The following is a 66861-nucleotide window of genomic DNA, read 5'->3' as shown; positions in this document are numbered from 1 at the left end:
AGCTTTTGTAGGCTTCCTCCCCCTTCTGTTTATCTTCCGATATCTCCCGGCAGATTCATGACTCCACATGTCTTACCTTGCAAAAAGCAGTCACTTTCCTGCTTGGAGAGATCCAGATATATATTCTTTTTTGTTTTTTTGTTTTTTTTGTTTTTTTTGTTTTTTTTAAGATTTTATTTATTTATTTGACAGAGACAGCCAGCGAGAGAGGGAACACAAGCAGGGGGAGTGGGAGAGGAAGAAGCAGGCTCCCAGCGGAGGAGCCTGATGTGGGGCTCGATCCCAGAACGCTGGGATCACGCCCTGAGCCGAAGGCAGACGCTTAACGACTGCGCCACTCAGGTGCCCCTGTTTTTTTGTTTTTTAATTGAGGTAAAATGGTTAAAATTCACATAACATAAAACGAACCATTGTAAAGTGAACAATTCAGTGGCATTTAGTGCATCCACAATGCTGAGCAACCCCCACCTCTATACAGATCCAGAACACTCACACCCCTCCTGTGCCCCGTAAGCAGTTATTCCCCAGTCCCTGCTGCTCCAGCCCCCGGCAACCACCAATCTGTTTCTGACTTTACTTGTTCTGGATATTTCCTATGAATTAAATCGTATAACATGTGACTTTGTGTATCTGGCTTCTTTCGCTTAGCATATTGTTTTTGACACACACTCATTCCATTTTATGACTGAACAATATTACACAATTTGTTATCCATTCATCTACTGATGAACATTTCGGTTGTTTCCACTTTTTGACTCTTGTGATGAGTGTTACTATGAACATTCCTGTACAGGTGTTTGTTAGAGTACCTGTTTTCAAGTCTTTGGGGTTTATACCCAGGAGTGGAATTACTGGATCACATGGTAATTCCACGTTTGCGCCATTTTACAGAGCCACCAGCAATCAAAATGTTTCCAGTCTCTCCACATCCTGCCAACACTTGTTATTCTCCATTTTGGTTTTTATAGTGGCCTCCTCATGGGTGTGAAGTGGCATCTCATCGTGCTTTTGATCTGCGTTTCCCTAATGACCAATGATAGTGAACATCTTTGCAGGTGTTATTGGCCATACGTATATCCTCTTTGCAGAACTATCTTTCTTTGTCCTTTTTTTTTTTTTTTTTTTTTACATCTCAGGCTGATTTTGTGAATGTTCAAAAAGGTTTGATAGATACCAGCTAAATTCAGGGTGCCAGTTGAAACGGGGTCCCTGACTCCTTTGCCATCTTGCCTCCTCCCCCTTATTTCACCATTTTACCTCTTTATATTCCCTAGCATTATACTAATGTTGGGAGATATCATCGCTGAGACCCTGTATGGGCTGGATACTTTATACACATTATCTCATTATTCACAATAGGCATTATCTTACCCATTCTACAGGAAACTTTACTGGAATTAAAATAAGTTAGCCTACGTTATGCATGAGAGTGTCAGGGCACTACTACGATAGATATTTTAGCTGTGAATTAGTTGACTCCAAAACTGTTGGCTAGGCTAGACTTACAAGGATGGCTCTGTCAACACTACCAAACTGACTCACGAGAGGGGCTTCTGCTGCAGCCATGAACATGAGGAACCAGGAGGCTGGACTTGGAACCACTAAGTTGAAAAACCACACAACTCGAGCTAAGGTCACTTGTGTATAGTTGCACAGGTGTTACACAAGCTAGAGGAGACTTGGATCATAGCTGCAAATCAGGGATTAGGAGGCTGCCTCATTGCCTCCAACCTGCCTCTGAACAACCAAAAGGCTGGAGCTTGGACACCTCAATACAACTACCGAAGACCTCCATGTCTTCTCCACCTTACTAGTCATCAGAATATGGCCAATAGCATAAGAGCGTGGCCCCTGTTTCATTTCCACTTTCCAATTCTCATGCAGGGACATCTAAATGGAAGAGCCTAATGTGAAAGGAATCTCGGAAATGTAGTATTTAGCCCAGACAGGCTCATTTGGAGGTAAGAATAGATTCTGGATGTCAAAAGACACCCAAAATTGTAGGAAAGCCAAGTTTGAACCCCTGTTCGTAAGGATACACCCTACGCATGGTAGAATCATTGCCTCGTTGAAGGGGCCTTGAAGACAATTTCATCCTATCTGATCATTTTGCAGATGAAGAAACTGAGGCCCAGAGAGAGGAAGTGATTGGGGGGTGGGGTGGGTAAAGAATGGCATAAAGACACTGGCACGGATAGGCTGGAAGAAAAATCTTCAGGAAACTTGGGGTCCAAAGAGTTTCTGACTTTACAAAGATTAAATGTGTTGATTCTAATTCAGATCCAAGAGGATGGTGGCCATTAAGAGATGTCAGCATTTTGAACTGGGAATAGATAAGAAGAGAAAGGGTTAAGTGATCCAATTCTAAGCCTCAGGATTTGTTGTTGTTGTTCTTTTAATTTTGAGGGGAAAATGTTGAAGCAATAGAAAAATCACCTGTAGGAGAAGAAATACAGTGGTATTCTTACTCCCGCGGCCCCCCGCCCCGCCCCGCCCAGGGTGCTGACAAAGCTCAAAATCTCAAGGTTGCAGATATTTTCACACCTGCTTATATGTGAGAATCTAGTGACTTGTGCCCAAGTACTTGGGAAATAGGAGCAACTGCTGGTACAGAGCAGCAGTGGCAGTAGATGTGAGAAAGAAGGTGCTAGAAGTTCTTTGTGCTCTCCTTGTCTCTCTCTGACTTCTGGGCCACCAATAAGGACATCAGCTCTCTTGCCAACCTTTAATACAATGGTTTTGGGGGGGGTATAGGTCTAAGCACCCTTAAACATTCCCAAACTATCATACGCTTTGAGTACCTAGATGTATTTTCCTAAAATTCTTTTTGAAACAAAAGCCTTGCAGAAAAGTTGCAAATCTAGTACGAAGAACATCCCCCCCCGCCCCCCAAACTGTTGGAGAATAAATTGCTCTCTTAGTGCATTATCACGTCTGAACACTCCAGCATGTATTTTCTATAAACAAGGCCTCTCTCCCATAGAACCACAATACAACCACCAAAATCAGGACATTGCCATTGAAACCTCAGACACCATTGAGTTTTAACAATTAACTCAGAATGTCCTTTTCAGCAAAAGGATCCATTTCAAAAGCATATATTGCATTTACTTGTCACATCTTTTTAGTTTCCATTATTCTACAATAGTCCTTCAGGCTTTCTTGATGTTGATCATGTTAGAACTTTTTGTTACTGGGATGGCGCTGCTCCAAGGCCCTTCAGAGCTATGGAATATATGAACATATACACGGGGGCGTACATACACATATATACATTTATATCTATATTTATTTCTGTATCTATCTACACGTTTGTGGAAAATCATAAAGCCACTCTGCTATCTCCAACTCCAACCCAGAACCATAAGGACTGAGTTTTCTCCTTTTCCCTATTTGCGTCTTCCTTTTCTGACACTGAGAAACCTGGCTCGTTATCCTTAATATATGTAATTATTTGATCAATAGCTGGTATAGCCAGGCTTCTATCTCTCCTACCATCTCTTTCCCATCCATGATGCCCTCCCAACCCTGTCAGGCTCTGACACCCATGCTAGGCCACCTTCTCTTGTACACCCTCTTCACCCTGCCAGGCCTGACACACACCCTCAGAAATTGCCTTCCTTACTCTGTCTGCCCCCAAAGGCTTTAAGGTCTAATTTTTCAGGAAAGGGAGGGCAGGGAAGGCGGGGTGGAAGGAGAAAGAGCCTATCTCCTTTGAAAATGTTTTTCTTTCCCCATTTCCTTCTTGCTTGTGCCTTTAGTCTGCCTAATTCTAACGTTCTTCCTTCTTCTAATTTGCTATTTCTAGTAAGTCATTGGCTTAGAAACCAGATTCATTAATCCATTCATTTACTCTTTCATGATACAAAATTTTTTTATGCTGAGTAAACTGAGAGGCCCTCGGTTCTGAGTGAGACCTTTCCTGGGAAGTGAGTTGACTGAGCTTGGATGCATGGACTTGGAAACATGTGAAATTCCATAGGCTCTCTTTGGTTGAGCCTGGGAGGTTGGTGAGCATATCACAGATGGCCAATTGGACATTCTCTTTATCACTTAGGGAACCTCTAGGATCTTAGGCTCTGTGGTCAGTTCAGAGAGCTGACACTGGTAGAGAGAGGTAGATGAGTTGTGTGGGCGGGACCCCTGGGGTCCAGGAGAAGAGGAGGAGTGTGGGATTCTCTGCTGGTAGGTACCCTGAGCAATGGGTGCTGAAATTCCAATCGTGGCTTCTTCCAGCCGATCCTAGGGAGAAACAGTGAGCCCTCTGGGTCAGAACTTTGCTCAGAGATGATACCAGGAGTGGGGGCTCCTTCTTTTTCATGAAACTTCTCTGTCCTCAAGTTCTTCACAGTCATGGCACAAATGGAGGCTCTGTCACGCCTCGCCTCCCTTCCAACTGGTGAGCAGCTGCAGCACACGCGCTAAGGCGGGAGGTGAGACGCAGCATGTTCATGACCTGGAACGGCATGTGGGGGGAGGCAGGCTCCATGGGCATTTCCCAGATATCACAGATTCTTAAGCCATGAGTTCTAGCCCTTAACCCAGAACCTACCTCAGACATTCCAGAGATCTTCACACCACTGAGATCAAAATCAGACAGGAGATAAGGTGGAGAGGACAGTGTCCTACTATGCTAGAAAAGGCTGTCATATTCCTGGACTTCTTTGCCCCTTCTTCCTGTCCCACCCTCCATGAAGAGCTGGGATCAGGGAATCCCTGAGCTCCCCTCTTTGCAGGTCTTGGATCTGGCTAGCCACCCCCAACCTGCTTCCAAATGATCCCCTAGTCTCTGCCCTTGCCCAAGGTTTCACCTATCCCACGCCCTGAAGTTAATAGCCCTGGCAACTTCAACCCTGCAGCTGGAGTGGGATATTTTCTGGTCCTCCTCCCTACGCTCTTCCTCCAAAACACCAAACTAGAAATCTAGATTGTGACGTGAAATCTCTTAATTTAAATGTTGGCTCCACTGTGTAAACACACACACGCACACACAGTGCTTAGCCAGAGATGGCAAACTTCACTGCGTGTTTTGAATTTCACTGTGTGTGTGCGCGCACGCGTATTTAAAAAATTGAGCTATGGCAGTTTTATTCTTCTTGTAGTAAAAACCATTTAAAATAAACACTAAATAATGTATTTTAATTTCTCCATAGATGAGGGATAAATGGATAACATTCATCATATGAATTTAATCTTTTCTTAAAAGATTTATTTATTTTAGAAGGGAGGGGGAGGAGCAGCGGCAAAGTGAAAGAGAAACTCAAGCAGACTCCCCCCGAGTGTAGATCCCAATGGGGGGCTCCATCTCATGACCCAGACATCAGACCTGAGTCAAAACCAAGAGTTGGACGCTTAACCGACTGCACCACCCAGGCGCCCCGACTTTAATCTTTTTAGGATTATAAAGGTAATACACACACTTATAAAAAAGTTAAACATCACCTAAAGGAGAAGATAAGAGATTTACAAGCACATAACGATTTGAGAGGAGATGGTGCCCAAGGATACTGGCCTTAAAGTGAGAAACTGGCTTCCAGTTCTCTGAAAGGGATTTTGCAAACAAATCCCCTCCCATGCCCAACTCTACCATGCACCTAATATTCATATCCAATTACAGATTTTGTAGCCTACGTCATAGAGCTTCAAAGAAGGCAAGGGACAATACAGGTAAGCGGTATAAACAGGACCCTATCATAACAACTATTTACTGAGTGCCAACTATGTATGTACTGGGGGCTCAAGCCTCCAACTCAGACCCTAGCTTGTGCTCTTTGAAGTGCCATTGATGGGGACCATAGCAAGAATCCTTCATCAAGGACGCCATGCCCAGAGGCATTTGTTGCTCCCAGCTTAGGGAGACAGGTAGTATTAATCAGATATCACCTCAATGAAGCCTCTCAGTCCTAGTAAAGCCCTTTCTCTACTGCCCGGACTGTGCACTCGGTGTTGTTCTGGTCCTGAGTCCATCTCCCTCATGACACCAAGCTACCCCAGGCCCAGGGCTGCTTGCTCACATCTGTAACTTTACAGAGGAGTGAGAACATGAGCTGGCACAATGCTTTTCTTGACTGACACCACCAGCAAAAAGGCTCCAGACTTGAAGGAGATGGGAGAATTGAGGTTTAGAGTCACCCCTTTGACCCAGGGGGTATCATGTACGTGATCCCATGGGATCAACACAGTGTTGTGAGGTAGCCACCATCGTTCTTGTATTACAGATGAAGAAACCGAAGATCAGAAGAGGTAGACCTGTCCAAGGTCGCATAGCTAGAAGAGATAGACCTGGACATTCTGCTAGAAGCTGAGAGAGGGGTTGTTTCACATTCCTCTCCTTTACCCCTGTTCTATCTGAGTACGATTCTAGAAGCAGCAAACCTGATAAAAGAAGACATGGTGCTAATGGTGGAAGGATGGTCCCACGGGGGTGGGCATTAAGCCTCCTCCAACCTCAAAAAGACTAGTCTGTGCCTCTTCCAGGAACACAGTCAGCTATGGGAAGGAAAGAGAAGTCCCTCATAGCTTGGACTCTGCTCTGGGCATAGATTATGTAGTGCTTTGGGAAGCCTCCCTCTGGCTTCTCTAAGTTTTACCAATAAAAGTGTATTTATTCAGGCATCTCTCTCCAACGCCCAGGCAAAAGAGCCACGTTTAGTCCTCGATGTGAACTTCATGGGATGCACAAGTGAACCTTGACCACTTTTTCTCTGTTGAGGGATCTGACAAAGGATCTGGGGAACACACAAGGGAAGGGGCTAGAGAAGGGAAAGGGGTAGATGACAAACCTTGGACCTTTTGCCCCTGCCTAGAGATGTCACAAAGCATGAACTCAACAGACAGGTCTCCTGGTCCTTTGCTTTGGCTCTGGGCCCTCCCAGCCCTAGCTTTCCTCCATAAAGACTGGTTTCTTTCACAGGGGTCATATACCCCAGAGCTCTCATAGTAGTCCTAAGTACAAATTCTCTGGTCCTTCTGCCAGAACACAGCCTTCCTGATGATCCCCTCTGGAGGTTAGGTACCCCCTACCAACTGTGTTCCTTACAGGGGTGCCTGATATCTGGTCCCATCCCTCTGGGATGAGGCAGTTGTTGCTCTTGGAATGATTAATCTCATCATTCGTTAGGCCCGTGAAGAGATCTAGTTAGCAGCAGCCAAAGGTATCTGTCCTACATCTGGAAGCAGCTGGGCCAGTCCAGGATAGCTCCTACCATCCAAAAACTCTCCTTCCAGCTGGCATTCTGTCTCTGGGGCCTCAAAAAAACAGGGTTAAGCTTTCCTTTTGGGGAAGGCTCTACTGTTCTAATTCTTCCAGCCTGGGTTTCCCTGATTCAGTCCACGAATCAACAACCCTAGAGGAGTAGAAAGGAGATTTGTTCAGTGATGCTCAGGCTCCTTGAGGACTGGGCCAAAGTTAGAACTGAAGTTTGGACTGAAACCGAAGCCAGGGGTGTGGGCAAGGGCTGCCGCCCTTGCACGTCTGTTGGTGCTGGCCTCGATTGGAGCTGCTGGCGAATGCCACATTGCAGACAGACACAGGGCTTCTCACCACCGTGGGGCACCTGGTGGATGAGCAGGTGGGAACTCCGGCTGAGGCTCTTGCCACACTCTGTATGCTGGTGCTGCAGCATTGAACTGTCTGCAAAACTCTCGCTGCAACTTGAGCGCTTATAGGCCATCTCGCCTGTGTGCGAGCACTGGTGTTTAAGGAGCTTGGAGCTGTGCTAGAAAGTTCTGCCACATTCTGAGCAGGCATAGGGCTGTTCACCCAAGTGAATGCACTGGTGCTCAATGAATTGGGTGTGCTCACTAAAGCCATGGCCACGATCGGCCATTCTTCATTATAAGTAACCTGGTCCCACAGGCAGTCGGAGCTGTTGGTGAACTTCTTGCCACATTCACAGCAATTACAGGGCTTCTCCCAAGTGTGTGAATGCTGATGTTTGGGCATGTAAAGCTGCGCCCAAAGCTGTTACACCAGGCACAGCAGTAAGGGCTGCACATCCCTGTGTGAGCGCTGGTCCTCCAACAGATTAGAGCTAAGGCTGAAGCTTCTACTGCAGTCCCCGCAGCTGCAGGGCTTCTTGGCCCTCTGTCTGTGCCGGTGCTAGATCAGAATGGAGCTAACGCTGAAAGTCTTACCACACTCAGCACGTATGTGCTCCGCTGGTGTTTAACCAGGTTAAACTGGAGCCAAAAGCCTCCCTGCACTCCGGGAACTTGTGGGACTCGTAGGGCTGGAGGCCTGAGTGGGAAACCACAGTGTTGCACAACGTTGGAGCTGAGGCTGAAGCAACGGCCAGACTCAGAGCAGAGGTATGGTTTCTGACCAGTGTGTACCTGGTAGTGCTTAACTAGATCTGAGCCACGTTGGAAGCTTTTGTCACACTCTCAACAACAATAGGGATTGTCAACTGCCTGGCTGCTTTTCATGTAGGAGAGAAGGTTAGGGTTCAAAGCCAATGGCCAAGAAAGGGTTCTTGAGATATCTTTGGTTCAAAAAGGTGGTTTTATTTAAAGCACAGGGACAGGACCCATGGGCAGAAAGAGCTGCCACGGGGTCATGAGGAGCGGCCCATTATATACTTTGAAGTTGGGAGGGGGTTAGGGATAGTACAAGCCTCCCAGGTATTTTGGAAACAAGATTTCCAGGGTCCTGAGGGGGTTAGCTATAATTAGGAAAGGTCATTTACGACTGTTTAGTAGAAACTTAGTCATGAGACCCTTCAGATGTATATCTGTGGGTCATATGTTTGGGGGATGATTGCTAACATGTATCTTGGGGGGTAGAGCTAAAGGAAGTTTCCAAAGGAATTTTTATATGTTAAAGTAGACTTATAGGATCCTGGGGGTGGGCGGGACTAGGATTGTCTTTTCCCCTTAGCAAAGTATTAACATTGAAGCCATTGAGTCGCTAGAAGAATGTCACTCCGCCTGTTTCAAGGATTTGTCAATGGGCTATAATTAATAAGGAAATGTAATAATTTCTCTTCTGCCCGTTTCCCACATCACTTTGGTGGTGAAGGAGGTCAGGGAGGTAGGCTGTGGTCAGTCCACACTCCCAGCACTCCAAGGCTTTGGGGACTGCAAGACAGTTGGTCCTGTTAGAGGCTTCTTCCCCGGGCCGGAGCCTGACCTACATAGGTATTTCAGGACCAGCAGCATTTCCCAGGAGGCCGGCTGCCGCATACACACGAGGGAGGGCCGCTCAGGTGGAACAACTCCGCTAAGGAGGACGAACCTCTGGGCTCCCCAGGATCCTGAAGTCCCAAAAACCTGCCACTAAGTTCACAAGCTGAGGCAGGGCGGAGGACATTCAGGAGGGGGGGGCGGAGGCTGGTCCACCACCGGAACCGGAAATGTCCCTAGCCCGTGCCGCTCTAGAAAGTGGCAGCGAACGGTCTCTGTAGGTTTAACCCTCTCATTCACCTGACTGAGCAAGGGCTCCCTATCTGCAGCCGCTGTCAGGAACTTGATACTTTGGGCCTAGTTCGCGATCCTGAGTCCGTCAGCGCGGATTTCGGTGCCCGGGTCATCACTGTGGGGCAGCGAAGCGAGCTGGAAGGAACAGGCGGTCGCTGTCGTGAACACGCGGGAAGGGGGGGAGGAGGGGTTGGAATAGCCACGCCACCTGGAGCAGCACGGTACTGAGACTCCATGGTCGGATGTCTGGGTTCTCCAAGGGAACCAACCCACTGCGAAGCCCCCCGAGAGTTTCTCCTCCGTCCTAAGCCAGACGTTCTAAGCAAGGAGCGACTACATATCCCAGCATGCACCGCACGCGCCTCTCGGGTTCGCACAACGATTAGATAACTACTACTCTCTACGTGCCTCTGCGACCGTACACAGTACCGGATCGAGAACTACAACTTCCAACTTGCAAAATAACTGCGGCGGCGCTACTTAAAAAGCGTCAGAGAGGAGGTGCCTGGCCACGCCCCTCTCTTCCAGTTCCGCTCCCTTGGAGGAGCGGCGAGGAGGGGGGCGGAGCCTTAGGCTTGAGCCAAGATGGCGGCTGCGAAACCGACCCTCACGGACTCGCTCTCGTTCTGCCTCGCGCAGCTCACGGCGGCGGCCGGGGAGGTTCTAGGTGGGGGAAAGGACACAGCTACCAACGAGACACCCTTGGGCCGTGCGCTCTTAGCCCTCCGCACGCGCCACGTCAAGGCTGCAGGGGGAATCGAGCGCTTCCGGGCGCGCGGCGGGCTCCGCCCCCTTCTCGCGCTGCTACGGCGAGCGGCTGCAGCGGGTCCCGCCCCGTCCCAGGCTGGCCCCGGCTCCGCCCCCTCGTCCGTCGAGTCGGCGACTTCTGCTGGCCCCGCCCCCTCGCCGGGCCCTGCCCCCTCCGCTGCGTCGTCGTCGACGCCCTCGCCGCCAGGGCGCCTGCGCAAGACTCTGGACTTGGCGCTCAGCATCCTAGCCAACTGCTGTACGGAAGGGGCGTGCCGGGCTGAAGTGCGCAGACTCGGAGGCATTCTCCCTTTGGGTAAGTGCTCCGCCCTCATTTCCTAGAAGGATTCCAGGCACAGCAACTTCTTTCTCTGGGCCTGGGCGGAGTTTTGGGTTCTTTGTGTTGTAGCCTGAAAGAACATACCTTCTGACCGCTCAACACCCGTACCTCTCAAGCCCTCAAGCCTTCTTTATAGATTATACCCGAACCTGACCAGATCAGATAATTACAGCTATGACCCGCGTATTGGTTGTTTCCTCGAATCTGGGCCAGTGGAGACCAAAGGGTTACATGGTGACTTCTAGGTGATTCTTACTGTCCATTTATGAGGTTTATAGCAGACACTCAATGCCTAATGGGGGCTACCATTAGACGAACTTGGGTCAGAAGGTGTAATGGTTCTCTGCAGTGAGAAAGGATTGGTTGTACAATGGAATAATAGCTACCTTGGAAAATTGAAGTAGGGAGAAAATGAAATACAAATAGAGAATACACGTATTCTAAGCATGGACTGGGTACTTTGAGTTATTAAAAACTAGTACAATAAGAACAAATACTAAACAAAAGATAACAAGCGGGGCGCCTGGGTGGTTCAGTCGGTCTGCTTTCGGCTTAGGTCATGACCCCATGGTCCTGCGATGGAGCCCCGCATCCGGCTCCCTGCTCAGAAGGGGGTCTGCTTCTCCCTATCTCCTGCCTGCTGCGCCTCCTGTTTGTGGTCTCTTTCTCTGTCAAATAAATAAAATCTTAAAACAAAACAAAACAAAACAAAAAACAAGCTTTTCTGTTTACCTGCTAAGTTGGCGCCTCCTAGTGTCAATGTTGGGAACATAGTTTACACACTGCCGCCTGTTAGGAAATTATGCCGGTTTTGACGAAATCTTAATTTTTTTGGATAAAACGAAACTTTAACGTATTTTAAACTTGTATAAAATGCATCTGGACCATAACGTGTTTGACAAGAGGCCTGGCACATTAATAAGTCCTCAATAAATTACAGGTTTTGTTATTAGCATATGACCCTCATCATTCAGTCACTATTCTACATTTTAAGTATCTCCTGAATCCATCCACGTTTATCCTTCTCCCGTTATGTGCCCAGGGACTGGTGTCCATGTGCTGGGCTGTGCTGGTAGCTGATTTGGTTTAAGCCACTGTCCTTTCTTATCTTAACAATAGGGACAGCCTCCTTGCTGTTCCCCTGCCTTATTCTTTTTCTCTATAATCCATTCTCCCCATGGCTACCAGATTGTATCATAGCACTCCTGTGCTTAAAACCCTTTGTGGTTCCCAGTGCCCTCGTATTCAAGTCCTGCCTGATCCCTTGGCCTGGCATTTGAGGCCCAGCACAGACATTGGATCTCACTTCTGGGCCTTTGCAAAGGCTGCTTCCAAACCTGAAATGCCCCGTAACAGCCCCACCCCCCCCCATCTTTGTAACAAATACCTTCCTGTTTAACCTTTCAGACCCATTAAGTGTTAGCCTCTTTTGGAGGCCTACCCCGACTCTCTCAGGTCTCACATTCTTGAGGTCATTAATGAGAGAGACAAGAAGGGGCAGGACCCTCAAGAGGCCAAATTCTCTTGCAGTGACTATTCTTCAATGTGTGAAAACCGATAGCATCCAGAACCGCACAGCCCGTGCTCTGGGGAACTTAGCCATGGAACCTGAGAGCTGTCGGGCCATCCATTCTGCTGGTGAGAAGGCTATGAGTGTGGAGTTAGCTAGGGCTTCGGGTGGGAGAGGGTCTTGTGTTTCTCCTCGCTCACTCTTTGGCCTCCTCTTCCCTCTGCAGGTGCTGTTCCCTTGCTCGTCGAGAGCCTGACAGCCTGCCAGGACTCACAGTGCCTGCAGAGTGTGGTGCGCGCCCTCCGCAACCTGGCCGACTCACCCCAGCACCGCCTGGCCCTGGCACAGCAGGGAGCGGTGCGCCCTCTGGCCGAGCTTCTGGCCGCTGCCCCAGACCCTGCGCTGACCTTGGCCCTGGTCCGTGCACTCTTGGAGCTGAGTCGAGGCTGCTCCCGGGCCTGTGCTGAGCAGCTAAGTCTGGGCGGGGGACTAGGACCACTGGTCAGCTTGGCCTCCCACCCCAAAAAGGCAGTACGAGAGGCAACTATCCTGATCCTCGCCAACCTGTGTGCCCAGGGCCTTGTACGGCCTGCACTGGGCAATGCTGGTGGCGTGGAGGTACTACTGGGTGAGCTCCGGCGGCGCAGGGGGCCCAGTGGAGCCGGCCCAGCCTCCCAGCAGCCCCTGGTGCGGGCCGTGTGCCTGCTGTGCCGGGAGGCCATCAACCGGGCCCGGCTGCGGGACGCGGGTGGTTTGGAGCTGTTGATGGGTCTGCTACGGGACCCCCGTGCCAGTGCCTGGCACCCTCGTGTTGTGGCTGCCCTCGTGGGCTTCCTCTATGACACCGGAGCCCTGGGCCGGCTACAAGCTCTGGGACTTGTACCACTCTTGGCTGGGCAGCTGTGTGGTGATGAGGGTGATGAGGAAGAAGAGGGAAGAGAAGCTGCTTCGTGGGACTTTCCTGAGGAGCGGACCCCTGAGCGGGCAGAGGCTGGAAGCTTCCGAAGCCTAAGGTGAGTCCCCACCTGACTGCTGCGGATTGAGGGCTCTGGCTCTCTTCACTACCCTCATCCCCCACTCTGTCTCAGTAGGTGTCTCAGTAGGACTCTGATCGACTCCTTGTTCTCCCAGGACAAGACTATCTAGTCACCATTAAACACATGTCCTCTCTTTCTGGGTCTGCCTTTGGCCGTGGCTCTGCCCCAGCTCTTCTGAACTTTGGGAGGATGGGGACTTTAGTTTTGTTCATTGTTTGTGCCCAGTACCTAACACTGGGCTTGGCACATAATAGGCATCAGTATTGCTAAATGAGGTGGGGTTTTGTTTTTGACCCATTTCTCTTTCTGTCCTATCTCCCCATAGCCTCACCTCCTCCTCCTGGGTTCAGTCACCTCTTTCGGCCCTGCTCCTTTACCTTGGCTCGGGGTTCAGTCTCTCCTTTTTCCCTCTGCAGGTCGTGGCTGATCTCTGAGGGCTATGCCGCAGGCCCGGGAGACATCTCTCCTGACTGGTCCCCTGAGCAATGTCCCCCGCCTCCCCCACCGCCAGAGCCCGCTGAGCCCGCCAGCCCCACCCTGGGCCCGACCTCGCTGCGGACGGCTCGCACGCTGCGCACACCTGGCCGCAGCCCTGCTGCCACCCCTGAGGAGCCTTGGGGCCGCGAGGGGCCCGCGCTGCTGCTACTGTCTCGATTCTCCCAGGCTCCTGACCCAAGTGGCGCGTTGGTGACCGGCCCGGCCCTGTGTGGCCTGCTGGCCTATGTGACGGGCTCACCAGGCCCACCGAGCCCACGTGCACTGCGCATCCTGGCGCGCCTTACCTGCAACCCTGCCTGTCTCGAGGCCTTCGTGCGCAGCTATGGTGCCGCACTGCTGCGTGCCTGGCTCGTGCTAGGTGTTGCCCCGGATGACTGGCCCACACTGCGGGCCCGGCCGGCTCGCCGCCAGCACCGGGAGCTGGGTGCGTCTCCCCTAAGAGGCCCATCCCCCTTCTAGTTCTGGACCAAGAACCTCCAGCCTCCCATCCCACTTCGGTCACCACACAGGACGAGGAGAGGGACTCCCAGCATGCAAAGCTCTGCTCCATCCTCTGCCCAAGTCCTGGGGCCTAGATACCCCAACACCAGGCTTGGCCCCAGCAACTTAGAATCATGCTCGTCTGTACTTCTTTACCCGATCTGCTCTTGGTTCTGCGTTGTCCTGACTGCCTTCCCACTGGCCATACTGACTTGGAAACCCACGGTTCAGGCCCCATGTCCTCCCAGCACCCCCGCCCCTCCTCCTCCCAACACCGCCAGGGACTGCCCTGTCTTCTGTGTTCTGACGGCACTCCCTGACCATCAGACTTTGTTCTTGTCCTTGACCTCCCGTTTCCTAGCATCTGGACCCTTTCCCTCCAGGGCCTGCAGTCATCCCCTCTTCCGTGCCTTGAGGTTTTAGCCTCCTTTCAAGGACCCAGAGTCGGGCCATCAGCTCTCAACCTGACCTGCTCTGTCCGTCTCCGCAGGTGAGATGTTGCTGCAGAACTTGACCGTGCAGGCCGAGTCACCCTTTGGAGTGGGCGCCCTCACGCACCTGCTCCTCTCTGGAAGCCCCGAGGACCGTGTGGCCTGTGCACTGACCCTGCCCTTCATCTGTCGGTGAGGGGGATGTGGGCGTCTCACAGGGGTCAGGGAGCAAGGTTGCTATTCCGTGGCGTCACCCTTTTTCACCTTTCTTCCCACAGGAAGCCTTCTCTGTGGCGTCGGCTCCTTCTGGACCAGGGTGGCCTCCGTCTCCTCCTCTCGGCACTGACTCGGCCCGCTCCACATCCACTCTTCCTCTTCTTTGCTGCGGACTCCCTTTCCTGCCTCCAAGGCCTGGTGTCTCCCACTGTGATCCCAGCCCTTCCGCCTCCGATCCCCTCGGACCTAGATCCCCCATCCCCTTGCCTCTATGAACCTCTGCTGGGCCCAGCCCCCATCCCAGCCCCTGACCTGCACTTCCTGCTGGACTCAGGCCTGCGGCTTCCTGCTCAGCGAGCTGCCTCAGCTACCGCCTCGCCTTTCTTCCGGGCTCTGCTAGCTGGCAGCTTTGCCGAAGCCCAGATGGACCTGGTGCCGCTTCGAGGCCTGTCACCCAGCGCAGCCTGGCCCATCCTGCATCACTTGCATGGCTGCCGGGGCTGTGGGGCTGCCCTGGGGCCCATTCCCCCACCAGGCCAGCCCCTGCTGGGCTCAGAGGCTGAGAAAGCCCTGGAGGCTGCTGGCCGGTTCTTGCTGCCTGGGCTGGAGGAGGAGCTGGAAGAGGCTGTGGGCCATATCCACCTGGGACCCCATGGTGGCCCAGAGTCAGTGGGCGAGGTATTCCGCCTGGGCCGGCCCCGGTTGGTTGCCCATTGTGCCCGCTGGACCCTGGGGCCAGGGCAGTGCCCACGGAAGCGGGCCTTGGCCTTAGTGGGGCTTGTGGAGGCAGCAGGAGAGGAGGCAGGGCCCCTGACGGAGGCTTTACTGGCTGTGGTGATGGGGGTTGAATTGGGGGGCAAGGGTTCCAGCTTAGAGTGTTGATGTCCCCTGGGAGGGGATCCAAGGATGAGTTGGCTATGAAGGAGGACTCCCTCGGAGCAGCGCCGGAGGAGGCTGAGCTGTGAAGGAGGACTCCCTTGGAGCAGCGCGAGAGGAGGCTGAGCTGTGAAGGAGGACTCCCTCGGAGCAGCGCGAGAGGAGGCTGAGCAGAAGTCACCATCAAGGATCGATGAGAGAATGGAACTGTACCCCAGGATGATGGTCTGAAGACGCAGGAGTGAGGAGCCAAGGCCACAGTTGGAGTATGGAGCCCACGGATGGAGAACAGCCCAGGGCCCCAGGCACCTGGCCGGGCCCAGCCTTCCAGAGTTGAGATTAAAAACGTTGGAGTTGGATACCCCTATTGCGTGGTGTCTCTGCTTCCTTTGCTGTGGGAGTCCCCCCACCCCCACTCCACCAATCAACAGGGTCTCGTTCAGGTTGCTGTATCTCAGTACAGGCCACCGCTGGCATGTAGGAGTCTAATAAGTAAGTTCCTGGAGTCCTGGGATAGAATAGAGTACCAGGGGAAGCCTGCTTCCTGCTCATGCAACGTCATCGCTCAGACAAATACCCAGCCAGACACACAGACTTGGGTCAGGGATGAAGGGGCTGGGCTGAGGGAATGCAGTAAGTATGGGGATGTATGTCCAAGGCCTTGGCATTCCCGTTTCCTGTGTGTCTTTCACCCATCTTGGGCCTTTAGTCTCTGGGTCTGTTACCATCTCCTGGGCCAAGTGTCCTTCTGCTATTAGCCTCAGGGAAGACCTGCTGTGTTCCTGGAGTCCCTGAAGCCCTGTCTTAGTTTCGCTCAGAGATAGCCAGAGCCCCGGGCGGCATTCGGTGAGGTAAGGGCTTATGTTGCGCTATGGTCTCTCAAGGCAGGGTCTCTCTATCACCTGGATCCCAGATCACAACCACTCGGGTGGCAGCCTGATGGAGTGTGCCTGGACTGGGCCTGCTCGTTAGCTTCTGGGGAGCTAAGGTTGATGCTTGGTTATCTCTGTGCCGCTTTGTCTGGCTCTCCGGTCTCAGGCTATGCATTAGAACCACGCAGAGAGCTTTTTCAAAACGTTGATGTCTAGGTACTTTCTCACTGCATTGGACTGAGGAAAGGATGCCCTGGGCATCAGTATTTTTTAAAAGCTTCCCAGGTCGGTTTAATATGCTGCTGGGTTGAGACCCACAGTCCAAACTCATGTCTGGACTGAGGGCTGGCTTGGGACCCACAGTCCAGCGGCTGTAACACTGTTATGTCTGTCCATACTCACCTCTAAGTGTTCATTTCCACTTTGATTCTCGGGGTCTCAGTCCAGGGAAGGCCTCTTGTTCTTTTGTGACTGGAGTCTGTGTCTTGCTTGTCTGTGTTCCCCAGTATCTTGGGCAAGGGCTCTTTTGGAACGGGTCTGCGTTGCCTCAGTGTTGGGGAAGGGCTTTGTCTTCAAGGCTGGCTGTGGTCTGGCTGCCTGGGAATGTTTTGCCTGAGTCTGCATGGGGTTTGGGCCTGGGTTCAGTCTGTTTCCAAGTCTTGAAGGGAAGGTCCCGGCTTAGAAGGTGGGAGGGTTCGTTGTGTCTTGTCTCTGTTTCTGAGAGATTTGTGTCTGGTACGTGTGTCTTTTGGGATCTCTGTTCATGTCATTGTCTGGGTCTCTAAAGGAAGGGCTCTGAACCTGTTGTCTGATCCTTAGAACCATCACTCCTGCCCTCCACCCAAAAATTCTGTCTGCAACAAGTCGCTCGGGAATGGCCTGAGTGGACAAGGGCTCTGTATAGGACTCGGGGTGCTAGCTTCGGGAGGTGTCTGCTTGGGGTCCTCAGTCTGTGTCTAAGAGTCTCATTGAGCATGGATCCCGAGCTTGGTCTGGGAGAGCCACTTCTCTGACTTTGGCTCTGGCCGCCCGGGGCTCCCGGCAGCTGCGGCCAAGGCTGGGGTGTGGCTGCCTCCGCGGCAGAGAGGCGGGCTGGGCCTGGGTGGGCCGGGGCCCTCCCTCCCTTACACGCCCCCATCCCGAGTTCTCCCGTTCTTTGCACCCCCACCCCCCCCCAAGCCCCATCCCAGCGGGTCCCGGCTTCCTTACATGGTCACGGCCGGGCCTCCATCCCGGANCGCGCCTCCTTTCCGACTCCACGTCCCCCTTCCTGCCTCTCCCTTCCTGCCTTTTCCTAGACTGGCCTCTCCCTCCCTTCTTCCCTCTCTCAGCTCCTCCATCACTCGCTGCTGACGGATGGGCAGGGAGGTGCAGCGCCCGCCAGTGGGCGCCTGGGCTCAGGGGCGCTGGGAGAGGAGGGGTTAAAGGGTCTGGGGTCCGGGCACTGGGGAAGTAGACAGGAGGGGAAGAATAGGACTTTAAATTCTGGGGAAGAAAACCGGCCCGTCGCAGAGTTTGGGGAAGAAAAGAATTAAGGACCCCTAAATATGGTAGGGTTCGGGTCTTTGGGGGGCAGAAAGAGAATAGATGAGTGCCAAGACGCCAGGGAGAGGTTAAGGGTGCCACTCTGGTCCTCAGAAATGAGTAAGGGAGCAGGGACTTCTAGGTTCTGGGACGGAAAGGGTTTAAAGGATCTAGATCTGGGAAAGGGAGGTGGTGGGGGGGGTGTCTTGGTGGAGGAAGGAGGACCCAGGCATCTCCTCCTTCTGGTCTGTTGGAAACGGATGGAAGGCTGTGCTCTCCATGAGAGAGAAGGGGTTCAGGCACCCTGCGATAGGGGGTGCTGCTCAGCAGGGGTAACCGGCGCTGCGGAAAATAAGCCAATCAGAAAGCAGGTCCCAGCGGACCTGCCAATGAGGAGACTGGGGTGGGACCCAGGGGCTGGAGATGCGCCAGGGCGGGGCGGGCCTGTTTAGGTGCCGGAGGGGGCAGGAATTAGTGGGCCGAAAGAGCAGCCAATCAGAAAGTTGGGTGCCAGGCATACGGCCAGTTGAGCAATTTGGGGTGAAGCCAAATTTGGCTTGAGTAAAGAGTCAATTTTGACTGCATCAGGGAAGATGCAGAGAATAAAAGAATCCGGCTGCTTTTGTGCGTGACTCCCCAAGATGAGCCATTTGGGATGTTCTGGTCATAAATATTCCTTGCTGCCCTTCTACTTCTCTGCCTTGGTCTGGCCTGTGTTTCCATCTGATTCCTGACCTCTGTTCTTAATACTGTCTTCTCCCCTCCTTAACTACTGCCTACTTGGAACCCTTAATCTAATCTCTTAAGGCCCTGTCTCTGCTCTAACCTTAACCTCTCCACTTCTCACCCTGATGGCCTCCTCCCTGCAGATGCCCTGCTCTCTGACCTGGAGACCACCACCTCGCACATGCCAAGGTCAGGGGCTCCAAAAGAGCGGTCCCCAGAGCCTCTCGCAGCTCCCCTGCCCTATGGCCACCAGCCACAGGTGAGATCAAATACAAGGGACTGGGGCAACACTAGGGCCAAGCTTGGCTAGGGTACGGGGAATCTGGGCTTGAGTGGGGCGAAGGACAGGCCTGTCATCCCACACGTGTGTCCTTCTCTCTGTAGACAGGATCCGGGGAGTCTTCAGGGGCCTCTGGGGACAAGGACCATCTGTACAGGTGAGGGGCCTGGGAACTGGGGGATGGGGAAACCAAATGAGACTTGGGTAAGGAGGCTTGGACTCCCCACCCCTGAACACAGACTCCCACACTGTTTTTCAGTACGGTTTGCAAACCTCGGTCCCCAAAGCCTGCGGCCCCTGCAGCCCCTCCGTTCTCCTCTTCCAGCGGTGTCTTGGGCACAGGGCTCTGTGAGCTAGACCGGTTGCTTCAGGAACTTAATGCTACCCAGTTCAACATCACAGGTACAAGGTTATGGAGATAGGCCTGGATGGGATGGGGACGGGGCAGGGAAGGGCAGAGACGGACGGGGAGACTCTTTGCAGAGTAGCCGCTAAAGGGACACAAGCCTTAACTGGGAGGGGGCAGAGTATGGTCCCGTGTCCAGTGCCCTTCTTTCCTCTCCGCAGATGAAATAATGTCTCAGTTCCCATCAAGCAAGGAGACTGCAGGGGAACAGAAGGAGGACCAATCTGAGGACAAAAAAAGGCCCAGCCTGTGAGTTTGACATAGTTGGCGGAGCTGGGAGAGATGTGTTGCATACCTGAGTTACTGGAGGACAGCATGCTTTACTCTGGGGGGCTCTGAGCTGACACAAATTGTGTTCTTCACAGCCCTCCCAGCCCATCCCCGGTTCTCCCAAAGCCTTCAGCAACCTCAGCTACCCTGGAGTTGGATAGACTGATGGCTTCCCTGTCTGACTTCCGTGTCCAAAACCATGTGAATCAGGTGGGGTGTGGGCCAGTGTGCATTTGTGGCTTCCCAACCCCTTGGAGAACCTTCCACACCTGCTGCCTTGCTGACTCAACTCTCATGTCCTCCTCGCTGCAGCTTCCAGCCTCTGGATCAACGCAGCCACCAGTGCCAAGCTCTGTGAATGAGGGCTCCCCATCCTCGCCGGGGCCGGCTAGCAAAGGCAGCCTGGACACCATGCTGGGGCTGCTGCAGTCCGACCTCAGCCGCCGTGGTGTTCCCACCCAGACCAAGGGTCTCTGTGGCTCCTGCAATAAACCCATTGCTGGGCAAGTAAGTGGAGCCCTGTGGGGGGGCGGGTAGAGACCCTTGGACCCATCCTTACTGAAAGCCAGACTTTGTGCTGTTTGCTTTTGATAAATGACTGGGAAGTGGGTATTACCATCGTTCATATTTTACAGATGAGGAGACTAAGACTCTGAGTCACACAGCACGTAAGTGGCAGGATGAGAATTCCAATCCAGTTACCATTCATTGTGGTTCCGTGGTGTGCAGGCACTGTATTAGCTCCTTTACAAACCTCCGTCTCACTTAGTCTTCACAAAAGACTAGCACCTCTTGGGCACCAACAAAGACCGTTTCTCCTCCCCCACTGTCTGGTTTGCGAGCTCTGGTTCTTGGCTTACGGACGGAGTCCACGTTATCGATAACAACCGAGCCCAGTGACTGACCTAGATCCCCTTGCTGTATTTGACGCCCTGCTTCCACCCCAAAATTTCCAATCTTAGCAAAGCAGGATGGCATGATGACTCTTGTGGGCCCTAGGCACTTTGGTCTTCATGGGTCCCTTCCTCCATTTAAAAAAAATTTTTAAATTGTATTTTATGACTGTTGGTGTGAAGATGAATCTATTAATATTATACATTAAATCATTTTCCTCTAGCTCATTTACTTCTTCTGATTTTAAAAGTAATTCCAACATTTTCATGGGCTCCTAAAATTGTGGAGGGCCCTCGGCACTGTGCTGGAAGACCTGGGTTGAATCTCCGTCACTCAGAGACTAACCTCTCAGGGTGGGTGGGGAGAAATGAGTGAATGGAAGCAAATGGTAAAAAGAAGAAAAGAAAACTTGAAATGCTCCATGTAAATCTTGCGGAGCTCGCTGGGCACACGGCGACGGCGACCCGAGGGCCACTCTTGACCCAGGCCTTACCCCCAACTCGCAGGTGGTGACCGCGCTGGGCCGCGCTTGGCACCCTGAGCACTTCATTTGCGGTGGCTGTTCCATGGCCCTGGGAGGAAGCAGCTTCTTTGAGAAGGACGGAGCCCCCTTCTGCCCTGAATGCTACTTTGAGCGCTTCTCCCCGCGCTGCGGCCTCTGCAATCAACCCATCCGACACGTGAGCCCAGCCCTTCGCACCGCCCCCGCCCACCCAAGCCCCGCCCCTCGGCCTCGTCCAAGGCCCTCCAGACTCCGCCCATTGTCTCTGACCTCCAAGTTTCCCGTTAGGTCTCCAGCGCCTCAAACTCCTGCTTAAACCCGCTTACATGGGTTCATGACGGGCGAGGGAGGGTAGAAGTGCTGGAGGGCCACATTGAATATCCCCATTCATTCTCCGCAGAAAATGGTGACCGCCTTGGGGACCCACTGGCACCCGGAGCATTTCTGCTGCGTCAGTTGTGGGGAGCCCTTCGGAGATGAGGGTGAGAGCTTGGCGCCAGTCTTGAAAGATACCCGTCTGCTCGATCCCCCGCCGCGCCCACGTCGGTCCAGCCTACTACTACCTCCCCAGTGCTCTGCCCCCCTCCCACACGCGGGGGCCCGCCCTATCCCCTCCCGCTCGGCCTCCGCCCTGGACCCGATCCCTCCCTCTCTACTGCTCCTTCCGACAGCCCCTCATCGGGCCCCACAGTCTCAGATCTTGCGAGTCCCGGGCACAGTTTTTTTCTTTCCGCTCGGTTTCCGCCCCTAGGTTTCCACGAGCGAGAGGGCCGCCCCTACTGCCGCCGGGACTTCCTGCAGCTGTTCGCCCCGCGCTGCCAGGGCTGTCAAGGCCCCATTCTGGATAACTACATCTCCGCGCTCAGCGCCCTCTGGCACCCGGACTGTTTCGTCTGCAGGGTGCGCTGCCGCGGCAGGGGGTGTGCCGGGGGGTGGGGGGGCGGGGGCAACCCGGAGCCCAGCTAGGAGCCTGGGGCGGGGCGATTACTTGGGTATTCAGGTTGTGGGCAGTGGGGTTCCCACGGTGGGTTATTAAGCCCCTGAAGCTGGCTGTCTGGGCGGGGAGTTGACGGCTGACTTATCCTTTCGCGGCCGCCCTCCCCCAGGAATGCTTCGCGCCCTTCTCGGGAGGCAGCTTTTTCGAGCACGAGGGCCGCCCGCTGTGCGAGAACCATTTCCACGCGCGGCGTGGCTCGCTGTGCGCCACGTGTGGCCTCCCCGTGACCGGCCGTTGCGTGTCAGCCCTGGGCCGCCGCTTCCACCCAGACCACTTCACCTGCACCTTCTGCCTGCGCCCGCTCACCAAGGGCTCCTTCCAGGAGCGCGCCGGCAAGCCCTACTGCCAGCCCTGCTTCGTCAAGCTCTTCGGCTAACCGCCGGCGGGGCTTGCCCCTGCCACAGCCCAAGGCCCTGGGAACCCCACCCTTCCCCGAAAATCGCGCTCTCCGCACTCCACGGCCTTGCTCGTTGAGCCTGGGGCTCTCTCCCCGGCGCACCCGGTGAGGCCCCACCCACTGGAGAGACCCGCCCCGGAGGTACTCGACTCTCGAGTTCTCCACGGTCAAGTTCAGCAACGGTCCGGCCAGTTTCGAGACCGCACGCGTGGGTCGTACGCCGTAGGGCAACCCCGCCTGAGGTCTTCACTTGATCCCCACCATCGAGGGAGCCCCCGGACTGGGGGCGGGCCCTTGCAATTCCGACTAACGAGAGGACAGGCCAGGACATACCTGCTCCCCGCTCCCTCACTCTTCTGTGCACTTTTTTTCTACCTACATAAAAACACATGCCACGTGATGCTGGTGCGGTGTCTCTGACTGCGCGGGACGGCTTTGCGCGGTGACTGCCTGCTTCTGGCGCGCGCTCCGGCGGCCGGGGGTTCTAGGTCCCCGCCCTGTGGCCGCGGTGGGACCTGCAGCCTAGCCCTTGCGGGCGGTCCTTCACGTATCAAATGCGCCTGCGCTGGATTGTACAGGTAGCTGGGAGCCCGAACAGGGAGGTCAGGCTGGGCCCCGTGGAAACTTCCCACCCTCATTCCCCACTTCTTCAGCAACCTGTATCCTTGAAATAAGCCCTTCATCTGTGTCCACCCCCACCGCCCACTCCCTCCCACCCTTGTCACCTTGTCTAATTTTCAGACTTTTTCTCCGCTCCTGAAAAGACCCTCAGTGATGGGGCTCCATCCAGAAGTGCCAATGTATGCCTGCTCCTTGGATCTGGGCGCTAAGGCACAGCTTCCCTCTTATTTGTATTGACTCATAACATCTCCCCTAAGCAGAGGATGACACTTGGGGTGGTCAGAGGACTGACCAAAGGAAGCACTAGGAGGCTATTCACTCAGACAGACCAGGAGTAGGGAAGTCTTTCTGGAGGAGGTGACACCTGAGCTAAGCCCCAGCAGAAATTCGTGGGCCAGGGATTTTTAGATGTGGACTTTAGGCTCCATCTGAATCCCCAAGCCCCAGAGCCTTTCTGAGCCTCTGAGCCCTCACTTTGGACCCTGCAGTTCCCTAGGGACAGGGCTTGGATTCCTGGATCCAAACTGTAGGAGGCTTTGAAGCTGGAAATCATGGATTCTTAGAGGCCCTTCCTGCTTGAGGAGCTGGTAGCCAAGGAGAGTGTGTGTGGGCAAGGCAAAGGTGAGGTGTTCTCTGTCCTCACCTCAGCCTGACCCTCGGTTTCTTTCCTCTCCGAGGCTCCTCTCCCTAGGTCTTCCCAGGCTTCCTGCTCTTCTCCTTCCACATATTCTCCCTGGAGAATTCTGTCTGCTTCCTGGCAATGAACCACCTTCCTGTCTTGAGGACACCGCCATTGGCTATCTTTAGTCTCGAGTCATTCCTTTCACCAAGTGTTTATTGAGTATGTACTAAGCCAGGCTCTATATCAGGCGCTGGGAAGACCATAGGGAACCAAGCAGACATGCTTCTTGACCTCGTAGAGCTGAAGTCTAGTCGAGGAGACAGATGACAAGTACCAAGTGACACACGTGATGAACTAATGGAGACCTTCCCGGTGGCCTAAGTACAGTTCACTCTTCCCCCGTTTCCATCCATAGCACCTCCCTAGTCCCTCAAAGCACTTATCACTATTGCAAATAGGTGTTTATTTGTTGCTAGTTTATGTCTGTTTCTGAAACTGGGAGGCAAGCCCCTGAGAATTTGTCTGTCAGATTACATGTTTGTTTTGCTGACCACTGTCTCTCCAGTGTCTAGAAGTCTGTGTAGCCTGCGGTAGGTGCTGGATGAATATTTGTTAATGAAGGAAGGAATGAGGAAGAAAGGAAAGGAGGGAGGGGGGAAAGGGGGAAAAAATAGAGAAATAAGTTCGAGAAAGTGAGGAAGGGATGACTTCTAACCAGATTGTCAGTCTCTGTGAATATGTAACGTCGAAGTTGAGACTTAGAAGGTTGAGGAAAGAAAACAGCCAGGCAAAGAGCCTGAGGAGAGCATTCCAGGCAGAGGAGACAGCAAGTGCAAAGGCCAGGAGGTAGGAGGGGGACTGGTATAGTGACGAAAAGGAAAGAAGGCCGGTAGGGCCAGAGTAGGGTGAGGAAGGGGGAGAGTAGTAGGAGATGAGTTCTAAGAGGAAGTAGGAGCCATGTCATCATGGAGGGCTCTGTAGGCCATGAAGAGGGCATATAGATTTTAAGGGCCTAAACCCCCATATGTCCTCTGACACTTTCGGGATTTCTCTCAGGCATTTCAAATTTATCACCCCCTGAAGCAGACGCTGTGGGTGTGTTGCTCACATCCACTCGCCCCCCTGGGTAGACAGTTCCCAGACACCCGGGCTCCCCAGCTGCTCCCTGAGTTGCTGTCTGAGGGTGCTCTCAGGAGAAACGAGTGTGCCCCTGCCCCCAGCAGGCCTGAAGCAGGAGGGGGAGGTTCTGTGACCTTTGAGACAGGAATTGGTGAATACATACTCCAGCTTCCTGGCTCTGAGGGGTCAATTCTGAGGTGTGTTCTCCACAGCGTATCAAAGAGTCCCCACTGGGGTTGTTCACAGTGGCGACCTTTTAATCAACATGGCCCTTATTGGCTTTTCTTCTTTCTTTGCCTCACTTCCCCTCACTTCCTTCCTGGGGTCACCTCCTCAGGAAAGTCCTTGCACTTGATTCTCAACTTCCGGTCTGCTTTGAAGGGACCCAAACTAAGGCATTGCTTAAATATATCCCCCTAAAATATTGTTTTCTGTTCTCCATCTCAGGCATGAGCCCAACTTGTTCTAATCAGATATCCAAGTCTGGCCAATTCTTCTAGAAAGGCAGAGGTACTGATATTTATCAGTACCCTCCCTTCTTCTGTTCAGCCCTGTGCTGAGCAATGGGACTCCAGGGTTGAGTCAGGTCATTTCCTGCTTGGGGGTAATCTCTAGTCTGTTGGGAAGGCAGACCTGGACCCATACGAGGACAACACCATGTGCTCATAACTGTATCAGAAAAGTCAGAGAAGCCTTTCCTGAAGAGTTGACATGGGCTGGGTACTGAAGGTCAGCATCTGAGAGGTAGGAGTGGGCCATTTGGGAATCAGGGAGGCACTCTAAGCAGAACGCACAGCTTAGGCAAAAGTTTGAGTGTGTGAAAATACAGGGGCTGGGCAGGGCAAGGGAGTTGGGGGGAAATGGGATATCACCCCAGATTTGGTATAGGGGAGCAAGGGGAAGGGCGGGCAGGAGTCAGTGGATGGCAAGCCTTGAACACGAGGCAGAAGAGCTCCTATTCATTCAGTAAGATGGGGAGCGAGGAAGGGTTTCTGAGCAGGGGAGGGACACTGTCAGATTTGGGTTTGCAAAGGATCCCTCCGGGTTAGTCAAAAGGAGGAGGCTGGCTCAGCCACGCTCCCTAGGTCAAGGCTGAAGGGTAAGCATGAGGGAAAGGAGTAATTTTGAGCCTGGGGCAGTGGGGAAGGGGTGGGGGCTAAGGCCCTGGAAGGAATGCTCCTGAACTTGAAAGTGTCTGCTCCATAGGATGAGTTTTTGGCCTTGATGAGACCTGATTCAGCTAAACAAAGCTGGGGAGGGGGGACAAGACCTAGGGGACTTGTCGGCTCACTGCCCCTGAGGTAACCATTAATCCCTCCTGTGAGGAAATCCACGGGCTGGTCCCTTGAGGGCCAGATCCTAGGCAGAATGGAGGAATACACAGAAGCAGGCTCCGTACCAGGACTGGGAAACCAGAGGGTCCCAATTAACAACTTTGCTGACATCCTGGTCATTGCTGCTTATTTCCTGCTGGTCATTGGTGTCGGCCTGTGGGTGAGAAGTTGGGGTGTTGCTGGGGGCCAGGCTTCTGGGGCCAGGGGGGAAGGTCTCAGGGAGACCCCATGTTCAGTAGGGGTGGGATGCCTGGATCTTTGAAGAAGAAACCTGGGGCTGGGGGGCAAGCAAGTCTTTTGATAGCCTCAGGAAGGCCCAGCCAATACTCATTCCTTGTCTTCCCGCCTTTGGATTGGATTCGTTGAAGGGATGAGTGGATTTTCATCAGGGACAGCATTCTAAATGAGGTCTCTGTCCCCCTGTCCACACAATATCTGACCAGAAGCCCGTCGTATCCAAGGCCCTGGCTGAATCCAGCCATGCTCAAGCTTGGGTAGTTGGGCACTAGGTTAGGGCCCAGGTTGCCCCAGATGCCTCAGAGGAGGCTGGGGCAGGGGGTTGGCTGGGAACCATCAAGAGAGCCCAGGGTGGTTAATCTTCAGCCTGAAACAAGGCTGAGGAATGTGTTGAGAAGGCTAATGAGGTCCAAAGATGTGCTCCGAACCCAAGTCTCCCCCCCCCCACTCCTGTCCCTCAGTCCATGTGCAGAACCAACAGAGGCACGGTTGGCGGCTACTTCCTGGCAGGACGAAGCATGGTGTGGTGGCCGGTGAGAGAGGCTGTGCTGTGGAGCGGGAGGACGCCCAGAGAAGCAGCCTAGCTAACCCCCACCTCTGGCCATCTAGGTCGGGGCCTCCCTCTTTGCCAGCAACATCGGCAGTGGCCACTTTGTGGGCCTGGCAGGGACTGGTGCTGCGAGTGGCTTGGCTGTGGCAGGATTTGAGTGGAATGTGAGACCCCCTTTTTGCCGATAACCCCCACCCCAGTGGGAACCCCTGGAACTGTCACACCTGGGGAGGCTCCAAGCAGGAGGGATGTAAGAGTGGAGGTGGGACTCTCCAGTGGTGGGGTGTGATTGGGCTTCGAGTGAGGGTTGCACATCCAGCTTGCAGGTAGGGGGATGTCGGAGATGACGACTTTCGGGGTCTGCTCCTGACTTGCTGTGTAAGCCTGGACCAGCCACTACCCTCTGTGGCCTTGATTTGCTCCTCTCTGAAGTGGGGTGAACAAAGATAGTGAAGTGCTTGCTCTGATGCTCTCTGAAGCTGTGGCCTGTGCGGGTCTCTGGACCAAATTAAAGTCCCTCGCAAAAGTGGGAAGGAGACAAAGCTCTGGGACTGAGGCTTGTCTTTGAGGGTTGGGGAGATCAGGACTTCCTGGAGGAGGAGGTCTCTGCACTGAGTCTTCAGGGACAGAAGGTTTGGTTGGGTGGACAGGAGAGGGGAGGCAGCCCTTCCTGGCAGAAGCTGTGGTCAGGCTGAGGGGTCTGTGGTTGGATTCATGTGCTGGGGGGTGAAGGGATAGGGACCATCTCGGGAGGGACTGGCGGGGGGTCATGGCCTGGGAGGACTAGGTGGGCTCTAGTTAAGGGCCCATGGAGGTGTCAAGAACCTGTCCCTTCATGTCCCGGGCCCAGGACATGAGAACGCGGTTGCATTCTCTGGGTCCCCAGTGAGACCTCTCCTCGGCATAGCACGTTCAGGAGGAGGACTCTTAGACCCTTCCCGGTCGAGGGCGCACTCAGGGCAGGGTCTCAGCCGTCCTCAGGCGTCAGCTGTGCCCGCAGGCGCTGTTCGTGGTGCTGTTGCTGGGCTGGGTCTTCGCGCCGGTGTACCTGACCGCGGGCGTCATTACCATGCCGCAGTACCTGCGCAAGCGCTTCGGAGGCCATCGCATCCGCCTCTACCTGTCGATGCTCTCGCTGTTTCTGTACATCTTCACCAAGATTTCGGTGCGCATTCATGGAGGGCGGGGCGGGGCCCTGGAAGGGAGGGACCACGGGGTGGAGGTCTCTAGAAAGCCCTGGTGGGGGCGGGACCAAGGAGAAACCGCTTGTAAGAATCATGTCTGGAGTAGGGTCTGGAAGGAATAGGTTTTGGGGCCGCGGCCACAATGGCTGGGACCTGGGAAGGCCAGACCATCGAAAAATAAGAGAACCTTTGAAGCGTGGCTACGTTGGGTTGCGGTCTGGGCATGAGGTAGACCTGGGTCCCTGGGTCCTAACCGGGTCCATCGCTCCTTCCTCCAAGGTGGACATGTTCTCCGGGGCAGTATTCATTCAACAGGCTCTGGGCTGGAACATCTATGCCTCCGTCATCGCCCTTCTCGGCATCACCATGATCTACACTGTGACAGGTGGCTGTGGCAGGGGCTTAGGGATGGAGTGGGCTCGAGAGATGTGCTGGGAGCGTCGCTGAAGCACGTTCTGCTCACTGAGTCCTGCCTCCCGATGCCCGGGTACATGAGCCTGGAGAATGGGCCATTTCTTTGAAATTTGCTCTCCAGGAAGGGGCACATGTTTCAAATTTGCACAAAGACACTGTATGTCCTCGGGGCATCCTGTGTGAGCTGTCTCCACTGACCCAGGCCCGTTGCAGGAGGGCTGGCGGCGCTCATGTACACCGACACCGTGCAGACCTTCGTCATTCTTGGGGGGGCCTTCATCCTCATGGGTTACGGTACGGAGCTCAGCCAGGGGGGCGGGGCACAGAGCTCTCAGGGCTATCAGCCTGGGGGCAGAGACACCGCGCGTCTCCAGCCTTGGCGCCGGCGCCGGGTCCGCTGACAGCCTTGCCCTCACAGCCTTCCACGAGGTGGGCGGGTATTCGGGGCTTTTCGACAAATACTTGGAGGCAGTGACGTCGCTGACGGTTTCTGAGGATCCGGAGGTGGGCAACATCTCGAGCTCCTGCTATCTACCCCGGCCGGACTCCTACCACCTGCTCCGGGACCCCGTGACGGGGGACCTACCGTGGCCCGCGCTGCTCCTGGGTCTTACCATCGTCTCGGGCTGGTACTGGTGCAGCGACCAGGTGCGGGGTCAGGGCTTAGGCCGGGAGGGAGGCTGGGGCAGAACCAGAACCGCTGCGGGCGGAGCTGAGATGGGTGGAACCGGAACCCATCCGGGGGCGCTCAAAGGCCCTGTCTGAGGGGTCAGGAACCTGGCCAGGGTGGAGCTAAATGAGACACAGCGGGATCCAGACTCTGGGTCTGAGTGAAGGTGCATTGCCCGCACCGCTGAGCCGGAGGCAGGCCTGAATTAGAGCCGCGCGCAGAGACAGGGCCTGCGAGGGCGAGGTCCGGGCTGGGACGCAGGTAGTCGAACGGCCGTCGCCGCAGGTCATCGTGCAGCGCTGTCTGGCCGGGAAGAGCCTGACCCACATCAAGGCGGGCTGCATCCTGTGCGGCTACTTGAAGCTGATGCCCATGTTCCTCATGGTCATGCCAGGCATGATCAGCCGCATTCTTTATCCGGGTAACGTCTGCAACCCCGCCCCCACCGAGAGTCCTGTGCCCCACCCAGCCCCTTTCTTGCGTATGGTTACAGGTGCCTATTTCCCTTTTCCCTTACTGTCCTTTGATTTGGAAATCCCGTCATCCAGTCCCACCTCCTACCAGAGGTCCCATCTGTCTTCCGTTAGGATTTCCCGTCCCCACTTCAGGGATCTGTGCCCCCAGACCGGGTCCCGTCCTAGCTACGCCGTGCCCTCTTTCCCGCAGACGAGGTGGCGTGTGTGGTGCCCGAGGTGTGCAAGCGCGTGTGCGGAACCGAGGTGGGCTGTTCCAACATCGCCTACCCGCGGCTTGTTGTGAAGCTCATGCCCAATGGTAAGGGCTGGCCGGCTGCGGAGACCGCCACTGCGAGGAGTCACCCCTCGCCAAGTCGGCACGCACCCTCCCGGGGATACCTTGGCGGCCGGGGACTCACGGCTCCCATCGGCCTGCAGGTCTGCGGGGACTCATGCTGGCGGTCATGCTGGCCGCGCTCATGTCCTCGCTGGCTTCCATCTTCAACAGCAGCAGCACGCTGTTCACCATGGACATCTACACGCGCCTGCGGCCCCGCGCGGGCGACCGCGAGCTGCTGCTAGTAGGACGGTGCGGTCTGGGTTTCCCCCAGGTCCTGCCCCACCGATCAGCCCCGGGGTGGGGGCAGGAATACTCGCAGGATTAGGGGGAGATGGGGAGTCCTGGGTGCAATCTCCCGATGGCCACCCACTGCAGGCTCTGGGTGGTGCTCATCGTGGCGGTATCCGTGGCCTGGCTCCCCGTGGTGCAGGCGGCGCAGGGCGGCCAGCTCTTTGATTACATGCAGGCCGTCTCCAGCTACCTGGCGCCGCCCGTGTCCGCCGTCTTCGTGCTGGCGCTCTTCGTGCCTCGCGTCAACGAGAAGGTGCGTCTGTGCGTAGGTGAGCTTGGGGCGGAACTGGGACACCCGGGAGAGGCTGACACTCTCTCCCCCGGCAGGGTGCCTTCTGGGGACTGATTGGGGGCCTGCTCATGGGTCTGGCGCGCCTGATTCCGGAGTTCTCCTTTGGCTCGGGCAGCTGTGTGCAACCCTCAGCGTGCCCAGCACTCGTCTGCGGCATGCACTACCTCTACTTTGCCATCGTACTCTTCATCTGCTCTGGCCTCCTCACCCTTGTGGTCTCGCTGTGCACAGCACCCATCCCACGCAAGCACGTAAGTGCGAGCCTCTGGGTGGGCAGCCCTCTCTACCCCTGGTCTGCCGGTCCACTTCCAGGAAGGCCCCGTGAGGAGGACGTGGATTTCCATCCTGAGGGGTCATGAGGGTAGACTGGGAATCCAGTTGGAAGCTGCATTTGCAAAGCAAGCACAGTGTTTTATTTAAATGACATACATTTGAGGTGGTCTGGGGGAGGGTGGCTTGAAGACTGTGGGGGAGGTGATTAAAGCCCCCCCCCCTTGGAATGGCCCGTGGGACTCAAAACACAGATCTGATCCGTGGCCGAGAGGGACAGAGTACTCTCCTGAGGCCCACAGAAGGGTTTGGTCTTGTGCTGCTGCAGGCCAGGTGCCCCAGGGCAGGGCTGACTGGGGGCCAGGACGAAAGAGCTGAGCCGAAGGATGGGCAGGGCTGCACGGGGTGGGGTGGGGGGGAAGCGGCGGGAGGAAACTATGTGAAAAAACACCCACAGGAAGGAACACTGTTAGTCTAGAAGACTAGAGTCTCAAGGACTGCGATTCGATTCGAGTGTAGACGGGACTTCGGGTAATGAAGCAGGGGGGAACCAGGCCAAGAACTTCAAAGACACAGCTGAAGAGCTTAGGTTTAGTCAGAGGGCAAAGGGCAGCCGTGGAAGGTCGGGTTTGAGGGCACTGAGTCTGAACTATGTGTACAGAGCGGACATAGGGAGCTTAGGGAGTACCAGGTGGACGAGAGACGTTGGGGGGGGGAGGCGGAGAACAGCACTCTCACTTGGTCCCTGCTCCCTCCCCCAGCTCCACCGCCTGGTTTTCAGTCTGCGGCACAGCAAGGAGGAGCGAGAGGATCTGGACGCTGACCAGCTGGAAGGTCCAGCCTCACCCCCTACACAGAACGGGTGTCNTGGGCAGTGGGGTTCCCACGGTGGGTTATTAAGCCCCTGAAGCTGGCTGTCTGGGCGGGGAGTTGACGGCTGACTTATCCTTTCGCGGCCGCCCTCCCCCAGGAATGCTTCGCGCCCTTCTCGGGAGGCAGCTTTTTCGAGCACGAGGGCCGCCCGCTGTGCGAGAACCATTTCCACGCGCGGCGTGGCTCGCTGTGCGCCACGTGTGGCCTCCCCGTGACCGGCCGTTGCGTGTCAGCCCTGGGCCGCCGCTTCCACCCAGACCACTTCACCTGCACCTTCTGCCTGCGCCCGCTCACCAAGGGCTCCTTCCAGGAGCGCGCCGGCAAGCCCTACTGCCAGCCCTGCTTCGTCAAGCTCTTCGGCTAACCGCCGGCGGGGCTTGCCCCTGCCACAGCCCAAGGCCCTGGGAACCCCACCCTTCCCCGAAAATCGCGCTCTCCGCACTCCACGGCCTTGCTCGTTGAGCCTGGGGCTCTCTCCCCGGCGCACCCGGTGAGGCCCCACCCACTGGAGAGACCCGCCCCGGAGGTACTCGACTCTCGAGTTCTCCACGGTCAAGTTCAGCAACGGTCCGGCCAATTTCGAGACCGCACGCGTGGGTCGTACGCCGTAGGGCAACCCCGCCTGAGGTCTTCACTTGATCCCCACCATCGAGGGAGCCCCCGGACTGGGGGCGGGCCCTTGCAATTCCGACTAACGAGAGGACAGGCCAGGACATACCTGCTCCCCGCTCCCTCACTCTTCTGTGCACTTTTTTTCTACCTACATAAAAACACATGCCACGTGATGCTGGTGCGGTGTCTCTGACTGCGCGGGACGGCTTTGCGCGGTGACTGCCTGCTTCTGGCGCGCGCTCCGGCGGCCGGGGGTTCTAGGTCCCCGCCCTGTGGCCGCGGTGGGACCTGCAGCCTAGCCCTTGCGGGCGGTCCTTCACGTATCAAATGCGCCTGCGCTGGATTGTACAGGTAGCTGGGAGCCCGAACAGGGAGGTCAGGCTGGGCCCCGTGGAAACTTCCCACCCTCATTCCCCACTTCTTCAGCAACCTGTATCCTTGAAATAAGCCCTTCATCTGTGTCCACCCCCACCGCCCACTCCCTCCCACCCTTGTCACCTTGTCTAATTTTCAGACTTTTTCTCCGCTCCTGAAAAGACCCTCAGTGATGGGGCTCCATCCAGAAGTGCCAATGTATGCCTGCTCCTTGGATCTGGGCGCTAAGGCACAGCTTCCCTCTTATTTGTATTGACTCATAACATCTCCCCTAAGCAGAGGATGACACTTGGGGTGGTCAGAGGACTGACCAAAGGAAGCACTAGGAGGCTATTCACTCAGACAGACCAGGAGTAGGGAAGTCTTTCTGGAGGAGGTGACACCTGAGCTAAGCCCCAGCAGAAATTCGTGGGCCAGGGATTTTTAGATGTGGACTTTAGGCTCCATCTGAATCCCCAAGCCCCAGAGCCTTTCTGAGCCTCTGAGCCCTCACTTTGGACCCTGCAGTTCCCTAGGGACAGGGCTTGGATTCCTGGATCCAAACTGTAGGAGGCTTTGAAGCTGGAAATCATGGATTCTTAGAGGCCCTTCCTGCTTGAGGAGCTGGTAGCCAAGGAGAGTGTGTGTGGGCAAGGCAAAGGTGAGGTGTTCTCTGTCCTCACCTCAGCCTGACCCTCGGTTTCTTTCCTCTCCGAGGCTCCTCTCCCTAGGTCTTCCCAGGCTTCCTGCTCTTCTCCTTCCACATATTCTCCCTGGAGAATTCTGTCTGCTTCCTGGCAATGAACCACCTTCCTGTCTTGAGGACACCGCCATTGGCTATCTTTAGTCTCGAGTCATTCCTTTCACCAAGTGTTTATTGAGTATGTACTAAGCCAGGCTCTATATCAGGCGCTGGGAAGACCATAGGGAACCAAGCAGACATGCTTCTTGACCTCGTAGAGCTGAAGTCTAGTCGAGGAGACAGATGACAAGTACCAAGTGACACACGTGATGAACTAATGGAGACCTTCCCGGTGGCCTAAGTACAGTTCACTCTTCCCCCGTTTCCATCCATAGCACCTCCCTAGTCCCTCAAAGCACTTATCACTATTGCAAATAGGTGTTTATTTGTTGCTAGTTTATGTCTGTTTCTGAAACTGGGAGGCAAGCCCCTGAGAATTTGTCTGTCAGATTACATGTTTGTTTTGCTGACCACTGTCTCTCCAGTGTCTAGAAGTCTGTGTAGCCTGCGGTAGGTGCTGGATGAATATTTGTTAATGAAGGAAGGAATGAGGAAGAAAGGAAAGGAGGGAGGGGGGAAAGGGGGAAAAAATAGAGAAATAAGTTCGAGAAAGTGAGGAAGGGATGACTTCTAACCAGATTGTCAGTCTCTGTGAATATGTAACGTCGAAGTTGAGACTTAGAAGGTTGAGGAAAGAAAACAGCCAGGCAAAGAGCCTGAGGAGAGCATTCCAGGCAGAGGAGACAGCAAGTGCAAAGGCCAGGAGGTAGGAGGGGGACTGGTATAGTGACGAAAAGGAAAGAAGGCCGGTAGGGCCAGAGTAGGGTGAGGAAGGGGGAGAGTAGTAGGAGATGAGTTCTAAGAGGAAGTAGGAGCCATGTCATCATGGAGGGCTCTGTAGGCCATGAAGAGGGCATATAGATTTTAAGGGCCTAAACCCCCATATGTCCTCTGACACTTTCGGGATTTCTCTCAGGCATTTCAAATTTATCACCCCCTGAAGCAGACGCTGTGGGTGTGTTGCTCACATCCACTCGCCCCCCTGGGTAGACAGTTCCCAGACACCCGGGCTCCCCAGCTGCTCCCTGAGTTGCTGTCTGAGGGTGCTCTCAGGAGAAACGAGTGTGCCCCTGCCCCCAGCAGGCCTGAAGCAGGAGGGGGAGGTTCTGTGACCTTTGAGACAGGAATTGGTGAATACATACTCCAGCTTCCTGGCTCTGAGGGGTCAATTCTGAGGTGTGTTCTCCACAGCGTATCAAAGAGTCCCCACTGGGGTTGTTCACAGTGGCGACCTTTTAATCAACATGGCCCTTATTGGCTTTTCTTCTTTCTTTGCCTCACTTCCCCTCACTTCCTTCCTGGGGTCACCTCCTCAGGAAAGTCCTTGCACTTGATTCTCAACTTCCGGTCTGCTTTGAAGGGACCCAAACTAAGGCATTGCTTAAATATATCCCCCTAAAATATTGTTTTCTGTTCTCCATCTCAGGCATGAGCCCAACTTGTTCTAATCAGATATCCAAGTCTGGCCAATTCTTCTAGAAAGGCAGAGGTACTGATATTTATCAGTACCCTCCCTTCTTCTGTTCAGCCCTGTGCTGAGCAATGGGACTCCAGGGTTGAGTCAGGTCATTTCCTGCTTGGGGGTAATCTCTAGTCTGTTGGGAAGGCAGACCTGGACCCATACGAGGACAACACCATGTGCTCATAACTGTATCAGAAAAGTCAGAGAAGCCTTTCCTGAAGAGTTGACATGGGCTGGGTACTGAAGGTCAGCATCTGAGAGGTAGGAGTGGGCCATTTGGGAATCAGGGAGGCACTCTAAGCAGAACGCACAGCTTAGGCAAAAGTTTGAGTGTGTGAAAATACAGGGGCTGGGCAGGGCAAGGGAGTTGGGGGGAAATGGGATATCACCCCAGATTTGGTATAGGGGAGCAAGGGGAAGGGCGGGCAGGAGTCAGTGGATGGCAAGCCTTGAACACGAGGCAGAAGAGCTCCTATTCATTCAGTAAGATGGGGAGCGAGGAAGGGTTTCTGAGCAGGGGAGGGACACTGTCAGATTTGGGTTTGCAAAGGATCCCTCCGGGTTAGTCAAAAGGAGGAGGCTGGCTCAGCCACGCTCCCTAGGTCAAGGCTGAAGGGTAAGCATGAGGGAAAGGAGTAATTTTGAGCCTGGGGCAGTGGGGAAGGGGTGGGGGCTAAGGCCCTGGAAGGAATGCTCCTGAACTTGAAAGTGTCTGCTCCATAGGATGAGTTTTTGGCCTTGATGAGACCTGATTCAGCTAAACAAAGCTGGGGAGGGGGGACAAGACCTAGGGGACTTGTCGGCTCACTGCCCCTGAGGTAACCATTAATCCCTCCTGTGAGGAAATCCACGGGCTGGTCCCTTGAGGGCCAGATCCTAGGCAGAATGGAGGAATACACAGAAGCAGGCTCCGTACCAGGACTGGGAAACCAGAGGGTCCCAATTAACAACTTTGCTGACATCCTGGTCATTGCTGCTTATTTCCTGCTGGTCATTGGTGTCGGCCTGTGGGTGAGAAGTTGGGGTGTTGCTGGGGGCCAGGCTTCTGGGGCCAGGGGGGAAGGTCTCAGGGAGACCCCATGTTCAGTAGGGGTGGGATGCCTGGATCTTTGAAGAAGAAACCTGGGGCTGGGGGGCAAGCAAGTCTTTTGATAGCCTCAGGAAGGCCCAGCCAATACTCATTCCTTGTCTTCCCGCCTTTGGATTGGATTCGTTGAAGGGATGAGTGGATTTTCATCAGGGACAGCATTCTAAATGAGGTCTCTGTCCCCCTGTCCACACAATATCTGACCAGAAGCCCGTCGTATCCAAGGCCCTGGCTGAATCCAGCCATGCTCAAGCTTGGGTAGTTGGGCACTAGGTTAGGGCCCAGGTTGCCCCAGATGCCTCAGAGGAGGCTGGGGCAGGGGGTTGGCTGGGAACCATCAAGAGAGCCCAGGGTGGTTAATCTTCAGCCTGAAACAAGGCTGAGGAATGTGTTGAGAAGGCTAATGAGGTCCAAAGATGTGCTCCGAACCCAAGTCTCCCCCCCCCCACTCCTGTCCCTCAGTCCATGTGCAGAACCAACAGAGGCACGGTTGGCGGCTACTTCCTGGCAGGACGAAGCATGGTGTGGTGGCCGGTGAGAGAGGCTGTGCTGTGGAGCGGGAGGACGCCCAGAGAAGCAGCCTAGCTAACCCCCACCTCTGGCCATCTAGGTCGGGGCCTCCCTCTTTGCCAGCAACATCGGCAGTGGCCACTTTGTGGGCCTGGCAGGGACTGGTGCTGCGAGTGGCTTGGCTGTGGCAGGATTTGAGTGGAATGTGAGACCCCCTTTTTGCCGATAACCCCCACCCCAGTGGGAACCCCTGGAACTGTCACACCTGGGGAGGCTCCAAGCAGGAGGGATGTAAGAGTGGAGGTGGGACTCTCCAGTGGTGGGGTGTGATTGGGCTTCGAGTGAGGGTTGCACATCCAGCTTGCAGGTAGGGGGATGTCGGAGATGACGACTTTCGGGGTCTGCTCCTGACTTGCTGTGTAAGCCTGGACCAGCCACTACCCTCTGTGGCCTTGATTTGCTCCTCTCTGAAGTGGGGTGAACAAAGATAGTGAAGTGCTTGCTCTGATGCTCTCTGAAGCTGTGGCCTGTGCGGGTCTCTGGACCAAATTAAAGTCCCTCGCAAAAGTGGGAAGGAGACAAAGCTCTGGGACTGAGGCTTGTCTTTGAGGGTTGGGGAGATCAGGACTTCCTGGAGGAGGAGGTCTCTGCACTGAGTCTTCAGGGACAGAAGGTTTGGTTGGGTGGACAGGAGAGGGGAGGCAGCCCTTCCTGGCAGAAGCTGTGGTCAGGCTGAGGGGTCTGTGGTTGGATTCATGTGCTGGGGGGTGAAGGGATAGGGACCATCTCGGGAGGGACTGGCGGGGGGTCATGGCCTGGGAGGACTAGGTGGGCTCTAGTTAAGGGCCCATGGAGGTGTCAAGAACCTGTCCCTTCATGTCCCGGGCCCAGGACATGAGAACGCGGTTGCATTCTCTGGGTCCCCAGTGAGACCTCTCCTCGGCATAGCACGTTCAGGAGGAGGACTCTTAGACCCTTCCCGGTCGAGGGCGCACTCAGGGCAGGGTCTCAGCCGTCCTCAGGCGTCAGCTGTGCCCGCAGGCGCTGTTCGTGGTGCTGTTGCTGGGCTGGGTCTTCGCGCCGGTGTACCTGACCGCGGGCGTCATTACCATGCCGCAGTACCTGCGCAAGCGCTTCGGAGGCCATCGCATCCGCCTCTACCTGTCGATGCTCTCGCTGTTTCTGTACATCTTCACCAAGATTTCGGTGCGCATTCATGGAGGGCGGGGCGGGGCCCTGGAAGGGAGGGACCACGGGGTGGAGGTCTCTAGAAAGCCCTGGTGGGGGCGGGACCAAGGAGAAACCGCTTCTAAGAATCATGTCTGGAGTAGGGTCTGGAAGGAATAGGTTTTGGGGCCGCGGCCACAATGGCTGGGACCTGGGAAGGCCAGACCATCGAAAAATAAGAGAACCTTTGAAGCGTGGCTACGTTGGGTTGCGGTCTGGGCATGAGGTAGACCTGGGTCCCTGGGTCCTAACCGGGTCCATCGCTCCTTCCTCCAAGGTGGACATGTTCTCCGGGGCAGTATTCATTCAACAGGCTCTGGGCTGGAACATCTATGCCTCCGTCATCGCCCTTCTCGGCATCACCATGATCTACACTGTGACAGGTGGCTGTGGCAGGGGCTTAGGGATGGAGTGGGCTCGAGAGATGTGCTGGGAGCGTCGCTGAAGCACGTTCTGCTCACTGAGTCCTGCCTCCCGATGCCCGGGTACATGAGCCTGGAGAATGGGCCATTTCTTTGAAATTTGCTCTCCAGGAAGGGGCACATGTTTCAAATTTGCACAAAGACACTGTATGTCCTCGGGGCATCCTGTGTGAGCTGTCTCCACTGACCCAGGCCCGTTGCAGGAGGGCTGGCGGCGCTCATGTACACCGACACCGTGCAGACCTTCGTCATTCTTGGGGGGGCCTTCATCCTCATGGGTTACGGTACGGAGCTCAGCCAGGGGGGCGGGGCACAGAGCTCTCAGGGCTATCAGCCTGGGGGCAGAGACACCGCGCGTCTCCAGCCTTGGCGCCGGCGCCGGGTCCGCTGACAGCCTTGCCCTCACAGCCTTCCACGAGGTGGGCGGGTATTCGGGGCTTTTCGACAAATACTTGGAGGCAGTGACGTCGCTGACGGTTTCTGAGGATCCGGAGGTGGGCAACATCTCGAGCTCCTGCTATCTACCCCGGCCGGACTCCTACCACCTGCTCCGGGACCCCGTGACGGGGGACCTACCGTGGCCCGCGCTGCTCCTGGGTCTTACCATCGTCTCGGGCTGGTACTGGTGCAGCGACCAGGTGCGGGGTCAGGGCTTAGGCCGGGAGGGAGGCTGGGGCAGAACCAGAACCGCTGCGGGCGGAGCTGAGATGGGTGGAACCGGAACCCATCCGGGGGCGCTCAAAGGCCCTGTCTGAGGGGTCAGGAACCTGGCCAGGGTGGAGCTAAATGAGACACAGCGGGATCCAGACTCTGGGTCTGAGTGAAGGTGCATTGCCCGCACCGCTGAGCCGGAGGCAGGCCTGAATTAGAGCCGCGCGCAGAGACAGGGCCTGCGAGGGCGAGGTCCGGGCTGGGACGCAGGTAGTCGAACGGCCGTCGCCGCAGGTCATCGTGCAGCGCTGTCTGGCCGGGAAGAGCCTGACCCACATCAAGGCGGGCTGCATCCTGTGCGGCTACTTGAAGCTGATGCCCATGTTCCTCATGGTCATGCCAGGCATGATCAGCCGCATTCTTTATCCGGGTAACGTCTGCAACCCCGCCCCCACCGAGAGTCCTGTGCCCCACCCAGCCCCTTTCTTGCGTATGGTTACAGGTGCCTATTTCCCTTTTCCCTTACTGTCCTTTGATTTGGAAATCCCGTCATCCAGTCCCACCTCCTACCAGAGGTCCCATCTGTCTTCCGTTAGGATTTCCCGTCCCCACTTCAGGGATCTGTGCCCCCAGACCGGGTCCCGTCCTAGCTACGCCGTGCCCTCTTTCCCGCAGACGAGGTGGCGTGTGTGGTGCCCGAGGTGTGCAAGCGCGTGTGCGGAACCGAGGTGGGCTGTTCCAACATCGCCTACCCGCGGCTTGTTGTGAAGCTCATGCCCAATGGTAAGGGCTGGCCGGCTGCGGAGACCGCCACTGCGAGGAGTCACCCCTCGCCAAGTCGGCACGCACCCTCCCGGGGATACCTTGGCGGCCGGGGACTCACGGCTCCCATCGGCCTGCAGGTCTGCGGGGACTCATGCTGGCGGTCATGCTGGCCGCGCTCATGTCCTCGCTGGCTTCCATCTTCAACAGCAGCAGCACGCTGTTCACCATGGACATCTACACGCGCCTGCGGCCCCGCGCGGGCGACCGCGAGCTGCTGCTAGTAGGACGGTGAGGTCTGGGTTTCCCCCAGGTCCTGCCCCACCGATCAGCCCCGGGGTGGGGGCAGGAATACTCGCAGGATTAGGGGGAGATGGGGAGTCCTGGGTGCAATCTCCCGATGGCCACCCACTGCAGGCTCTGGGTGGTGCTCATCGTGGCGGTATCCGTGGCCTGGCTCCCCGTGGTGCAGGCGGCGCAGGGCGGCCAGCTCTTTGATTACATGCAGGCCGTCTCCAGCTACCTGGCGCCGCCCGTGTCCGCCGTCTTCGTGCTGGCGCTCTTCGTGCCTCGCGTCAACGAGAAGGTGCGTCTGTGCGTAGGTGAGCTTGGGGCGGAACTGGGACACCCGGGAGAGGCTGACACTCTCTCCCCCGGCAGGGTGCCTTCTGGGGACTGATTGGGGGCCTGCTCATGGGTCTGGCGCGCCTGATTCCGGAGTTCTCCTTTGGCTCGGGCAGCTGTGTGCAACCCTCAGCGTGCCCAGCACTCGTCTGCGGCATGCACTACCTCTACTTTGCCATCGTACTCTTCATCTGCTCTGGCCTCCTCACCCTTGTGGTCTCGCTGTGCACAGCACCCATCCCACGCAAGCACGTAAGTGCGAGCCTCTGGGTGGGCAGCCCTCTCTACCCCTGGTCTGCCGGTCCACTTCCAGGAAGGCCCCGTGAGGAGGACGTGGATTTCCATCCTGAGGGGTCATGAGGGTAGACTGGGAATCCAGTTGGAAGCTGCATTTGCAAAGCAAGCACAGTGTTTTATTTAAATGACATACATTTGAGGTGGTCTGGGGGAGGGTGGCTTGAAGACTGTGGGGGAGGTGATTAAAGCCCCCCCCCCTTGGAATGGCCCGTGGGACTCAAAACACAGATCTGATCCGTGGCCGAGAGGGACAGAGTACTCTCCTGAGGCCCACAGAAGGGTTTGGTCTTGTGCTGCTGCAGGCCAGGTGCCCCAGGGCAGGGCTGACTGGGGGCCAGGACGAAAGAGCTGAGCCGAAGGATGGGCAGGGCTGCACGGGGTGGGGTGGGGGGGAAGCGGCGGGAGGAAACTATGTGAAAAAACACCCACAGGAAGGAACACTGTTAGTCTAGAAGACTAGAGTCTCAAGGACTGCGATTCGATTCGAGTGTAGACGGGACTTCGGGTAATGAAGCAGGGGGGAACCAGGCCAAGAACTTCAAAGACACAGCTGAAGAGCTTAGGTTTAGTCAGAGGGCAAAGGGCAGCCGTGGAAGGTCGGGTTTGAGGGCACTGAGTCTGAACTATGTGTACAGAGCGGACATAGGGAGCTTAGGGAGTACCAGGTGGACGAGAGACGTTGGGGGGGGGAGGCGGAGAACAGCACTCTCACTTGGTCCCTGCTCCCTCCCCCAGCTCCACCGCCTGGTTTTCAGTCTGCGGCACAGCAAGGAGGAGCGAGAGGATCTGGACGCTGACCAGCTGGAAGGTCCAGCCTCACCCCCTACACAGAACGGGTGTCCCGAGCACACAGTGGAGATGGAGGGTAAGGCACTACTACGTCAGGAGCTGGGGCGAGGGACCAGGGGAGCCAAGTTCCCCCAAACTAACTGTACAGTGTCGATTCTTCCTAGAGCCCCAGTCCCCAGCACCAGGCCCGCTCCGCAGGTGCCTGCTCTGGTTCTGTGGAATGGGCGGAGCTAGGGCAGGTGGCCCCCCAGCCCCGACCCAGGAGGAGGTGGCTGCGGCAGCCAGGCGGCTGGAGGACATCAGTGAGGACTCGAGCTGGACCCGTGTGGTCAACTTCAATGCCCTGCTAATGATGGCTGTGGCCACGTTCTTCTGGGGCTTTTACGCCTGAGGCCAACTCTGCTGGATACCATGAGCCACAGCCAGGGCAGGGCTCAGCCTCACAGTGAATGGGGGTGAGGAGCCTGCAGTGGTGAGAAGGGAGGAGGGCAGGAGCGGGAGGGGGGGCCCTGGTTCCCCTGCTCTCCCCCTTGTCTCTGTCTGGGGCCCTAGTCCATCTGACTGGCAGTTACAGCTTAGGAGGCCCTTGCCCGAACGGCCACAGCAGCTCCCCAAAGCAAAAATAAAGCTGCCGTTCCCACATCCTGCTGTGGCTGAAGTGTGTTTGCTCCAGGCTCCCATCTGGGGATCTGGGCCTCTATCTGGGCTGCTCACAAGATCTTCTTTTCCGGAGAGAGAAGCCATGTGGCCCTCCACTCATCCACTTCTAGCTGGTGCTTCTCAGTCTTCCAGCCTGCATCCTGCAGTCCTGGGGAGAGGTCATAATAAGGGCGCCGCTGAGACTGATGGGGAGAAGGCTCTAGGGAGTCTGGGGAGAGTGGTAAGGAGCAGCACAGGCCGGATGCACGCTCTGTCCACTGCCCAGGCTCCTCTTGCCTCTGCTGGCTCATTTCTGGCACAAAACGAGACTAAAACCTCAGCTGGCTGTAGCGAGGATTCGCTGACTTGGCACATGGGAAAGAGCTGGAACGGAACAGGTGCTAAAGGAAAGGCCACCATCACTCATTTGTGAGCCACGCCGCCACCCCCGCCCCCAGTTCTTCAGTGCCGACGGGGATTATACAGATTGTCAATACTGACACAGCCTCAGCAGCCCTGACCTCCCTCTCCTGCAGACAGGGAGACTGGTTAGGCAGGGGCTCTGGGGAGAAGGCCTCAGAGGCCAAGGAGCCATGGAGCTTAAGGATGTTACCTTTCAAGAACTTAGGGAATAGCTTGTCCAACACTTGGTGTGTCTCCCTGACGATGACCCAGCTGTCCTTCTCAGGACCTGGAGGTGGGTGCAGAACCAGAGCTGTAGGGTCCCCAAGTGGAACAGAGTCCTTCTCCCTGCCCCTCTTCGAGCCACCAGCAGTTTATACTGTGAGGTGCTTACCTGCCCGTACTTGGTTCCTCAGTTCTTCCAGTTCTCTTGGCAGGGGCCCATTTCCCTGCAGGGCTTCAAGAACCAGTCCATGTGTGGCAGCCCTTAGGATGGTTTCGGGGCCTGCCATCTGGCTCAAAACGACCTGCACCTGCCCTGGAGAAACCAAGGGACAGACTGGTACTAGGGAAGGGCCACCTCCCCAAACCCCCTCAAACCTACCATCCTGCTTCATCCCTGTGTGCTCTGAGGCCTTGGCCTGACATGGATGGAGGCTATCTTTCACCCTTTCCCTTCCAACTGCATCTCCTGTTGTCCCAATGTCCTGGCCAAACTCAAATGCCGAATTTCCGGGGCGCCTGCGTGGCTCAGTCGTTAAGCGTCTGCCTTTGGCTCAGGGTGTGATCCCAGAGTCCTGGGATCGAGTCCCACATCAGGCTCCTCTGCTGGGAACCTACTTCTTCCTCTCCCACTCCCCCTGCCTGTGTTCCCTCTCTCACTGGCTGTCTCTGTCAAACAAATAAATAAAATCTTTAAAAAAAATGCCCAATTTCCAAATACCACTTTATAGGAGACCACTGAGGTGGGTTTATGTGGCATGTCTAGTAAGAATAAGCACCTTTTAGCACACAACTAGCAGACTGGTAAACTCCAGTACATGCGTCCTCACCAGGTAACTCTGGATGGGAGAGAAAAGTTCTCTAGGGGTAACCAAAGGTCATAAATCTTGAGTACGTTGCAATGTATCAAGTGCTTTACATAATCGCCTTATCTGATTCTCATAAAAACACGAAGACAATAAAGCAGGTATTGTCAGCCTCATTTTACACAGGGACAAAGCGAATTCAATCGGGGCATGCAGTTATAATGTGAATGTACCAAGTCTTAGTCTAGAGCTCCCTCCAGGACACCGGGCAGCCTCTAAATTGTCCAGGGCTTGAGGCCTTGGAGCTGATAGAATAAGAAGTTGACCCCGGAAGGCTGGGAGAGCGCAGCACACTTACTTTGTGACTTGTCCCAGCGAAGGAGGTAGGGTTCTTGGTGTCCCTCAACCAGCTGTTGCAGCTCAAAGACACTGAAGGAAGGAAGGGAGTGACGTGGGGGAGGAGAAAGCGAAAGCAGGAGTAACCATCCAGTCAGCTGAACTGTCCTTACTTCATCTGTCCTTCACCTACTTCCCGTCTCTCTCTCAGCCATTACCCCTGCATGCCACGTCCATCCTTCTTTTCTTCCTGCATCTAACAAATGTGTCCCTTGTATCTACTCTGTGTCACATCCCTGCTGACCCCAAGTCTGGTCAGTGGCAATAAAGAACCTAGAATAGAGAGGTGAGGCCGGTCAGGGAAGGCCAGTGTGTAATCAGAATAAAGAGCATGTGGGGGGAATGGGGGTGGCAGCAGGGGTGGGTGGGAGACACGGGGCCACTTACCTGGAGATCATGCAGTGTAGGGGGACCCCCAGTGATAGAGACAGAGATGGCCAAAAACCTGTGGGAAGCTGGAGTCAGGATGCCCAGCCAGGGGGAGAGGCTGGGAGACACAGTACTTGAGACCAAGGGGTTGGGTCACCTGTCCACAGTGGCTCCATCTGATTAGCTGAGGTGGGGCCAAGGACCTCTCCCCTCTGAAGGAAGTGCTTCAGGACCAGCCGGAGCCGGCCTTCATTCAAGGTCTCCAGGACAAGGGCTCGGACTGCCCGGTAGTTGGCGTAGATGTGAAGGGCCGTGAGGAAGAAGAAACAACCGAGGCTGAAACTGGGTGGGAGAATGAGGTGGTCAACAGGGGTGGAGGCCCGCCTGGGCACCACCTCCCTGCCCTTGATCCCGGCTTACCTAGGGCAAGCGGACACCAGGGGAAGCATCAAGAGGCTGACCAGGAGCCCTGCCAAGTTTACCAGGGTCTCCTAGAAAATGGCAGAAGGGAGTTGGAGGGCTTCCTTCCAGGCCAGGGTGAATATTCTTGAGTGCCTTTCACCACGTTCCTCCCTGCCCCAGTTCCTCCCAGGGCTCCCTACACTGATGAGGACGCTTAGTAAGTTTTTAATGAGTGAGCTGTCATTTAAGATACCAGCTGCTTCTGTGTCTAGGTAGATACAGTGCCCTTGGAATACGTCTTCCTTGTTTTGCAAGAGTCCTTTGAGTAGCCCTATACTCAGGCAAGTGAATGTCCTCGGAATAAGTTCTTCTATTTGGTGGTTTAAAGACTGATCCCCCTCAGCCCCTTGGTATATAAAAACTGGCAGACACACTTGCAAAGGGTTCAAGGAACCACTCAGGAAGAAAGGCACAAGCGCCAAACCTCTTCCCTTGGGAATCCATGTCATCAGAACCTTCTGATGGCCTGACGGAGCTCACCCAAGGGGAACAGACACTAGGCCACCTGTCCCCAACTCATCATAAGGGAGGAAGAGTCTGGCTTGGTGCCCCTGACTACTGGGATCCAAGGGAGAGCTGGTGTAGGCACAAAGCAGGCCTGAGGCTGGGAGAGCTCTTCCTACACAGCTGTCCTGGCAAGGGGGTGGGCTGTGGAAATAACAGCTGTGGGTGTGACGGCAAACAGGAGCTTAGAGGCCTTGGTTGCGCAGGAACAGAAGGACCTCCCCTCCCTCAGGTGGGAAGAGTCATTTCCAGCAGCCACATCACGTGTCAATAGAGCAACATCAGCAGAAAGCAGGGGCCTGTACAGGACTGAGCACATGTCCTGTGTTGCCCTGTGATGTGTTCCTGCTTCTGCAGACTGAGAGGAGACCTGGGGCTTGGGAAACACAGCCTGGGGGTGTGGGGAGGGCTGGTTATAAAGAGAGGGGGTGAGAGACAGTGGGCATGAAGCCGGGAGATCCTGAAGTGCAAGTCCTGGGTTGTACTTATTTCTCCCTTCCTAACAACCTACGGAAGAGATAATGGGAAGAATTACTCCAACCATTTCCGGAGAGAAGGGATGTGCCCAAGGGTACTCAGGGGGACTGAGCCTCTCTGTGACTTATTTCCTCATCTGTAGAATGGCACCAATGAGTCCCTCCCATGTAAGACCACTGTAAGGATTTAATAAGTTCATATAAATGAAATACTTAGCACGTGGTTAGGGCTTAATAAATATTAGCTTATGTTAATACATATATTAGCTTGTGTTAATATCGTTGAAAGGAGTTAATTTTAAATGAAAAAAATTTTCTGTTTAGAAACTGAGCAAAACAATTTAAGAGAAGGACAGAGTGTAGGACCAGGCAGAACTCAGGTGCTTCTCTTCCTACTCCCAAATCATGGCCCGGCCTGCCTCCCTGCTCCGACCNCGTTGAAAGGAGTTAATTTTAAATGAAAAAAATTTTCTGTTTAGAAACTGAGCAAAAAAAGGACAGAGTGTCGGACCAGGCAGAACTCAGGTGCTTCTCTTCCTACTCCCAAATCATGGCCCGGCCTGCCTCCCTGCTCCGACCCCCCCAACCCCAATTCCAGCTGCTCACCTGGCTGCTATCCTTGGCTGACACATCAGCCATGTTGTTTCTCCTGGCCTGGTGCACGGTCAGGGCAGCCCGGGTGGCCCCGCCAGCTACGCTCACAATGCACTGGGCGGGGGGAGGGAGAAGGAAGGTCAGAATGGCCACAAGCTGTGGCAACATAGGCACATCTGTGGCTGAGCCAAGTAAATGACTCGAACCAGTTTGAGAAAACCAGGCATGAGGTGACCAAACGGCAAAATGCTGAATGCCGTCCTTGGTACCTTGTTCTCATCCCCACACTTCCACTAGGTTCACTCCCCTCTTGTTCCTGGAGAAAACTAAGTAAGGCGCTGCCTGTCATACCTCCCTGTGGCCTGGTCACCAGGAACTCCATTTCTTTCCCCAAGGTAGAGGCAAGACTGTTCTAGCCCACAACTTCTCTAGCCTCCAACTTCTACTTTGGCTGTACTCGCCTCTTTGCTAAGCTCCCAGGCCCAGGCTGGTTTCCAACTTTATGCTTCCATTCTGTCTGCAACTAACTCCACTCCCTTCCTGTCCCACTGGAGGCCCAGTCAAGTCTTCCAGGCCACTTCAAAACCCACAGTGATGTCCCTGACCTCCCAGGGCACCTGGACCTCCACAATCCCTGAGATCTAGGATGGCAGAACTCCTCAATGAGGGTCACTGATCACCGTCATCCATTTCATATTTATCGAATCTCTTTTTAGATGCCAGACACAGACTCGGTGCTGTGATTAATTCAGGTAGAACCCTTGCCCTCATGAAGTCTATAAATCAATAGGCAATAAATACACAAGTTGTCATGCAGGCAGAAGAAATAATTTGTTCGAAGGAAGAGGAATGTGGTACAAAATGAGGCTGGAGTGACCAGATCGTGTGGAATCTGGCAAACCTTGTTAAGGTCTATAGCCTAAAGCAATGAGGGCAGGGAAGTGACCTGATTTGATTTCTGTTCTTAACAGGATTCTGGGGTGCTCTGAGAAGTCATGAAGAGAGGTGAGAATGGAAGCAGGGAGACCACCTAGGAAGCAGCCATGCTTTTTCAGCCACAAGGAACCACCAGATGGAGGTTTAGCTGAAGGGAATAGTGGGCAGGGAGAAGGCTCGGATGCCAGCCAGGCTTCCGACTGCTGTACCTGGGGTACGGAGGTACTGGTCACCGAGACTAGAACTCTAGAGAGGATGGGAGGTGGTCAGGGAAAGTTCACGGCCCTATTCTACTCCTTCATTTGAGAGATGAAGAGACGGAGGCCCCAGAGGCGAAGCATCATGCATAATTTGAAGCAGACGGCAGAGGTCACAATCGTTGGTTCACAGCCACAGCACTGGTTTCCTCTGGTGTTTCCTGCCCTGGGGTTGGAGGGGGTGCTCAGGGCAGTGTACCTGGGCCAGGGACTGGTACCCGGGCTAAATGTAATCCACCACAAGGAACCGCTGTATCTGAAATGTCACTGGCGCCCTGTGGAGAAGCACTGCTCTCAAGTGATTTTGGACAGATGGGCTTTTGAGATGGATCTTAGACGGCTTCTTGCTGTGCCAGGTACTTAACCCTGTGGTGAAGACCGGCTAAGCTCTCGACTGAACTTTGCCGTGCCTCAGGTTCCTCACCTGGATGTGGCCAACCTGAAGGAACGGTGAGGGTGAGCAGCCTGGCAGAAAGGAAGAGCTCGCCTTCACCCCATGTGACCCTCCAGCCTCACCACCACTTTATGCTGTCTCACCCCTGAACCTTGACCCCCACTGTTCTTTCTCCTAAAAGACATCCACCCTTCACTTTAAACTCATTCTTCAGGACACAGGCCTAGGGAAGGGGCCCACCCCTTGACTAAGCCAGCATCCCTGCTCAACCCTCTTGTAGCCCCCTACTCTTCTCATCTGGAATACCTGTAGCTACAATGTTATAAACATTTGTTTAATCATGTGCAGCTTTCTTCAAAAGAAAAAAAATGGGAGGGCCTATATTATATGCCAAACATGCAGTAGGCACTCAATTATTTACTGGAAGAATGAAAGATAGCCAGGGAGCTGGTCCCAAGATGTTGACATTGGAGCACACTTTCTATCTCTCAGCTCAGAGCTCCTCACCAATGCTGTGGTTTCAGACACCGTCTTAGACTGTCCGAGGCACCACCTGGCTGGAGGAGAATCAGAACTGTGGTTGAGCCTGAGTGGAAAAATCTGAACCTTTTCACTTTTCTACAAGTGCTTTGAACACAGGGCCCAGGCTGATCTCACTTGTGGGCCCCAAGGAAGCCCACACACAGCACCACAAAGGCAGGTATGGGGGGCCCCAGAGGTGGATACCTTGGCCAGGTTGCTGGTACAGACGGTCATAGTGAAAAAGATGGGATATATGGGAGCCATAATCTCGAGGAACATGGCTACATCGTTGAGGATGTCAGCAAAAAGCCTGGGGGGGGAGGGATCAGAGATCAGAGGTAAGAGACCTTCATTATAGACTTCCCTCCCCTCTGCCTCAGCCCCTCCTTACCTCCACTGCTTGGCATTGCAGTCCAGCTTACTCCTGTTGGGGAGGAGAGGTTGGTTTGTAATTTGAACTTAAGGAGAAAACACATTCTGTGGGCAGTGCAGGCCATCCTTAGGCTGAGGTAAGGTCCGAAGGGCCCAGCAAAATCCATACCCCAGGCAGACATCTGTCCCAACACCCCGTCACTGCTGCCTGAAATACCATTAGTTGGGAGGCACTTCAATGGTCACTTAGTGTCTCCCCCTCACTAACCCATGATGTGTCCGTCAGGGAAGAGAACTGACTTGTCTTGTAGTTGCTCCCCACCCTCTGGCCCTCCTCTGGGAGAGGCCATTCCTGGGTCCCTCTGCCATCTCCCCACCCCTTCCTCCCACTTGGTCAAGGGTACCCAGCAAGAAGTCCACATATTTTGGACTGGTAAACAACTACACTTAGTGCAACCCCCACAGGTTACAGAGAAGTAGCCCAGAGAGGGGACATGACTTCCCTCAGATCACATGGAAAATGGGGGCCAAGAAAAAAAAAAAAAAGAAAAGGCCAAGAGAAACAGGCAGGCTCTGACATCCAGGCCTAGGATATTTCTCTCACCAAGGGGATGGATGCCTCTTCTGCCAGGCAGAGGGACTCCCTGGCCCATGCACCAACACTTAGGGACCTCTTCTCCAAGAGTCCGCTAGCAGGGGACGTTGGAGCCCCCAGACCAGCTTAGAATTTGCAGCACTAGCCCTGCCCCTTACTTTGAAATCTCCTGGAGGGAAAAGGAGCATTCCTAGGTGAGGTAGGGGACACACATGAGAAACTCCTGCGGGAATAAATGGCAAAGGCAGGACCAGAACACGTGGGCTTGGTCTCGGGCTCCACCCAATAAAGCAGCCTGATACTGTTAGTGATAAGCTGTGCGACTTGGGTACATGACTTCCCTTTTTAGGTGTGCTAAAATGTCCACATTCAATTCTTCTCTAGAAAGTTGTTCTGAGGATTAGAGATGATATGCAGAGAGCTTGTGAGGCACAGAGCTGTTAGCAGCGTAAGTGTTACTATACTTATTACGTGCCACAAGATACTATGCACTTTGCGTAACCTAATCACCGAACACATTGTCGGTAGTGTCTGCCTACAATTAATTGCAGATATTAAATCACTCCTGAGGTGGCCCAATACTGACATGCGGAGGAAGAAGGCAGCACAAGATCCTTAATTCCTTCTAGATAAATGGTAATGCTGACTCTATGTACGACAGGGATCCCGATGAGCTGCCCAAGTCCACTCCCCACTAGGCTTGGCAAAGGCCACTCAAGTATCTGAGCCACCAAAGTAGCTTTTGGGGGAAAATCATTCTTTTTGAATTAAGCATTGTCCTGTTCAGGATTCTCTTTCAACAAGCAAACGGAGGGCACTTAGAGCCTGGTGGCTGTATTTTTCCATGATGGGCAGCAGAATGGTCAACCCGTGCTCTTGAAGGCAGGTGGGACCGCAGCAATGGCTCTGAGACTTCACTGCGAGGGCGAGCCACCGGGACTGGGCACTTACTAAAGGCTCCTTAGCGTTGCTGACATAACTGCTAAATCTCCCCTCCCCAGGAGACTGGAGGAGAGAGGAGGAGCTGAAAATACAGCCAGGGATGAGCCAGATGTGACCCCATCTGGGGAGAGTGGCCAGACCAGGACGACAAACTCACCCTTTCCACCAGGCAAAGAGGATGCGGCCCAGCATGCCAGTTGAATCTGGGGGAGAGAGGCACTGGTAAGGAACAAGGAAGAGCCTTGGGGGCTGCTGGACTGAAATGGCTGATTCACCTTGTGTCACTGCTCTTAGGAACTCAGTTCGGCACCATAAATACTGGATAGACAGAGCTGGAGGATGCGGTCAGAAGTGCCTAGACTTAGCAGTTCCTCAGTATGTCCCCAAGAGAACTCTGTGCCCATGCACGCCAAGAGACATGGACCAGAACTACTCTTTGCAGCATTGTTCCTGAACAGCCAAAGCCTGGGAGGATGCAGAGACTCTGGTATATTCGCTCAGTGGCACATCAGACAGCAGCAGAAAGCTAACGCACAACTACCCACACCAAAATGGATGAATCCTAGTATTCTATTATAGCATGAAAAAGGAAGCCATGAAGATGACAGACGGCAAAATACACTTTTCATAAAGCTCTAAAACGAAACAATACGGTACTTAGGTATATATATCTATATGGCAAAACTATTAAAAAAAAAAAAGGAAAAGCAGGAAATCCTGGGTGGAAAGTTGAGGTCATCGTTGATAACTTGGCTCTTAGGCTGGGCAATGGGTTCACGAGTGGTCATTAGAGTATCAATTTAAAAAAAGGGATTTGGGGGTGCCTGGGTGGCACAGTGGTTAAGCGTCTGCCTTCGGCTCAGGGCGTGATCCCAGCATTATGGGATCGAGCCCCACATCAGGCTCCTCTGCTATGAGCCTGCTTCTTCCTCTCCCACTCCCCCGCTTGTGTTCCCTCTCTCGCTGGCTGTCTATCTCTGTCAAATAAATAAATAAAATCTTAAAAAAAAAAAAAAAAGGATTTGAATTTCAGTTTGATGACAGATGGCTGGGGCTGTGGGGGAGAGGGAGAGGCCTCCTCAGGCTAAAGAGAGTCAGAGAAGTCTCCAAAATCAGCTAGACCTTTATTTGCCCAACAAACGTACTGGCTACTTACTTTGTGCCAGGCATCATAGGAGGTAAGCGGATAGCGTGACCCAGAAAGTCATGGTTCCAGATTGAAAATACAGGGTAAAAGCAAACGGCAATCAGTATGAAAAACACTGATTCAGACCAAGGATCAGTTGACTGTGGTCTAAATCTTCCACTCCCTGTTTTATAAAGTTTTATTGGGACATAACTGTGCCCATTTTTTTACAGACTGTCTACAGCTGTTTCTGTGACACAGCGACATATCGGTTGCTGTGACTGAAACTACACAGCCTGCAAAGTGTAAAACATTTACTATCTGGTCCTTTACAGAAGGTTTGCCACCCCCGGGTTTAAACCCCTTATACCGAGAGTAGCATTCATTATGTTCAGCAGGGGGATCACAAAGGACTGTTTTAGAACCAAACAACTGGGGGGGCGCCTGGGTGGCACAGCGGTTAAGCGTCTGCCTTCGGCTCAGGGCGTGATCCCGGCGTTGTGGGATCGAGCCCCACATTGGGCTCCTCTGCTGTGAGCCTGCCACTTCCTCTCCCACTCCCCGTTTGTGTTCCCTCTCTCGCTGGCTGTCTCTATCTCTGTCGAAAAAATAAATAAGATCTTAAAAAAAAAAAAAAAAAAGAACCAAACAACTGGGAAGGCCTCATTCAGTGGGCACTGGGAAGGAAAGATACAGTGGCTGGGGGCTCCTAACTTGTTTGAACTTGAGCGCATGGACCCTTAAGTGAATGCAAGAAGGGGAACTAGGTTGTGGGGAGGGATGGGAGTACCTAAAATATATAAAGGTGGTGACAGGCTGGCCTTCCCCATTCTTTCCTGGAAAGAGAGGTACTCAGCCCTTGCCACAACCTCTCTCCTTGGGCAGTGACGCCTTCGACCTAGACATCTTTACGCAACTCTGGGCCCGAGGAACACCAGTAAACATGCTAGTGGACACCTGAAATCCCTACTCCTTTCAATCTTCACCACCATCCTATGAACTTCTGAGAGATCACTCCCTTTCATAGATGAAATAACTGAAGCTCAGAGAAGATCCGTCAACAAAACCGGGACATTTTATGAGAAAATCTGGATTTCCAGCTTTTCTGGAAGAACCCGAAGACATGGCAACACCGAGCCCGTCTTCCCTCAGCACCACAACTGGCTGGGGCCGAGCGGCGGCTACCTTAGAGGAGGCATACGTACAATACATCTCTCATCCAGCCTGCTCTGCTTGTCTATTTCTGTCCCCTGTATGTCCCTGGAAGTAATACCCACCAGGTGGCTTTACGGGCTTCCTCCATCACGTACTTCACCCTCTTTCTTTCAACTGTATTTTATTCTCCACAAAAATTTTATTCTTCCACCTAGGAATAAGATTCTTGTATTGGATCAATTTAGTGACTCTGAACATGCCGAGATTACTTTTACTTGTTGACAGCTCACTGGGCCAGACTCTTATTTATTTCGTCCCTCTGACTACACACTTATATCCAATAAGGTGTATGTCCTGCATACAAGGGCCACTGGGTAGAAAAGGGACCTACTCTATCTTTCAGCAGCAGTCTGCAGGGCCCTCGTCAGAATCTGGGAGTTGGCACCAGGATGCAATAAGGACACATACCCTCCTTGTATCTGAAAGTCAACAGTGTCCACTAGACTAGGAAACTTAATTCCCACTTGCTCTTCTTTGCCTCACTGACAAGTTAGCTGAGCTATACGACCTAGAAACTTTTGAGCAGTAGTAAGGGATCAGCTGTCCACAAATGGTACAAGGCTCCACTCTAAATCCCACTGGCAAGAATGTGATAGTTCAGAGTGGGACACAGGAGTTGGTTGGTCTGGGTCCAAATCCCGGCTCCACGTTCACTTAGGCAAGTTTACGAAAACTCTCTGAAAAAGGTATTAGTGATGGTATCTACCTAGTATGGCCGCTGTAGAGATTAAGTTACATATTACACGTAAGTGCAAAAAATTCCTGGCATACAGTGGTAGGCTGTCAAAATACTAGCTGCTAGTAGTATTACTATTGTTAGTTATGATAATTAACATCACGTTCCACTGAGAGAGATCTGTAACCGAAAATGACTTCAAAAAATTCCAGGGGAGTTTCTTATATAAAGCTCTGCATACAAATTTCCCAGGTTTGATGGAAATGAGTTTGTAAACTCTTTTCTAGTTAAGGCTTCTTTTAATATCAACAATAGGCTTTAAAAGGGGGTAGGTTTTCCTATCTTAAAATGGTTTTATTTTTTTCTTAATAATTTGAACACATATACGGGCAACATGTTGGTGGTAAGCCTAGGGTGCTTAGAAATGACATGAAAACATCAATTACTGATCCATGTTCCTGCCGCATTCCAAACACTCAGCCAACAGGAGAGCAACAGAAAAGGTCCAAATTAAGCACAGTTTGCTGGTATGAAAATTAACCTGGAACGAAACCTCCTGGGTTTACCCATGCCCTACAACTTACTGGCTGTAACCCTGGCCAAGTTACTTTTTTGTGCCTCAAGTTTCCTGATCTGTAAAATGGGTATAATGACAATACCTATCTCAGAGCTACTATGAAGTCAGCATATTTAAAGACTGGCAAATAATAAACACTGTTTGTGTGAACTATTATTATTAAAAGAAGAGACAGCTAGGACAACAAGCCACAGAGAAAGGCTTCTTTCGAGGGGTGACTCACACTTGGCCAGTCTGCTCAGTCTTAATAAGGATGTAAGCAGGAGCCTCCGGATCCCTCCAAAAGACCCATGGAGACTCACCAGAGATGTGGCGAGGCTCATGCTAGGAGCAAAGTCTTCCCTTGGGTCTGATTTAAGTTCCCACTGGAAACAGTAATGAAAGACAAAGGACAGTGGAGAGAGCCACAGGCCCTCCTGATGTGGAACCTGTGGAACCTTTTCTTCTCTACCTCACTCTTTAGGTGGCATGGTACCAAACCATGTTTTATTTTTCATTAATGGTTTTCCAAAAAGCTGTACACATCCAACAGAAGGTTACTACAGTTATTATTTCTAGCAACATACAGTATCCCCGAGGTTCTAAAATGCCTCTCCCCTTTCCCAGAACCTCCTCTTTTCTACTCAGGACTAACTACGAAATTGTTTTTTTCTAGAACTGAGCAATTTCCCACATTTCAAGCAGCTGGTCGTTTTATTGAGTAACCGCATTCTTAGGCAGTGCTCCACAAAAAGCCTAGCGGTCAAGGAGAGGGGATGATTAACTTAGGGATCCGAGCTCTGGATTTAAGGACCTCTGAACCGTATGGGGACCTGAGTGCAGCTGCAAGGCTGGCGCTCAGGATGAGGATATTCTGGCGGTGGGCGACTAATTAATCGTTGAATAAAACCAATAAAAATACTGTTTTAGGGACTGGGGAGGGTTGGCTCCCAGATCCAATCAGGAACGAGTCCACAAACAAACACATCACAGCCCAGAACCAGAGGCCAGAACACTGGGATGGGGGCAAGGAGGGGCTGGGCTTCCCAGTCCGAGGAAAAAGAGGCGGTGAGATAGGAGGGCTGACAGCAGCGACAGGTGAGGTTCCAGGGGCCCAGCTCACCTTTCACCAACCAGGTGGCAGTGGCAGCTGAAACTGAAGCTTTTGCGTTCCCCACCCCTAAGCCCAGCAAGACTGCGTGGGTGGCCAGGGAGCCTGAGAGGCTGGAGGCAAAGGCCTGGAGAAGAAAAAAGGTGGGGTGAGGAGTGTGCGCAGCGGCACGGAGGTCTAAGTTCTATCATCAGCTCTCATAGATGTGTGACCTGAAACATGCCACAGCCCCGCTCTTGGCTTCAGTCTCCCATCTCTAAATGGAGAGAAGTGGCCCGCATGGTCTCCCTCGCCCGTGACTATATGCTGCTCCCTACCCCAGACGGCCAGGCTGACCTGCACGGAATCCCATAGCTGGTAGGGCAGATAGTCCGGGCTGACGCTATCGGGGAAGCCCTGCGGCAGGAACACGGCCATGAGACCGGAGAGAGGTGGTGAAGCAGTCCTGGGAGTCCCCACTCCGCCGCCATCCCGTCCTTGGGGTTTTACTGTGAAGGGCCCAGGGAACCCCCACCAGCGCCACCCCCAAGACTCCCACTGCAGGCTCCCGTCGGCGGCGACGAGGCAGCCGCGGGCCGCCCCGGAACCGAACTGTTCGGAGCATAGCTGGGGCTCCACATTCGCGCCGTCAGCCATCTCCGAAATCTTCCGGCGGAGCCTCTAAACGCGGAACGTGGCAGAATTCTATTTCCGGCTTGGCTACGGTGGCTCTAGAGGTGCAATCTTTCTTCGCGAAGAGGCAGCCAGCCTCTACGTCCTCCTTTTGTCCAGCCCAAGGTCCCACAATTTCTCCTGGGACCTCTTGGCCCTGCTGCGGACACCGCAGCGCTGGTCTCTGCCTTTGTACTCTGTAGCATTTTGTTGCTGGGCCGCGGGAGCAAGGGGAGCCCTTTAGCCCGCCAAGTCCTGGAGATACCTGCCTGCTTGTAACGCAAACTTTCAGCTATGGGCAGAAGGGAAGAGGGCATCCCTTGGGGAACCATTGTGTTTGAGACCCAGTACAGACACAGGATTTTTTTGATTTTGGGTAAGTCAGTGTCCCTCCCTGGGCCTTAGGTGCCTTCTTTGTTGTGAGAGCAGGGACTGTCTATTACTCCTTATTTTATCCCCGGTACCTCACACATAGTAGGTGCTTAAAAGATTTGAATGAAGGAACAAACGAACGAGTGCATGATGAGAAGTTGGAGCAAATGATCCCTGAGGTCCTGGGCCTTACCCAAGGCTGGAAAAGTAGTATTTTTTTCCTTTCTTTTTTTTTTAAATTTAAATTCAATTTAGTTAACTGTATTAGTTTCAGAGGTAGAATTTAGTGATTCATCAGTTGCATGTAACACCCAGTGCTGATTACATCAAGTGCCCTCCTTAATGCCCATCACCCAATTACCCCTTGCCCCGACACTCCTCCCCTCCAGCAACCCTCAGTTTGTTTCCTAGAGTTGAAAGTCTCTTAAGGTTTCCCTCCCTCTCTGTTTTCATCTTATTTTTCCTGGAAGAGTATTATTTCTGAAAGGATCCTTAAGGCATCTGAGGAATGAGAAAATCAAGGGATTACAGTTAATAGTCTCAGAAAATCAGAAAGAGGCAAGAAATTCTTGTGTGTTGACTGGTGGAAAGTGTCCATGAAATTGGGGTGACAGTCTAAAGACAGAGTGTTTCTCTCTCTCCCAACCCATCTTTTTCTCTTTCCCTCTCTCCTTTTCTCCCTCCATCTAGTGTAACGTACTGATTCCAAAGTAGAAATTTGCCGAAAGTGTCCTCTTTTTTAGCAGAAAATAAAACATCCTGGTTTCTTAGCCTAGCTTTCTTGGACTCGCACAGTCTGACTCCCTGGTTTAAACTTCTGGTTCTCCCAGACTATCAACTTACTCTTGGACCCCAGCCTGGAGCACACTTCTACCCCGCCTCACCTTATCTGCGACCTACACAGAGTCTCTCTGATGCTAAGATAGACCTGGGACACTTCATTATTATCTTTTTAAGTTTTGAGTTTTGTGTTAGAGTGAAAAATTGAAGGGTTACAAATGTGTAATTATTTATTTATTTAGTTAGTTAGTTTTTATTTAAATTCCAGTTAGTTAACATAAAGTGTGATATTAGTTTCAGGTTTATAATTCAGTGATTCAACACTTCCATACAACACCCAGTGCCCATCACAAGTGCACTGTGTAATCCCTATCACCTGCTTCACCTGTCCCCTACCCACCTCCCATCTGGTAACCATCGGTTTATTCTCCATAGTTCAGAGTCTGTTTCTTGGTTTGCCTCTCTCTGTCCTATTTTTTCCCTATGCTCATTTGTTTTGTTTCTGAAATCCCACATGAGTGAAATCATATGGCATTTGTTTTTCTCTGACTGATTTATTTCGCTTAGTCTAATACTCTCGCTTCATCCATGTAGTTGCAGATGGCAAGATTTCATTCTTAATGCATGAGTAATATTCCATTGTGTGTATTTTATATATAATATATAAATATTAATTAATAAATATATATGTATATATCGCATCTTCTTTATCCATTCATCAGTCATTGGACGCTTGGGCTATTTCCATAGTTTGGCTATTGCAAATAATGCTGCTATAAATATTGGGGTGCATGTATCCTTTTGAATTAGTATTTTTATATTCTTTGGGTAAATACCTAGTAGTGCAACTGCTGGATCATAGGGTAGTTCTATTTATACCTTTTTGAGGAAACTTCATACTGACAAATGTGTAATATTTTAAATGTTAGCCTTTGTGAATGAAGCCAACCTCTATGAATGAATTCCATCAGAGGGCCTTAGTTTGAATTCAGGTTCTGTCACTTAGTACCTGTGAGATCTTGGGCAAGTTTCTCATCTCTCTGTCCTTCAGTTTCTTCATCTATAAAATGGAATAATACTAATACTTACCACAATAGGTTTAGATTGAGGATTAAATGAGTCACATGTGTAAAACTTTTAAATTCTATTTGGCACACAGTACATGCTATTTAAGTGTTGACCATTATTTGGCGTTAATGTCAAGTATTCAAATATGGGGCTTTTTGCTCCATATGAGGCAAATGGCCCTCATGACTAGCATCACCATAGAATTCATTATCCAAATCAGAATTTTTGAGCATGTCATTAAAGGAGGCACTATTAACAATTACATTGGGGAAACAGACTGGAGCTGCTCTGGGCAAATTAGTATATTTTGCCACACTAATTATGAACCTCTCAGCTTTACCGACCACCATTACTGGTTTCTCCTGCTCAGAGATCATGGCAGCCCTTGTTCACTCTATCACTTATTTAGCCCTTAGCATATGCTTTCTGGAGCCAGTTTGTATTTGCTTTTATTATGTACCTATGTCCCGTCTTCCCAACTGAACTGTAAGTGAGGACAAGGACGCATCATACACTTCTTTGAGAAGTGTCCAGATCAATGGCTTGACAAAGAGATGAGTGATGGTTCCTGTTTTCCTACTCCCATGAAACTTCTTGGTAGTCTGCATGCAACAGTATACTGAACACTGGGCAGAATATTCCAAGCTGCTTGTTTCCTTGATTTTTACCCTCATTGATCCCCTCCGTTTAAATTTTTCAGTGGCTTCCTATTACTTTTGTGGAAGAAGATTGCAACATTCTCCTCCAAACCCTTCAGTGGTTTTTCTTCACACTTGAAAATGAAACACAAACTTCTTGTCGTGGCCACAAAGCTCTGTAGATCGGGTCTTGCCCTGTCTCTCAGATGCTGCCCTTACCATTCACCCTCTTATTCCTCCCACTAGAACATAACGTCCAGGAGGACAGGAGCTTTGTCTTTGGCACTGAGTATTTTCCTAGTGCCCTGTACCAGTGCCTGGTGCAAGGTAGATGTCAAATATCAATTTGTGGAATGAATGAATCTATTTTCTCAATAGCCCTTGTAAGGTAGTTATTATTTTATTCCTTCTTTGAAAACAAGGAAACTGAAACTTGTATATGTGAAGTGACTTCACCAAGGTCACAGAGCTGAAAGTAGCAAAAGCATTCATTTCTGTATTCATTCAACAAGTATTTAGTGAACAGCTGCTAGGCCTAGTTCTTCCAGGCACTGAGAACGGATTCAAATTTGAGGCTAATGATTTTAGAACTACACCATCTTCTTTCTATCTTTTAAATTTTGTATTCTTTGTAAGAATTATAAAAATAATAGAAGCATTCTTTCTGTGAAATAATTCAAACAATAATAGAGATAGATAAGATCAATTTCTCCCTTGACATTTATTCCTTTTTCCATTTACCAATAAATACTAGCCAATCCCCAGAAGTGAACATTGTTTACTATTCTAGACACACACACACACCTGGGGGCGGGGGAGACATATAGTTTTATGTTTAATCCTTACTCCTTTAGGGTAGTCTGCTCGAACTATGGTTCATTTAACATTATCTTAAAGACTTTTTAAATTTATTTGTCAGAGAGAGAGAGCACAAGCAGGGGGAGCAGCAGGCAGAGGGAGAAGTAGGCTCCCCACTGAGCAAGGAACCTGATGCGGGGTTCGATCCCAGGACTCTGGGATCATGACCTGAGTCAAAGGCAGATGCTTAACTGACTGAGCCACCCAGGCACCCCTTTTTAATGTTATCCTAGATATCTTTTCATAACAGCACATAAATATCTACCTCATTTATTTTAATAGCTGCATGTCATGCCATAGGATGAATGTGCCATATTTCTTTAATGACTCCCCATATTAATGAGTGTTTGGGTTTTTCTGCCTTTTCATTATTACAAATAATTTCATTATTATTATGGCAAGTTCCTTTTACAGGCCTTTCTGGGCATTGAATATGAATAATTCTTTAAAACAGAGTTCAAAGCAGAATCATTGGGTTGAAGCATATGTATTTTTTAATTTGAACAAGTTTGTCAAATTATCCTTCTAAAAAGTTTTACCAATTCACACTCCTGGTAACGGTGCATGAAACTGTTCGTCATAATCAGGATACATATATTTCTGTTGTCCAAAAAATTTCCCTTGGGCAGTTTTGCATTTTAATCTCCACTCTTGTGTTTGGATCTGCTTTCTGTCACTATCGATTATTTTTGCTTGAAAATTTCATAGATATAGAATTATATTGTATATCATACTTTATATCTGGTTTCTTTTTTTTCTAAAAATTTTAATTTCAGGGTAGTTAACATACAGTGTTATATTAAGTTTCAGGTGTACAAAATAATGATTCAACAATACCGTATATTGCTTAGTGCTCATCAGGATAAACGTACTCTTAGTCCCCTTCACCTGTTTCACCCATCCCCCCACCCACCTCCCTGCTTCATGTCTTTTTTATTCCCCGTTTCTTCCTCTTTATTGTATGTCTGACTTCTTTTGCTCAACATAATTATTCTGAGATTCATCATGTTGTCATGAGCACCATTAGTCTGTTCCTTTTTATTGCTGAGTAGTATATAATTGTGTGAATATACCACAATCTGTGTCTCTATTCAGTGGTTATTGGACATTTGGGTTGTTCCCATTTTTTGGTTATTATGAATAAAGCTGCTGTGAACATTTGTATTTGCATGCAAGCGTTATTGTAGACATGTATTTTTATTTCTCACGAAATTGATGGGGCATGTGGTAAGCGTATGTTGAACTTTATAAGAAATTGCCAAATCGTTTTCCAAAGTGGTTGCACCATCTTACACTCCCTTAGCAATGTATCAGAATTCTATTCATCCCATATCCTCACCAACACTTAATCTTTTAAAATTTTAGTCACTGTAGTGGTCATGTCATGGTATCACCTTGTAGCTCTAATTTGTATTTCCCTGACAAGTAATAATGTTGAATATCTTTGCATATGCTTATTGGCTATTTGTGTATCTTCTTTGTGAAATGTCTGTATTAGTCGTTTAGCCATTTAAAAGACTAGATTGTAGTCTGATAATAAAACAGTAAGAGTTTGTCATCCATTCTGTACCCATGTTCCTTGTCAGGTTGTATTACAATTTTTTTTCTCCTAGTGGTAACACGTATTTTCTACCCTAGATAAATGAAAACATGTGCACACAAAAATCTGTACGCAAATATTGGTAGCAGCTCTATCCGTGCCTGCCGCAAACTGCAAATAATCCAGATGTCCTTCAGTGGGTGAAGGAATAAACACACTACGTGCGTCTGTGTGATGCATACTCAGCAACGAAAAGGAACAGCTTACTGCTACTTGCAACAACTTGCATGAACTTTAAGGGCATTATTCTGAGTGAAAGAAACCACTCTCAAAGGCTATAAACTGTATAATTCCATTATAGGACACCCTCAAAAACACTAAACTGTTGTGATGGAGAACAGATCAGTGGTTGGCAGGGTTTAGGTATGGCAGTGGGGGTCACTACAAAGGGGTAGCATAGAGGAGTTTTTTGGGGTGGATAGAAATATTCTGTGTCCTAATTGTGGTAGTGGTTATATGAATCTATGTGATAAAATTCATAAATGTACACAAAGAGAAATCAATTTTGTTGTATGTTAACTAAGAAAATGTGATAAACAAAAAAGCAAATCAACAAAGCCTTCATGAGTATGTAGGTGCCTGTTAATGTTGGTTTTTGAATGGAGAGAGATGTGACAGGAAATAAATGCATCTTTAATGCTGGTTACTCTGTTGGGGGAGGAAACAAAAATGACCAACTTTTTCAGTGTACATTTTTGTATTGTTTTGAAACAACTGTTTCAAAGCACTTAACTTCAATTAGCATTTGGTGATTTCAAAATTTGAAAAACATCTACTAAAAATGGAAAACATTAGGAAAATATTTAAAAAGAAAAAAGTATTTCTGCTTTGTTGAATACCTGATGATATGGTAGAGAACAAGACATGTGTTTCTTGGAAAATATTTAGGAAAATATTTAAAAAGAAAAAAGTATTTCTGCTTTGTTGAATACCTGATGATATGGTAGAGAACAAGAAAATATTTAAATATTTAGGAAATATTATTAGGAAAATATTTAAATAGAAAATATTTAAAAAGGAAAATATTTAAAAAGAAAAAAGTATTTCTGCTTTGTTGAATACCTGATGATATGGTAGAGAACAAGACATGTGTTTCCAGGAAAATATTTAGGAAAATATTTAAAAAGAAAAAAGTATTTCTGCTTTGTTGAATACCTGATGATATGGTAGAGAACAAGACATGTGTTTCCATTCTTTTTTTAAAATTTATTTATTTATTTTGCGGGGGAGGGGCAGAGGGAGAGGGAGAGAATCTTAAGCAGACTTCCCACTGAGCACAGAACCCAATGGGGGTGCTCCTTCTCACCATTCTGAGATCACGACCTGAGCTGAAACCAAGAGTTGGACACACAACCAACTGAGCCACCCAGCTGTCACAAATGTGTCTCCATTCCTATGGCGCACAGCCTGGTAGAGTCCAGTTGCCCACATCTTTCAGGTGTCTCATCCACAAAATGTGGCTTCTATTAGTCTCTGCCCAATGGGATTTTTAAAATAAGGATAAATACCTTACTGAATGCTTGAAACAGTGCCTGACACAAATGATTACTATAGCTGCTATAATATACCATCTATGAATTGGAGAATATATATATAATGGAATAGTATTCAGCCATAAAAGAGAATGAAATCTTGCCATTTGCAATGACATGGATGGAGCTAGAGAATATAAGTGGAATTAAGCAAAATAAGTCAGTCAGAGAAAGACACTACATGATTTCACTCATATGAGGAATTTAGGCAACAAAACAAATGAGCAAGGGAAAGAGAGACAGAGAAGGAGAGAGACCGGCCAAGAAACAGACTCTTAACTATTGAGAATAAACTGATGATTAGCAGAGGGGAAGTAGGTAGGGGGATGGGTGAAACAGATGAAGGGGATTAAGAAGTTCACTTGTCATGATGAACACAGGGCGACATATGGAATTGTTGAATCCCTGTCTTATACGCCTGAAACTAATATAACACTGCATGTTAAGTATACTGGAGTTAAAATAAAATGAAAAAAAGTGTCTGTCATGTAACGGGGAGTCAGTTAATATTAGTTTTGTTGGCCTGAATTTTAGTTTTGGAGCACGGATATGGGGATGTGGGGCAGATGGCAAGGATCTGTCCTGAGTTTGGTTTTCTGGGTGTCTCCCACTTATCTGTTTTTCTTAGCCTTGCTATCTTTTAACTTCAGGGAAACGTCTCCCTCCTTCCCATCCCCTGGTTGACCTATCACCCTCCTTCAGGACCTAGACGTAGGGCGTTTCCCTCTTAGGCTGATACTTGACTCCTTGCCTACATTTAGCTCAGAGAGGGACCTACATACCCCAGAAAGTGTGGGTGAGGCATACGTAGCACTGTTGGACCTGCAGGTGAGCCAGCCTGGGAGAAATGTGATCTCAGAGCAGGGCATGATTTGAGAGGTGCTGGGGAGGTGGTTCTGCAAGGTACCAGAGATCTTTAAGGGGAATGAGGGAATTGGGGGAAATACCCAGAAATGAGGAAAAAGGATACTTAAATTCTATCTCTTTCTTTACCTTAGGCAGATGGCTCTTCTTCAGGCCAATAAGGATCTCATTTCTACAGGAATGAAGGAATTTAACGTTCTGCTGAATCAACAGGTAAGCCCAGGCACTGTTTCAAAGGGCAGGCTTAGACTCTTGGCAGGTGGGTGAGGGCAGAGAAGGGAGCATAATCTGGAGCTGGGAGAGCAACGGTGCAGTTGACGGAAACTGAGACAGGGAATGCAAATCAGAGAAAGGGCGATGTCGGAGTTTGTGAGTTATTCCTGAATCACACCGCTGACCACATTCTCCCTTGCCACCCCGTCCCCCCGCAGGTCTTCCCTAACCCTCCTGTCCCTGAAGAAGCCATGGTGACGATGGTGGAGGACTGGGTGAACTTCTACATCAACTATTACAGGACGCAGATGGTGGGGGAGCAGCAAGAGCAGGAGAGCGCTCTGCGGGAACTCCAGCAAGAGCTAAATGCTCTGTCCGCCCCTTTCCTGGTCAAGTATAGGGCGTTCCTGAAGTCCTTTTGAGCACCCGCATCACCCACTGCCCTTCTCCTGGCCCAAATACCCAGGTCTGCCTCTAAAGAAACCCTTAAATCCTGCCTCTGTGTTCTTCAAGTGCCCAGGCTCTGCTCCTTCGTGGGGCCACTCTACCCTGACACCTCAATAAAGACCAGATTGGTTTGCTGGTCTTCCTGGCTCTTCTGTTCTTTTTCAGTTGTCGGTCCCTGACTTGTGGAGGCAGTTGGTTCCTTTTCCTTTAGCCCTTCTTCCTACATATGATCTTGGATATTTAATTGCTTTAGAGCAGAGGTTAGCAGCCTTAAGTAACCACTGGGCAGTAATAAAATAGCCTGAAGGAGAGGCCAGGCTGGCAGAGACTAAAGAGAAAGTGCTGGGGGGAGGAGTCAAAAAAAACAAAGGAAAAAAGAAAGCTCTCCAGAAATTGTGGCCCTGGGCATTCTTGTCTAGAAGAAAGTTGTTGAAGACTCCCAGTCTTGTTCATCCTACACTAGGTGGGATCAAGAGGCCACCCACCTCAATTTTCCAATTCCTTGTCCTTTGCCCCAGCTTGAACAAAGTTCTAGGAACTCACGATTCTACTGCCACAGAATACCTCCCTGGAGCATCGTTGTGATTTAGAGTTGGGAAGGATCTTGGGAACCATTCAATACATCCCTTAGTTTCCAGATAGGAAAACCTTTGGTGCTATAATCCCTCTGCCTCAGATCCCAGGTGTGGGAAACAGAGATTCCTGCCCGTCTCTGTGGCCCCAACCATTTCCTGTTGTTCCCTGGCCTAGACTTCTTTTCTCCTCAACCTCTAAACCCTGTAAACCTCTTCATTGCAGGGTGGAATCACAGAGGGGTCAGGCTCACGGTATTTAAAAAATGAAATGAAGGTGTTAGAAAGAGGAATGTCCCACAAGCTTTGTGATATCTTCAGAAAGCATCAGAGGTGCCCAGCACCAGTGAGCAGGGGAGGAGGGATAGAGGTGGGGAAGGGGCGGGAAGCACTGGTCTGGGGGGGGCGGTGCGCCAATCAGAGGCTGCCTGAAGCCTGCGCTGGCAGGAGGGAACAAGGAGCTCTCCTGTCATTTCCTGTTTTCTCTTCAGCCAGAAAGGTTTGGTGGTGAGAGGGGTTGTTTTCTCATTCCAACCTTCAGCAAGTCTTCCCTTCAGATCTGTGGGCTCCTACCTCCGACTTTTGAGTTGGTTTGGGGGCTTCGTTAGACTAGTTCAGGTGGGGTGGGGAACAAAGGCAGAAGAAAAATTATAAATTTCCTTATTATCTGCAGCCCACTGACAAGTCCTTAAAACAGGCAGAGTGGCATTCCTCTAGGGACTCAACTACGTCAATGTCGACCGTTTGCTAAGGGCAAAAGGCAGTCCTAGCCTGATCCGCCCACCATCCCCCTCATCCTGTAAGTCTACTTTAACATATAAAAATTTCTTTAGAAATTTCCTTTATCTCTAACCCCCCCAAGATACGTGTTGGCAATCATCCCCCAAGCATATGGCCCACCGATATACATCTGAAGGGTCTCATGACTAAGGTTTCATTAGACGGTAATAAATGATCTTTCCCAACAATAGCTAGCCCCTCAAGGTCCTAGAAATCGTGCTTCCAAAATTCCTTAGAGACTTATGCTATCCCTAACCCCCTCCCAACTTGAGGGTATATAACGGGCCACTTCTGACCCCATTGCAGGCTCTTTCTGCCCACGGGTCCTGTCCCTGTGCTTTAATAAAATCACCTTTTTGCACCAAAGACATCTCAAGAATTCTTTCTTGGCCGTCGGCTTCAAACCCTCATGTCATCTGTCCTACATCACAGGGTCCAAAGGGAACAAGCCCAGTACCGCCAGCCATCCTTCCAAACTTAGGGTGTGAGGATGTCAGGACCCATCAAGAGAGTTTCAGTCTTCCTGGGAACCAGGTGGTGAACACCTTTGAGGTGTGGCTGGTGATCCAGGTGGAGGCCAGGGCCTACCCTCTGTGCCCTTCAGGAAATTTCAGCCAGTTAATGGGATGCTCCAATGGGACAGTGGTCATAGCATTACCTTTGCAGAAAGACCTACACTGCTGTGCATGAGTGGAGGAGAGAGACTGAGGAGCCATATGAAAAAAAGTATTAGATTTACTCTGTTGCTGTATGAAGGTGAAAAGAATGGTCAGAAGCCACTTTGGCTCAATTAATGACGATAAATTTTCCATAAATTTGAAACTATCTAACCTTGGGAGTTGCTAGCTAGCCATTTCTCAAATGCTCAAAGGAAGATAGAATGGGAAATTCAGGGGCGCCTGGGTGGCACAGCGGTTAAGCGTCTGCCTTCGGCTCAGGGCGTGATCCCGGCGTTACGGGATCGAGCCCCACGTCAGGCTCCTCTGCTGGGAGCCTGCTTCTTCCTCTCCCACTCCCCCTGCTTGTGTTCCCTCTCTCACTGACTGTCTCTATCTCTGTCAAATAAATAAATAAAATCTTAAAAAAAAAAAAAAAAAGAATGGGAAATTCAATGGTCAAATTCTATTCCAGTCATTCCATAATCTTGAAATTTAGAAGTTGCAAACCTTTTTTTTTTTTTTAAGGATAGAAACCTGTTAAAATTGCACTGCATGTTCTTGTGTTCCTAGTACCCAAGCATCTGATTGTAAATCTACAAAGAAGTAAAATTTGGAATATTTTGACTTTTCAGAGGTGTGAATCACAAGGATCTGATGGTTCATAAGAATACAATTAAAATTACTGGGCCAATGAGTACCCCAAATCCATTACTATTCCTGGAGAAAAATAAACCAAAATTAGCAGGAAGAAAAATGTTTCTTTTGCTTTGACAGCAGTACCTGAATTAATGCTGGAAGTTAAGATTGTAAACAGAAGAATGAAATATTACAGCAATAACCCTGCTCTAATCCTGACCCTAACATTGACCTTGACCCTAGGGCTGACTCTGAACTTAATAACCCTACTTTTAATCTCACCTGACCCAGGGGTGGCTTTGAAATTTAACCTCACATTTAACCTCAC

The 66861-nt window shown here is 52.0% G+C and overlaps 6 protein-coding genes across 10 annotated transcripts; 5 read left to right on the top strand and 1 right to left on the bottom strand.

The window, feature by feature from the left end:
- The first annotated feature begins 9431 nt into the window (after positions 1 to 9431).
- ARMC5 (armadillo repeat containing 5) lies at positions 9432 to 15936 on the top strand. Its single transcript, XM_002925788.4, has 6 exons — positions 9432 to 10480; positions 12035 to 12142; positions 12241 to 13027; positions 13468 to 13973; positions 14520 to 14652; positions 14739 to 15936. Exons 1-6 carry the CDS (start codon positions 10003 to 10005, stop codon positions 15556 to 15558), a joined length of 2832 nt encoding a protein of 943 aa, XP_002925834.1. The 5' UTR covers positions 9432 to 10002; the 3' UTR covers positions 15559 to 15936.
- A 1896-nt stretch (positions 15937 to 17832) lies between these two features.
- Positions 17833 to 22820, top strand: TGFB1I1 (transforming growth factor beta 1 induced transcript 1). Of its 3 annotated transcripts, none has more exons than XM_034670072.1 (11): positions 17833 to 17974; positions 18818 to 18933; positions 19059 to 19111; positions 19214 to 19356; positions 19522 to 19609; positions 19726 to 19840; positions 19943 to 20137; positions 21031 to 21204; positions 21427 to 21508; positions 21778 to 21926; positions 22133 to 22820. In XM_034670072.1, exons 2-11 carry the CDS (start codon positions 18856 to 18858, stop codon positions 22397 to 22399), a joined length of 1344 nt encoding a protein of 447 aa, XP_034525963.1. In that variant the 5' UTR covers positions 17833 to 17974; positions 18818 to 18855; the 3' UTR covers positions 22400 to 22820. The 3 variants fall into 3 exon arrangements, with proteins under 3 accessions (XP_034525963.1, XP_034525961.1, XP_034525962.1); XM_034670070.1 differs by lacking the exon at positions 17833 to 17974 and adding an exon at positions 18554 to 18572; XM_034670071.1 differs by lacking the exon at positions 17833 to 17974 and adding an exon at positions 18593 to 18611.
- A 153-nt stretch (positions 22821 to 22973) lies between these two features.
- On the top strand, positions 22974 to 32056 carry LOC117804077 (sodium/glucose cotransporter 2-like). Its single transcript, XM_034669546.1, has 14 exons — positions 22974 to 26276; positions 26815 to 26886; positions 26963 to 27067; positions 27904 to 28068; positions 28367 to 28472; positions 28715 to 28795; positions 28920 to 29149; positions 29457 to 29592; positions 29838 to 29945; positions 30065 to 30215; positions 30342 to 30510; positions 30585 to 30800; positions 31581 to 31681; positions 31819 to 32056. The coding sequence occupies exons 1-14, from the start codon at positions 26151 to 26153 to the stop codon at positions 32054 to 32056; spliced, it is 2004 nt and encodes a 667-aa protein (XP_034525437.1). The 5' UTR covers positions 22974 to 26150.
- On the top strand, positions 31694 to 41716 carry SLC5A2 (solute carrier family 5 member 2). 2 transcript variants are annotated; one of them, XM_019806504.2, is made up of 14 exons: positions 31694 to 35933; positions 36472 to 36543; positions 36620 to 36724; positions 37561 to 37725; positions 38024 to 38129; positions 38372 to 38452; positions 38577 to 38806; positions 39114 to 39249; positions 39495 to 39602; positions 39722 to 39872; positions 39999 to 40167; positions 40242 to 40457; positions 41238 to 41367; positions 41456 to 41716. In XM_019806504.2, exons 1-14 carry the CDS (start codon positions 35808 to 35810, stop codon positions 41680 to 41682), a joined length of 2022 nt encoding a protein of 673 aa, XP_019662063.1. In that variant the 5' UTR covers positions 31694 to 35807; the 3' UTR covers positions 41683 to 41716. The 2 variants fall into 2 exon arrangements, with proteins under 2 accessions (XP_019662063.1, XP_034525960.1); XM_034670069.1 differs by lacking the exons at positions 38577 to 38806; positions 39114 to 39249 and having other exon boundaries at positions 31694 to 32655.
- RUSF1 (RUS family member 1) lies at positions 40580 to 55523 on the bottom strand. Its single transcript, XM_002925802.4, has 13 exons — positions 55200 to 55523; positions 54876 to 54990; positions 50337 to 50382; positions 48662 to 48694; positions 48475 to 48580; positions 46174 to 46275; positions 44546 to 44616; positions 44283 to 44467; positions 44144 to 44201; positions 43719 to 43789; positions 42727 to 42870; positions 42544 to 42621; positions 40580 to 42099 (listed from the first exon to the last, which is right to left on the bottom strand). Exons 1-13 carry the CDS (start codon positions 55497 to 55499, stop codon positions 42002 to 42004), a joined length of 1407 nt encoding a protein of 468 aa, XP_002925848.1. The 5' UTR covers positions 55500 to 55523; the 3' UTR covers positions 40580 to 42001.
- A 7585-nt stretch (positions 55524 to 63108) lies between these two features.
- Positions 63109 to 64025, top strand: AHSP (alpha hemoglobin stabilizing protein). 2 transcript variants are annotated; one of them, XM_002925787.4, is made up of 3 exons: positions 63109 to 63190; positions 63361 to 63439; positions 63658 to 64025. In XM_002925787.4, the coding sequence occupies exons 2-3, from the start codon at positions 63365 to 63367 to the stop codon at positions 63859 to 63861; spliced, it is 279 nt and encodes a 92-aa protein (XP_002925833.1). In that variant the 5' UTR covers positions 63109 to 63190; positions 63361 to 63364; the 3' UTR covers positions 63862 to 64025. The 2 variants fall into 2 exon arrangements, with proteins under 2 accessions (XP_002925833.1, XP_034525958.1); XM_034670067.1 differs by lacking the exon at positions 63109 to 63190 and adding an exon at positions 63204 to 63265.
- The last annotated feature ends 2836 nt before the right edge of the window (positions 64026 to 66861 follow it).

The sequence above is a fragment of the Ailuropoda melanoleuca genome, chromosome 10, assembly GCF_002007445.2.
Source record: "Ailuropoda melanoleuca isolate Jingjing chromosome 10, ASM200744v2, whole genome shotgun sequence".
Lineage (NCBI taxonomy): Eukaryota > Metazoa > Chordata > Mammalia > Carnivora > Ursidae > Ailuropoda > Ailuropoda melanoleuca.
This window is presented reverse-complemented; position numbering and strand designations above follow the sequence as displayed.

What these genes read in the sequence shown, in the direction of transcription:
- LOC117804077 (XM_034669546.1), top strand. Translation starts at nt 26,151, where the DNA reads ATGGAGGAATACACAGAAGCAGGCTCCGTACCAGGACTGGGAAACCAG. An exon ending in TGTGAAGCTCATGCCCAATG is followed by an intron (nt 29,946 to 30,064) that starts GTAAGGGCTGGC and finishes ATCGGCCTGCAG; the next exon opens with GTCTGCGGGGACTCATGCTG. An exon ending in GAGCTGCTGCTAGTAGGACG is followed by an intron (nt 30,216 to 30,341) that starts GTGCGGTCTGGG and finishes CACCCACTGCAG; the next exon opens with GCTCTGGGTGGTGCTCATCG.
- AHSP (XM_002925787.4), top strand. Translation starts at nt 63,365, where the DNA reads ATGGCTCTTCTTCAGGCCAATAAGGATCTCATTTCTACAGGAATGAAG. An exon ending in ACGTTCTGCTGAATCAACAG is followed by an intron (nt 63,440 to 63,657) that starts GTAAGCCCAGGC and finishes GTCCCCCCGCAG; the next exon opens with GTCTTCCCTAACCCTCCTGT.
- RUSF1 (XM_002925802.4), bottom strand. Translation starts at nt 55,499, where the DNA reads ATGGCTGACGGCGCGAATGTGGAGCCCCAGCTATGCTCCGAACAGTTC. An exon ending in GATGGAGCCACTGTGGACAG is followed by an intron (nt 44,202 to 44,282) that starts GTGACCCAACCC and finishes AGCTTCCCACAG; the next exon opens with GTTTTTGGCCATCTCTGTCT. An exon ending in GAGGAACCAAGTACGGGCAG is followed by an intron (nt 42,622 to 42,726) that starts GTAAGCACCTCA and finishes ACCCACCTCCAG; the next exon opens with GTCCTGAGAAGGACAGCTGG.
- SLC5A2 (XM_019806504.2), top strand. Translation starts at nt 35,808, where the DNA reads ATGGAGGAATACACAGAAGCAGGCTCCGTACCAGGACTGGGAAACCAG. An exon ending in GAAGCATGGTGTGGTGGCCG is followed by an intron (nt 36,544 to 36,619) that starts GTGAGAGAGGCT and finishes CTGGCCATCTAG; the next exon opens with GTCGGGGCCTCCCTCTTTGC. An exon ending in CTTCATCCTCATGGGTTACG is followed by an intron (nt 38,453 to 38,576) that starts GTACGGAGCTCA and finishes TTGCCCTCACAG; the next exon opens with CCTTCCACGAGGTGGGCGGG.
- ARMC5 (XM_002925788.4), top strand. Translation starts at nt 10,003, where the DNA reads ATGGCGGCTGCGAAACCGACCCTCACGGACTCGCTCTCGTTCTGCCTC. An exon ending in CGGAGGCATTCTCCCTTTGG is followed by an intron (nt 10,481 to 12,034) that starts GTAAGTGCTCCG and finishes ATTCTCTTGCAG; the next exon opens with TGACTATTCTTCAATGTGTG. An exon ending in TCGGGCCATCCATTCTGCTG is followed by an intron (nt 12,143 to 12,240) that starts GTGAGAAGGCTA and finishes TTCCCTCTGCAG; the next exon opens with GTGCTGTTCCCTTGCTCGTC.
- TGFB1I1 (XM_034670072.1), top strand. Translation starts at nt 18,856, where the DNA reads ATGCCAAGGTCAGGGGCTCCAAAAGAGCGGTCCCCAGAGCCTCTCGCA. An exon ending in CCTATGGCCACCAGCCACAG is followed by an intron (nt 18,934 to 19,058) that starts GTGAGATCAAAT and finishes TTCTCTCTGTAG; the next exon opens with ACAGGATCCGGGGAGTCTTC. An exon ending in GCAATCAACCCATCCGACAC is followed by an intron (nt 21,205 to 21,426) that starts GTGAGCCCAGCC and finishes CATTCTCCGCAG; the next exon opens with AAAATGGTGACCGCCTTGGG.